The sequence below is a fragment of the Macrotis lagotis genome, chromosome 3 (genome assembly GCF_037893015.1).
Source record: "Macrotis lagotis isolate mMagLag1 chromosome 3, bilby.v1.9.chrom.fasta, whole genome shotgun sequence".
NCBI lineage: Eukaryota > Metazoa > Chordata > Mammalia > Peramelemorphia > Peramelidae > Macrotis > Macrotis lagotis.
In genome coordinates, this window is record NC_133660.1 from 287,639,326 (window position 1) to 287,710,423 (window position 71,098).

At 42.5% G+C, this 71,098-nt stretch overlaps 3 protein-coding genes across 4 annotated transcripts in view; all 3 read right to left on the bottom strand.

Annotated features, from left to right (window-relative positions):
• Positions 1-4,033: 4,033 nt before the first annotated feature.
• MS4A10 (membrane spanning 4-domains A10) lies at positions 4,034-20,665 on the bottom strand. 2 transcript variants are annotated; one of them, XM_074231381.1, is made up of 7 exons: positions 20,558-20,665; positions 16,155-16,358; positions 14,535-14,654; positions 13,624-13,680; positions 12,621-12,749; positions 11,246-11,353; positions 4,034-9,927 (listed from the first exon to the last, which is right to left on the bottom strand). In XM_074231381.1, exons 2-7 carry the CDS (start codon positions 16,332-16,334, stop codon positions 9,808-9,810), a joined length of 714 nt encoding a protein of 237 aa, XP_074087482.1. In that variant the 5' UTR covers positions 16,335-16,358; positions 20,558-20,665; the 3' UTR covers positions 4,034-9,807. The 2 variants fall into 2 exon arrangements, with proteins under 2 accessions (XP_074087482.1, XP_074087481.1); XM_074231380.1 differs by having other exon boundaries at positions 12,621-12,752.
• A 2,272-nt stretch (positions 20,666-22,937) lies between these two features.
• LOC141516646 (membrane-spanning 4-domains subfamily A member 15-like) lies at positions 22,938-30,169 on the bottom strand. Its single transcript, XM_074227649.1, has 6 exons — positions 29,945-30,169; positions 27,933-28,055; positions 27,125-27,181; positions 26,492-26,584; positions 25,186-25,299; positions 22,938-23,057 (listed from the first exon to the last, which is right to left on the bottom strand). The coding sequence occupies exons 1-6, from the start codon at positions 30,167-30,169 to the stop codon at positions 22,938-22,940; spliced, it is 732 nt and encodes a 243-aa protein (XP_074083750.1).
• Positions 30,170-65,619: 35,450 nt separating this feature from the next.
• Positions 65,620-71,098, bottom strand: part of LOC141518961 (membrane-spanning 4-domains subfamily A member 8-like) — a 20,032-nt gene continuing 14,553 nt past the window's right edge. The window contains exons 5-7 of the mRNA XM_074231382.1: positions 69,371-69,517; positions 66,835-66,948; positions 65,620-66,722 (exon numbers count right to left, since the gene is read on the bottom strand). Coding sequence (XP_074087483.1) covers positions 66,618-66,722; positions 66,835-66,948; positions 69,371-69,517 — 366 coding nt within the window. The 3' untranslated portion in view covers positions 65,620-66,617. The remainder of the gene's footprint in view (positions 66,723-66,834; positions 66,949-69,370; positions 69,518-71,098) is intronic.

Below are 71,098 nucleotides of genomic sequence, written 5' to 3' on the forward strand. Positions count from 1 at the left end.
GGGCAAATCAATGACAAGAGGCACAGAGGCAGAGTATATATAAAAAAAAGAAAAAGAGCATCAGTAGAATGTAAGCAGAATACAGAAGCCAAAAATTACAAAAAGGGACACAAATGCAGCAATTCTGTTACTCTCTTGTTCATTTAAATGTGCAGGTATCCGATTATTGTAGTCAAGGACTCTCACATTATTCGGATTTTCATTGTGTTGGTATCAGTATATATTACATAATTAAAACTTCAAGTAGCCCAATTTTGAATGAATGTGGCCATTTCATATTCACACTAATTAGGACCCAACTGTACATAAAAAACCTAAGAAGTTCACCTTTTCATATCAATTTTTTGGGGTTTTTTGTGTTTAAATATTAGTGGCCATTCATGAATTTTAAAATCTTTACACCAAAAGAGAATTTAAGAAAAATTAAAATATTGTTATTCAATTGTTTCCAGCTCTTCATGATCCCATTTGTGGTTTTCTTGGCAAAGATACTGGCATGATTTGCCATTTCTTTCTCTCTCATTTTACAGATGAGGAAACTGAGGCAAGCAAGATGAGGTGATTTGTCCAGGCTTCTATAGCTAGTCTGGGGGCAATTTTGGACTCAGGATGATGAGTTTTCCTGTCTCCAAGATGGGCATTTTAATGGTGGCACCACCCAGCAGCCCCCAAACTCCAATGATCCTATGTAAAATTAGGCAGTGATCAGTAAGCATTTATTAAATACCGACTGTTTGCCATTTTAAATGTGCCCAGTAACATTATGGGAATTTGCTCAGGTCCAAGCCCCTATTCATTTTTCTCCCACCCTCTACTCATGTTTCCCTCCTCTTGTAGAAATGATCATACACACATACACACACACACACAGACACACACACACACACACACAGACACAGACACAGACACACAGACACACACACACACACACACACACACACACACACACACACACACACACAGCTAGAAGAAAGGATGAGAGCCAGCAGGGATACATGAGTCAAGTGAGGGAGTTTGAGGTTGAGATAGACATGGGCAGACATGGGTTTGTAGGAAGGCAGCCTGTAGATAGGCAGTGATTGGAGGTGAGTGAAGGAGGGGATGAGAGAGGAGGCAATCTGACAGAAAAGACCCAGCAGAATGGGATCACTTAGGTGGGGTGGCAAAGAGGAGAGCCAACTCATCAACTGAGGCAGGGGTGAAGGAGGAGATCACTGAAGAAGGTATGTGAGTAATATGAGATGAGGAGAAGGGTTTCTCCTTCTCAGATGGAAGTCTCTGAAATTGGCCTCCATGAAATATGAAGCAAAGTTCTTAGCTAAGAGACATTTGAGGAGGGAAGAGAATATCTAGGAGGAATTTTGGAGAATGAGCAAGTCAAGAAAATGTATTTGTTTAGGAGGGAAAAATCAGAGTCCATGAGGCAGAGGCATTTCTGGGAAAGCCTAGGGTGGTCCTTTATCAAGGTTCAGGGATGGATCCTCCTCTGCCTTTCCTTGGTTGGGGTGTCCCCTTACCCTCACCACTCCTCAGTTTCTTTTCTGATTGCGGGAATTTCTACTCTGTATGGCTGTTTCTAGAGAAGTCTCAGAAGAGCTGCTCATATCACTCCTAGTTCATTCTACAGTCTCTTCCACTTCCCCGTTAGCACTCTTGCACCCCTTCCCCACCCCACCCTATGACTTTTGAGTTTCTTTATATGTTTTGTCTATCCATATTAAAAAATAATCTCTTTGAGAGCAGGATTCATCTTGCTTTCTTCTTTTTGTATCTCCAAAGCTTAGCAATGTGCCCAGGACTCACTCTCTCTCTCTCTCTCTCTCTCTCTCTCTCTCTCTCTCTCTCTCTCTCTTTCTCTCTCTCTCCTTCCTTCCTTCATTGCTTGTTTGCTTGCTTCCTTCCCTTTCCTTCTCAGAGCCCAAGAGACTTTCCCAAGGTTCCACAGGTAGTAGAATCATATGGTTATAGATCATCCACAGAGAGCTAGAAGAAATGCTACTTTAATGCTCACTTTAAAGAGGAAGAAATGGAGACCTATGGTAATAGCAATAGATCTTGGACTATGGACAATATGGCACCAAGGTGATAGTTGGGGCACCCCTTCTTAATCCCTGGCCTGGCTCCCAGATTGATTATCAACCATTAGTTCTACTCAGTGAACTACCTGGTATCTATTCCTTATGCTTTCTTGCCTTGCCCTCGGTGTCTCTCCATAAATCACTGGGAGGCAGGTCTCAGAGATTAATGAATATCTGATCCTTGGAACTTTGAACCCTGTGATGATTTCAGTTGATTATTATGCCCTTGTCAGCCTTTAACTGATTGTTCAACTAGGTCAATGATTTCTTCCCCTCTGTCCCATTCCACCTAGAGACAGGAACTGAGAACACCCAGGGGGACTGGAAGGTTAAGGCAGAGATCTGGCTTTCATGATTACAGTATGATCTCAGACAAGTCACCACCATCCCTGGGCCTCAGGCATTTCCAATCAACAAAATTGATTAGATATAAAGTGTGGGATAGATCATGTTGTCTAACTCTCTTCCTTTCAGATGAGGAAACTGAGACTTACTGAGGTCAAGTGATTTCCCCAAGGTCCATAATCTCTAAGGGTCTTTTCATCTTTCACAGTTTGTCCTGTGAAAAGGAAAGAGAGAGGAAGAAGGAAAAAAGGAGAGAGTATCTGCCTCACAGTGTCATTATGAGAAGAGGACCCTAGAAGAAAGAAAGATGGAAAGGATGACTTTTTTTAAAAAGTTTAATTGAGACCTTTAGTTTTTTACAACAGTTATTTCTTGATATTTTGCCCCTCAACTCTATTGAACTCTCCCTTAAAAACTAAAGAAACCAATGACATAAAACAAAATAACAAAATGACAATGTCTGAGAGTGGACAACACCCCATCCAGCAGCTGTTTGCCTCAATTTCCATAAAATGAACTGGAGAAGGAAATGGAAGTATCTTTGTCAAGAAAACCCCAGTGGAGTCACAGAGAGTCACACATGACTGAACTAACTCTACAACAGCACGTGTAGGCATTATGCTAAGTGCGATGCTGACAGGAGGACATTTTGACAAGATTTGGCAACCAGTTGGATATAGGAGGTGAGAAAGAGTGAAAAGTCAAGAATGATTCCAAAGTTATGAACTAAGTGGAAACCTGGTGAAACCCTCAGCAGAATTAGGAAACTTAAGAGGAGTCATGAACTTAACAGAAGAGGTGATGGGTCTCTTTTGGAGCAAGTTGAATTTTAAATGCTAATAGGGCTTCCAGGTAAAGCTTTCTCACTTGATGAAAGTGAGAAAGGAGTGAGGTCAGGAGAGAGCAGAAGACTGGTTATGTGGTTTTGAGATCCATTGACATAGAGATAATAATTAAACAAATGGAAATTTATGAAGTTCTCAAGAGAGAGAATGTTGAAGAAGAGGCACCAGGACAAAGCTCTAGGACACAGCCATTTCCATGAAGGAGTGGGATATGGGCAATGGTGCTACCAGGAAGATTAAGGAGAAGCCACACCATCAGATTTGGAAGGAATAATGGCAGTCATCAAGTTCAGTTCCCAGATTAAATCCCTACTATAAAATAACTAATAAGGATTTATTTTGCTTCTGCCCAAGGAAGGAGTGAGCCCAATAGCATTTACTTTTTCCTTACTTCCAACCTATTTCTACCTGTAAGATCTTTGTCACATGAACCGCAGAATGGCAGGACTGAAGGGGCTTTGGAAACAAACTAGTTTTCATAGGAGATAACCTAGACTTAGGAAAAGGAAATGATTTACCTAAGGCTTTAGGGTCAGGCAGTGACGGAGTTGGGACTGACTTTCCACTTCCTTGCGGTTGATAGCATTCTCTCCTTTCTCTCCTTCCTTTTCTCCCTTTTTAAAAAAATATATTTTACAAATATATTGTATTTGTTTTCCAATTCTATACAATAGTAGTTTCTACCTATCATTTTTTGTAATGTTTTGAGTTTTACAATTTTTCCAATCTCCCTTCCCTCCTCCCACCCCCCTACAGAAGGCAGTCTGATAATCTTTACATTGCTTCCATGCTATATACATTGATAAAAATTGAATGTGTTGAGAGAAAAATCATATCCTTGTCCTTCCTCCCTTTCATGGAGCTCCAGTTATCTAGTCCTCTACAGCATACGTAGGTTTGTAGTTTCATTAAGTTTTTCAGATTGTACCCGCAATAACCAGAACCACATTGAAGGAAGAAAAGCGGTTGAAGATTTCCAGAATGCCATTTTGACAAGAGAAAAGTGGTTGATGGAGATTTCCAAGATGAATTTTGGACAAGGAACTCATCTCCTCTCCTACCTCTGGGTTTCTCTAACAGTTTCAAGTGTTCAAATATTTGTCTATTGATAAACACCAAATCTCCAGTGAAGAGGGAATAGGGCAGTGGGGCTGTCTGTGTAAAATGTGAGTGGAGGCAATAGCACATCTGGCAGGAGATGAGTTATTTTTGTGACCCAGGACAATCTCTTTTGTCCTCATTTTTCATGTTAATGAAAGGAGGGGATTTGTCTAAGGGCCCTTCTTAGGGCCAATCATCCTTTCCATTTCCAAAGAACTTTCATTGTTAAGGAAAAGTTTTCTTTTCTTTTCTTTTCTTTTCTTTTCTTTTCTTTTCTTTTCTTTTCTTTTCTTTTCTTTTCTTTTCTTTTCTTTTCTTTTCTTTTTCTTTTCTTTTCTTTTCTTTTGAATCCTGATTCAAAGATTTATTAACTGTATGAATCTGGACAAGTCACTTAATTCCTTTAATCCTTTTTTTCTCATCTTTATTTTTTTAAAGATTTTATTTATTTTGTTTTACAATTTTTCCCCTAATCTTGCTTCCTTCCCCCTCCCCCCCACAGAAGGCAATTTGCCAGTCTTTATATTATTTCCATGGTGTACATTGATCCAAATTGAATGTGATGAGAGAGAAATTATATCCTTAAGGAAGAAACAAAATATAAGAGATAACAAGATCAGACAATAAGATATCAATTTTTTCCCCCTAAATTGAATGTAATTGTCCTTGGTCTTTGTTCAAACTCCACAGTTCTTTCTCTGGATACAAATGGTATTCTCCATCACAGACAGCCCCAAATTGTCCCTGGTTGTTGCACTGATGGAGTGAGCGAGTCCTTCAAGGTTGAACATCACCCCTATGTTACTGTTAGGGTGCACACTGTTTTTCTTGTTCTGCTCATCTCACTCAGCATCAGCTCATGCAAATCCCTCCAGGCTTCCCTGAATTCCCATCCCTCCTGGTTTCTAATAGAACAATAGTGTTCCATGACATACATGTACCACAGATTGCTAAGCCATTCCCCAATTGAAGGACATTTACTTAATTTCCAATTCTTTGCCACCACAAACAGGACTTCTATGATATTTTAGTACAAGTGATGTTTTTACCCTTTTTCAGGGTATAGACCCAGTAGTGGTATTACTGGATCAAAGCGTATGCTCATTTTTGTTACCCTTTGGGCATAGTTCTAAATTGCTCTCCAGAAAGGTTAGATGAGTTCACAGCTCCACCAACAATGTAATAGTATCCCAGAGTTCCCTCAACCCTTCCAACAATGGTGATTATCCTTTCTGGTCATATTGGCCAATCTGAGAGGTATGAGGTGGTACCTCAGAGAAGCTTTAATTTACATTTCTGTAATAAGTGATGATTTAGAGCAATTTTTCATGTGACTATGGATTGCTTTGATCTCCTCATCTGTAAATTGCCTTTGCATATCCTTGGACCATTTGTCAATTGGGGAATGACTTTTTTTTTAAAAATATGACTCAGTTCTCTGTATATTTTAGAAATGAGTCCTTTGTCAGAAGCATTAGTTGTAAAAATTGTTTCCCAGTTTACTGCATTTCTTTTGATCTTGGTTACAGTGGTTTTGTTTGTACAAAAGCTTTTTAATTTAATGTAACAAAAATCATTTAGTTTGTTTTTAGTGATGCTCATCATCTCTTCCTTAGTCATAAACTGTTTCCCTTTCCATAGATTTGACAGGTAAACCAGTCCTTGATCTTCTAGTTTGCTTATAGTATTGTTTTTTATGTCTAAGTCCTGTATCCATTTGGATCTTATCTTGGTAAAGGGTGTGAGGTGTTGGTTTAATCTAAGTTTCTGCCATACTAACTTCCAATTTTCCCAACAGTTTTTATTGAAGAGAGAGTTTTTATCCCAATAGCTAGACTCCTTGGGTAGATCAAACAGCAGATTACTATAATTGTTTCCTGCTATTGTACCTAGTCTATTCCACTGGTCCACCACTCTGTTTCTTAGCCAGTATCAGACAGTTTTGATGACTGATGCTTTATAATATAATTTTAGATCTGGTAAGGCTAAACCCCCTTCTTTTGTACTTTTTTTCATTGAATCCCTGGAAATTCTTTACTTTTTATTTCTCCATATGAATTTACTTACAAATTTTTCTAACTCAAAGTAACTTTTTGGAATTTTGATTGATACGGCGCTAAACAGGTAGTTTAGTTTTGGTAGAATTGTCATTTTTATTATATTAGCTCAGCCTATCCATGAACAGTTGACGTTTGCCCAGTTATTTAAATGGATTTTATTTGTGTGAGAAGTGTTTTGTTATTGCTTTCAAAAATTTTCTGAGTCTGCCTTGGCAAATAGACTCCCAAGTATTTTATATTGTCTGAGGTTACTTTGAATGGGATTTCTCTTTCCAGCTCTTCCTGCTGTATCTTGCTAGTCATATATAGAAAAGTTGAGGATTTATGAGGGTTTATTTTATGCCCTGCAACTTTGCTAAAATTGCTAATTGTTTCCAGTAGTTTTTTGGATGATTTCTTGGGATTCTCTGGGTATACCAACATGTCATCTGCAAAGAGAGAGAGTTTTGTTTCTTCCTTCCCAATTCTAATTCCTTCAATTTTTTTTCTTCTCTTATTGCTGAAGCTAACATTTCTAATACGATATTGAATAGTAGTGGTGATAATGGGCACCCTAGTTTCACCCCTGATCTTATTGGGAATGCTTCTAGCCTCTCCCCATTGCATATAATGCTTGTTGATGGTTTCAGATAGATACTGCTTATTATTCTAAGGAACAGTCCATTTATTCCTACACTCTCTAGTGTTTTTAGTAGGAATGGGTGCTGTATTTTATCAAAAGCTTTTTCAGAATCTATTGATATAATCATATAATTTCTGATAGGTTTGTTGTTGATATAATTAATTATACTAACAGTTTTCCTAATGTTGAATCACCCCTGCATTCCTGGGATAAATCCTACTTGGTCAAAATGTATGATCCTAGTGATAACTTGTAATCATTTTGGAAATGTTTTCTAAAAATCAAAGTATGGTTTGCATGTGTTCATATGTATAATTGATATACTATTGCTTGCCTTCTCAATGATTGGGGGAAGGGCTAGAGGGAGGGATAGAATTTGGAATTCAAAAGTTTTAAAAAACCTCAAGCCTAGATTGGCTTTCCTGTACTGCTCACTAGTGCAGTTCTCTAAAACCTATAATGGCTTCTTTTAGTGACTGGAATCATGGTTGACCATAACATTGACAGTGTTTTTAAGACTTTCCGAATTGTCTTAACAATATTATTGTTTTTGCTCACTGCACTATCAGTTTATCCATGTCTTTCTAGTTTCTCTGAAATTATCTCTTTCATAATTTCTTAGAATGCAATAGTTTCCAGGTCTTTTTTAAAACACAAAGAGCTGCTACAAATATTTTTATACATATGAATAATCCTTTTCCTCTTTCTTTGATCTCTTTGGCAAGTTCTTCATTTTCAGATAAAGAAATTGAGAGTTTCAAAGTGACTTGCTCAGTTACCCTGTCTCCTTTTCAGGAGAAACATCGTGTGTCTCTCTCTCTCTCTCTCTGTGTGTGTGTGTGTGTACTCTGTCTCCTCTCCAGCATTGAACTTAAGTGTTGGAGTTCTGCCACTTACTAGCCACAGGATCTTGGACAAGTCCCCCATCTGGTCTCAGTGGCCTTTTTTGTAAAATGGGAGGGATGGAGTGGAGGTTAGACTGGATGATCTAAGATCCCATTCAGTCATGGAGCATGTGATTTCTCCAAATCCTTCCTGTCCTTCAGGGAACAGCCCCAACTCTTCATCCACCACTGGTGCCTACTCCCTAATTCTCTGTTTGGGTCCTTTTTGTTTCACTTGATCCTTTCCCTAACAACATAGATCATGTTTATATCTTTTCTCCCTGTATGGACTTTGAATTTCATAAGGACAGGATTCATCTCATCTCCTATCTCTGGATTTCTTTCATAGTACTTAATAAATATTTGTCCATTGATGAACACTAAATCTTCAGTCAAGAGAGAATAGGGCAGTGGGGCTGTCTTTGTAAAATGTGAGTGGAAGCAGCAGCAGACCTGGCAGGAGACGAATTAGTCATGTGAACCAAGACAATCTCTCTTGTCCTCATTTTTCATGTCAATGAAAGGAGAGGGTTTGTCTAAGGGCCCTTCTCAGAGCCAATCATCTTTCCCATTTCCAAAGAACTTTCATTGTTATGGAAAAGTTTTCTAAAAATCAAAGTATGGTTTGTTTGACTTCATTTGTATAACTGATATACTGTTGCTTGCCTTCTCAATGATTGGGCTGGAAGCAGGGAGAGAATTTGGAACTCAAAAGTTTTAAAAATGAATGTTAAAAAAAATCAAGCCTAGATCAGCTTTAAAATTCCACTCATTGCTTCGGGTTCTGTGTTCAGGGGCCACACAAAACAAGCCTGTTTCTTCTTCCCTGTGGTAACTCTTTAAATCTTTGAAGACAGTTACCTGTAAGTGTTCTCTAGGCTAAGATCATCTTATTCTTTTAGCCTTCCTCTTCTGCCATGAAACCAAGAGGCTTCATCAACATAGCTTCCCTCTTCTTGAATACTAAGTCTTCTCTAGACCTGAGCGCAGAGGAGACACTGGAATCATTTTTGGAGGAAGCCAGATGAAGAAGTTCATTTTTTGAGGTACTAGACTCTGAATACTTGTCTTTTTTTATACCCCACTTCTCCATTCCAGGACCAATGGAATGGCAGATTAGTGGACAGAGTGGATTCTGTTAATGGAACCAATCATAACATTTCATCTTGAATTTTCTGTCATTCATGCCAAATAGACTTTACCTCCCTTCATGCCTCTTATGGGGTAGTTATATGGTAGGACCATGAGAGTTTCCAAGGATCAGCAGTTAGGGTTATAAGCTTGACTCAGGAGCAAGTGTCTTGTGCTAGAAATATGCCCAGACCCCTCCTGCTCCACAGTGACAGCTGAATGTAGGGGCTCTGGCAGTACTGTGTTGCTTTCCTTTCTAGAGTCATCAAAGTTATGGTGGTACCTGCTTGTCATCCCTTACTACTGGGGAATCTGAAGTTGGAGAATCTCTTGAATTTGGGAGTCCTGAGCTGGTGGAGCTAAACCTGATTGGTTATCTTTACCAAGTCCTACATAAGTGTGGTGGAGGATGAGGTAGACATCTCTTCAGATGACACCAGCTTGCCTAGGGAGGAGTGAACTGGCCCAGGGCAGAAATGGAGCAGGCCAAAGCTTCTGAACTGATCAGTGGTGGGGTTGGCAAGAACAAAGACCAAGGGGGAGAGCTAGGAAGGATACAGGAAGACAGCTAGACTTCTAGGGCCAGGGAAAAGTATTTGGAACTTATACTTACATACAGAAATTCCTAGTTACTCCACTGTTCATACTCTTTCCCACCCTTCCTGCTTCCTCCTTTATTCAGACAAACACAGAGGGGGACGGAGTGCTGTTAGTGGGGGAAAGTTTCTTGTCCGTGGTTTGTCAGGGGTCTGCCTTCTTGCTCTGGTCATCAAAAACCACCTCTTCATAAGTTGGAGGAGGAGCAGTTGGGTAAAATGTGTGTTCCTGAGGCAGCATGCCCATTGAGCTGTTATCCATTACCTGAGAAAGAGAGAAGACAAGGTCAGCATAGTAATGACATTCCCTGCCTCCTTCTAGGGTGGGGATACGATGGAAGGGAAGGAAGCAGATAAGGACTCAGGATCATTGATCTAGATCTGAGGGCACTGTAGACCAGGGTTCCAATCCTTTCCTTTTACGGAACAGGAAACTAAGGCCTAGGGAGATTGGTTGAATCGATCAAGGTTACTCATAGTAAGAATCAGAGGGAAGTATTTGAACTTAGGTCCTCTGACCTTTAATCTGTTCCTTTTTCTATTGTACCATACCTCCCACTTTCCCATTTCACAAAAGAGGAAACTGGAGACCTGAGAGATGGATGGCTTGCCCAAGATCACACAGAGTAAGTGGCAGGGCTAGAATTTGAACTCAAGTCCTCTATCCAGAGATGCAGGTCTCTTTCCACTACTGTGATGCTTCCCTCAAGAGGACTGGGTTCTCATTCAGATTCTGCTACACATTAGTAGCATAACCTTAGGCACGTGACTTCTCTTCCCTGAGCCTTTGTTTTCTTCTTTGGACTGGGTGGCTACTGGTTCAGTGGAGAAAGCCCTTGCATTGATGTCAGAATTTGTTGACATAAGGTTGTCTCTAAGGTTTCTTTAAGCTGTGAAGGAATCTATGAGTCTACTGTTCTCCATCAATGTCTCTGTCCCCATGACATCCTTTCCTAGCCTCTCTGGTCTTCCATCTTCCTCCTAAACATCTCCTTACAAGTCTGCCATCACTAGGGTAAAAATGACACTAATGCATTTTAACCCAGGGCAACTGCCTAGAAAGCTATGGGAGTAATCTACAATTTGGGGTTCATAGACAAAAATCCAAGAAATAGCCTAGTACCATGGGAAAGAGTTCCAGTCTTCTCTGGAAAAGTTATGAGATCATAAATCTAGAACTGGAAGGGACCCTTTTTCTTTTGCAGATGGAGAAACTGAAGCAAACTAAGCAAGTGACTTGCCCAGGGTCACATAGCTAGTAATCATATGGGATACCATATCTAAAACTGCTTTGCAAACCTTAAAGCACTATATTAATAATAATTATTAATTATTATCAATACTAATCAATTATTATTGATATATTACTATTGATGCATTACTATCAATTATTATCAGTTGTCTAAGTTGAGATTTGATCCCAAGTCTTCCTGACCCTCATTCCTGTTTCTGATCCTCTGTGCCCCTGTGATATTATAGACAGAGCCTTAGGCCATGCTAGATTTTTGGCTGCAGTTTCCTGAAATTTCAGAACCCCACTCATGATTGTCCCCTGTCACCCACCTTGCTGCAGGGACTCTCACCTCTGATGATAGCTGAGTCCTGCATAATAATATCATGGCATAGATGAAGGTGAAGAGCTCAAAGCTAGAGAGGATCAGCAATCCCAGCTCAAACCTCTGGAGGTTCACCTGCAACAAGAAACAACACCATTGCTGACTCACCCTAGGTAGGACCTGCCAAGTGTTGTCCTCACCATAACTCTGGAACTAACACCATGCCACACGTATCAGCATCATTCCCTTTCATGGATGAGAAAACTGAGCCATGGAGAAGAAAAGGACCCAGGGTCACAGAGCTAGCTAGTTTTAGAACTGGGACTAGACTGTTGTCTTCTCATGCCAGTGAGGCAAAGGGGTAGATCTGTGGAATGTGTGTGGCACAGTTGCCTTCCTACCAATACAAGGCTGCTTCAGTCAGAAAAAAGGGAGCTTTGGCTCAGTGTTTGTTTTTCAAACCCAGAGAGGGCAAGGTTGGCGAGAAGCAGGAACTCTTCCTTCCTATTTTGGTTAACTTTCATGTTTCTTAAGAAAATTAAGCAAATTTTAGAGAGTCTTAGTAAAGGGGACTTAGAAAGCAAAAAGTCTCTTATTGCTAGTTCATCCTTTGTCAAGAGGTCATGGTTTCATCTAATACTTAGTCTTCTATGTCTGTTTGTTCATGGCGAAAAAGTTAATAACTAAAAAAATGGAATGAGTTGAATGCATTCTATGTGCAAGCCAGCAAGGGTTCCCTAGAAGTCCTAAAGTAATACAGATCTCAGAAATCCAAAAAATCCTATTGCTGGATCCCAAAGGGTAATGCACCATGTTGGGGACTTATCTGAGCTTTTGAGGGTGATGAGGAACAATAGCCTGGAACCTGGGGAACCTCCTGCTCAGATGTTATTCTGGTTAACCTAACAGAATTGGGAAATAGGATAAGGAAAGAAAAAACTCCAGTAAAAGGAAGTTTCTAGTGTTTTAGTCAAGACTTGGGATGACTAAAATCACAGAGTTGGAAATGACCTTAGACATCATCTAGTTCCCTCATTTTACAGATGGGGAAACTGAGGTTCATAGAAAGGTTCAGAGGCTATCTAGTCCAAGATTAAGTAACCTGGTCAAGGTTGCACACTCTGTAAATTGTAGTGGTGCAGTGAGATGATTTAGAGGACCTGGGTTCAGTTTTCACCTTTGATAGTTGTTGGAGGAATAGAAATAGATGATGTCTAAGGTCATTTTGTTGCTCTGGCATTCTGTGCTACCAGCTTTGATAATGATGACTTCAGGTCTTCTGGTCCTTCTTCCCAAGAGAAAACTCAGAGCAGCACAGATCAAGGGCCCCAGATCTGGGCCCAGGGTCTTTCTCATCCTCTGAGCTGAGTTTGCCTCCTCTTTCTGTAGGCATTGCACTCACCGTGTGGGTGGGATAAGGTCTCCAAATTGGGTAATCAAAGGGACTCTCCCAGAATAAATCCTTAATGAGAAAAATGATTCCACACAGTGCACAGAGGCAGTCAGTGATGCTCACTGCTATGGTCCATGTCTTCTGCAAGGAAAAAAACATAAAACCAAGATAACTGATGTTATGAAGTCAGAGAGCCAGAGGCTTGGCTTCTATTCCTGATCCTGATTCCATATTCATTTGCTTATTTGTAGATTAATAGTCTTAAACTACTAAAATCTCCTCCCTTTCTAGGGCCATGCATCTGGTAGATGAAGGGAAGAGAGAAGCGTTGGCAAGTCTAAGCACTCCTAAATCTCTGTACCAACCAATTCCCAGTTTCATACTCCTAGTCAACCTCATCAATGGTCCAGTTGAGTTTGGGCCCATTGGAATGTGTTTAGGCAACATACCCAGGGCTGGCTTTACCAAGAGACATCATGGATGAATGGAAATGACCTGCCCTATCCCAAAAAGATTTCACTTCCTAGCCTTCTATACCACCTCTATTGGAGAAACCTTCCTTTGGGTTAAGCTATTCCCTGCTGCAAGGGCCATTCATTTAAAGATGCAAAGCCCCAACCTTCATTTGAACATTGTCACTTTAGTGGGACTGAGTCCTTCATTTTTCTGGGATAAAAACACTGGAAGGGGAGGCTAGGTACGGAGATGTAAATGGCTCATATTCTTCATGGTTTTTCCCAGGGCAGTTCCCTCTTGCAGGGTAGTTTGTATATTGTACTGGTCTGGTGAAATGGTACATGAGACCTCCTTCCACCATCCTATGTCCATTTTAGGTAACTAGACACAGAAGATCTCTTGGGAGAGGAGGAATTGAAACCAATGCAAACCAGATATTCCCTGGGCTAGACTAAGTATGGAAAGACCTCCTTCACTCTCTGGTCACTGGGCTCATCTTCTTTTGGACATTCAATTCTGATTATAAATGCCACTCAAAATTTGGAAAGGAACTCACCAGCTTCATCTTGCTCTCTCTCTCCATGGTTATCAGCAAGGCTCCTGAACAGATGAACTGTGGACAACATTGGAAACAATGATAGAAGTCATCAGAAAGGTGATCGCATTCCACCCCTTCTCTCTCAAAGGTGGGCACAGAGCCCAGGGCTGTGTCAGTTCTTGGGGTGTGCAGGGACATGCATCCCAAATTCTATGTACCCTCAGAACTGGGAGAAGCAGCATGCCCCATTTGAAAGCGCATTGGATTTGGACCAGATCTTGTCTGTCATGTATTACCTGTATGACCCTGGGGTGGGGTCTTGACATCTCTGAGCCTCATTTTCCTTCTCTTTAAAGTAAGCAGGTTAGACTATAATCGAGTTGCTAGTGATCACTGGAATCCCCTTTAATAGACTTGGAAAGAAATCAGCATTGAACCAAATCCCTCCCCAGATAAGACACTACAGTTCACCATATCCTTTCTTCCATTGATGTTAATGTTCTTCTTTGATTTCTAATTTGGTTAAATTTCTTTCTTGTCTGGCTGGCAAGGCTGGAGTACAGATTTAATGATAACTAGTTCCATTAATAGTTTAATGAAACCTTTAACAATGTGAAGTTCTATGAAATGACTACTCCTAACTGTGTGTCCCTGGGCAAGTCACTTTCTCAATGTCCTGCCCTCTCTAAGATTATAAATTACAGGTAAGTTGCTGATGTCCCTCAGTGAAAGGAACTTTCACACCAGGAGCTGATTGCAAATTGATGAAATTGAAGGTCTGCCTACTCCTCTTCATATAGGTCCCCCCAGACCCAGAAGAAGGGAGATACACAACCCAATAGCATGCAATTACAACCTGCCCCCTGCCCAATTTTCACTTTACTTATGAGGAAACAGACTCAGATGACCCTTCCCTCCACAATACTCACAAAAATTGCTCCCCAAAATGGATACCAAGACTTCATGGCAATGAGGTGAAGATTATTCACAGTAATTGCCAGATAGAGTCCTAAGAAGATATGGAGAAAGGCATTCACAATCTGAAAGACCTGGGGGGCAAAGAGTAGAATGGTCAGCTTAGGGAAAAAAAGTCCATTTGCAAGGGGTGGGGGATACATCGCAACTCACATCTGAGCTCCTGAGAACAAACTGCAGTGGCATCTGATAGTAAGTGGTGGGGACACTGAGGTCCCAGGGACAAATTCTAGAGCCTCTCTCCCCATCCTCTCCCTACTGGTCCATTGAACCAAGGTGCATTGGCTAGCAGTACCTAGGGCAGGTTGGATCTCTTGCTCATCCTCCAGGCCATATACCCCCTTCAATTCGTAGGATAGGAGCAGCTCCATGGAACCAAGAGCAAAGGACTCTGGGGCTGGAGACAGATAACTTGCTTTACAACTTAAGAGTCTTGGTGAGAAGTCTGGAGCATGGAGACGGTGATAAGTTACCTAGGTGTCTGAGGTAGGACTTGAATTCAAGACTTTCTGACTTTGAGGTTACTTCTTTAACCACCACCCAGGACTGCCTCTCAGTGCATTACTGATGAGTAATGGCAATAATTATCATTTGATGGTATGATGGCCCAGAGGTTGTATAGTCAGTTTATTAATAACTCCAGGGGGAGAGGTAGGCTTTCAACTGAAGCTTCTCTGTTCCAACCTTGAACAGATTTCCCATTTTACCTTAGTGATAACATTCTGGTTTTGTTGGAAGACTTGGAAGATGCTGCCCACCATTCCTGAAGGTGCCCAACCTATTACTGTTCAACTCTTGTCAGGGAGCTTTCTTCCTTTCATGCCCCTCTCTGCCTCCTAGTATGGTTCTACTCTATGGGGCCAAGCAGATGAGGATACTTTCATATGACCTCTTAGAAGTTTGGGGAGATAACTCTCCTTTTCCCCTAAGCCAAGGGTTTTTAGTATTTTTTTTATTAATAGGGATCTTTTTGTTAGGATCTCTATTTCACTAGGGTGAAACCTACTGACCTCCTTTTCTAAAAAATATTTTTTTATTTTATTTTTCCAATTACATGTAAAGATAGTTTTCAACTTAGATTTTTTTGTAAGATTTTGAGTCCCACATTTTTCTGCCTCTCTCCCTTCCTGCTCCTTTCCCTATGACAGCAAGGAATCTGATATAAATTATTTATGTACAATCATGTTTAACATATTTTCATATTAGTAATGTTGTGAAAGAAGAATCAGAACAAAAGAAAAAAAACATGAGAAAGAAAAAACATAAACCAGTTTTTAAAAGGGGAAATAATATGCTTTGGTCTATATTCAGAATCCATAGTGACCTCTTCTAAGAATAATGTTAAATGCATAAAATCAAAGACATGGGATGATTAAGAAAATCAACCATAGCAAAATACAGTGATTATTTTTTTAAAGCTAAGTTCATAGAGTCCAGGTTAAGAACTCTTAAACTTTCAGATTTCTAGGCTAAATACATGCTGCCTGTCCGTCCCTCAGTGGCTTTCCTATCTATGCCCCCCAGGAATGGCACAGTTCCTTCAGGAAACAATACCAGGAGAAACCAGAGCTTACTCCTAGCTGTGTGAGAGGTCCTGATTTCCTCTGATTTCTTTCTTGATGGAAGAATTCAGAGCTCGAAGTCTCCACCATCCATCTCTGGCTTCTCTCTGTTGAATATATTATGGCAGCAGGTATTATCAGGCCCCCGACGTCACCAGTAGCGATGTAAAAGTTCTCTGCAGCAGCTGCCATTGTCCTGGTGCCAAGGATGTTGCCCTACCCCAAGGGAAGAAGTCTAGTTGGTACTGATTACTTTTTTAAGGTCCAGGTCTACATTTGGGATGTGGGGGAAACACTCTAGAGAATTGCTATTGCAGTCGTGTCTTTTTAGATCAAGGAACCCCCAATTCTTGAAGCAGTTTGTGCCATGGCCTGCTCTGTGTGTGTGTTTATGTTTTGTCTGTGTGTGTGTGTGTGTATGATCACCTCCCAACTCAACATATTCTAATCTTGATCCTGGGGAACATCTGGCAGAACAGATCATTGGATGGCACTTTCAGCAGAAATAATACTTTATACAAATCACAGCCTCAAGGGGGCTTCTAGAAAACCTGCCCCTTATTCTAGGGGGAAGTGCATCAAGTGGGGCCTCTATACTGAGCAAGGGAACAGCACACTGCCAAAACCAGTCTCATTCAGGTTTGTTGAGCTACACCAGCAGGACCACCTCCACACCCCCAATGACTTGGGCAATCTGTAACACTTCGTAAATAATCTTTTACCCATCCCGTGGGCTAGAACTGCTGATGGTTTTCATTAGTTGGCTCTTCTGTGGGAGGGGGACTACAGCTGACAAAGCCTTATACTTTCCAGATGGGCTGATTTGGGATACTGCATTTTGAAGCTGCTGGCCATCCTACAACAAACTTGTTGACTGATGGTTTAGAGGTGGGAGAGAAAGTCCTCCTCCCCCAAGTCCCAGCTCTGTGCCGTGCCTGGTTTTTCAGTCATGTCTGACCCCATTAGGGGTTTTCTTAGCCAAGATCCTGGAAGAGTTTGCCATTTCCTTCTGTATAATGTATTTGACAGATGAGGAAACAGAAGCAAACAAGGTGAAGTGACTTGCTCAGATTCACACAGATAGGAAGTTTCTGAGGTCAGATTTGAACTCAAGAAGCGGAGGCTTTCCAATTTCAGACCCAGGGCTCTGCCTACTGTGACACCACCTAGCTCCTGTGAAGAGAGTCTAAAACAAATAGGCTGCTTCCTTGCACCCCTTGGAGAATGCCTTTTGAGAAGCATCATGGAGCAGGCAGGTCTTGCAGTGAAGTCTTGGCTTCAAAATCCAGTTCTGATATATTATTCTATAGATATGGACAAAAGAACTACCTTGCTGACTTGCAGTTTCCTTATCTGAAAAGGAAGATAATACTACCAGTGAGATACTATTTATTTCACAGGAACACAGAATGAGGTTCAAGGATTAATCTTATAAACTATTTTGAAATCTTTAAGATACTTTAGAAACCTTTTTTGTTACTGCAGGTTTGAGAATAAGAATCCTAAAATTTCAACTGTTAGAGACTATAGAGATCAAGTCCAGCTCCTTCATTGAACAGATAAAGAAACGGAGGCCAGTAAGATGAGATGCTTGAGCCAAGGTCACGGCTAAGTGAATGTCTGAGCAAGGATTCGAATTCAGATCTCTTGAGACTCACATCTCTTCATTGTATCATACAGCAGATTGGTTTATCTGTGGCACAGGCCTTTTAGGAAAGACTGCTACAGACAGTGGGAGGGATGAAGAGGGATGGACAAAAGGATTTTCCTTTTTAAATTTTTTTTCTCCAATCACAAAAATTGTAGCATTAATTTTTACAGGATTTTGAGTTCCAAATTTTTCTCCTTCCCTCCCTCACCTCCGTTCTTCTTAAATGGTAGGTGGTTTGGTCTTACTTATAAATGTGTCATCATGTAAAACATGTTTCCTTATTAGTCTCAGTTGTGGAAGAAGAAACATAAAAAAAATAACCAGGACAAAGAATGAAGTATTAGTGAAAGGTACCCTTCAATTCTTTATCTGGATGTGGGTGGCATTTTCCTTCCTGAGTCTTTGTACTTGTCTTGAATCATTGTGTTTCTGAGAAGAGCTGGGTCCCTGACTGGTGATCATCACACAACGTTGCTGATCCTGTATCATTTGTTTTCCTTGTTCTGCTCATTTCCCTTTGCATCACTCCCTACAAGTCTTTCTAGGTTTTTCTGAACTCTGCCTGCTTATCATTTTTTATAGAACAATAGTATTCCATTACATTCATATACCTGTTTATTCAGCCATTCCCCTACTGATGGGCATTCTTTTAATTTCCAATTCTTTGCCTTCACACAAAGAGTTGCTTTAACTATTTTTGTACATGTGGATCCTTTTCCCTCTTGTATGAACTCTTTGGGCACAGACTAACAATGGTATTGCTGGATCCAAGTATATAAACTTGGCTTGCTCTTTGGGCATAGCTCCAAATCGGTCTCCAGAATGGTTGGATCAGTTCACAACTCCACCAACAATGCAATAAATAATGTTCCTGTTTTCCTAGGACTTTTATCTTAAAGACATCTGCCATCAAGAGGAAGGAAGGAGAATGTCAGTAATGAGAGAAACCATCAAGGCCTAGGGAGGGATCCAGGGCAAGTGCATCCTCTGGGGGTTACCCCAGGTCTCAGCTTTGGGCAAGAGTGACATGCTCCATTGGGGAATCATGGAAAGAGCATCAGTCTGGGATCTGAGGCTAGGTTGATGGCCACTCTGGTTGGCTGTATGACCTGGGTCAAGTCACTTCTTCTCTGGAGTCTTGGCTCCTTTATCTGTAAAAGGTTCTGACAACCCAGGGCTTTGGTGAGGATCAAAGCCCTTTGCAAATCCAATGGGCCATACACCACAGCAACCATCCAGACAAACAGCTTCAAAGGGGCTCTTAGGCAAAGCCCCCTGCCCTCCCTCCCTCAGCCCCTCCATTCCTCAGATGGTCTTCTGGAAGCAGCAGGTACCTGGGACCTGGGAGCTCCCTCCCCACTGGTCCCTTTGGTTTTGGGTGGGAAAGAGTGAGTCTCAGAGCATGAACAGCCAAGTGGGGATAGGAGCTGTGAAATCTGTTACATGGTCTCCCTCCCCTTCTTCCAACTTCCCTATTTCTATCCAGGGTTCACCCACTTATCCTCCCTGTCCCCCAGGTTTACCACTAGAATCTTCTTCAGTTCTTCTCTCTGACTTATCCTTTCCTTCATCCCTTTGGTCAAATCTTGTTTCTACCTCTATCTGCTGTCTTCCTGAGTTCACTTTTGGCTTCAGACACTAACTCCATGGCCCTGAGCCAGTCACTTCACCCTATTTGTCTCAGTTTCATCATTTGTAAAATGAGCTGGGGAAGGAAATGGCAAAACCACTCCAGCATCTTTGCCGGGAACATCTCAAATGGGGTTGTGGAGAGTTAGGGATGACCGAAGGACAAAAATATCTCTCACATCTGTCCTCTTCTCTCTATGAACACACCAACCAGTGAGGATAGACCTCATTGCCTCTCATATGAACTACTGCAGTAATCTTTTATAAAATGCATTCATTGTCCATCTCACCCAGGTTGGAGGTGGAGAAGCTACTCACAGGCCTGGTCCCACTTTGATCTGAAGATGAGATTAACTGACTGTCTCCAGCCTGGGTCAGTCCACCCCTCCTTAGACAACCTGGCTTCACCCCCACCCCACCTTCCCACCCCCACATTAATGGCTTATGTAATAGGCACCAATTGACTTAGTCTACTCTGGTTCAGAACTACAATTTTGGAGTCAAGAGATCCAGGTTCAGTCTCCCCAGTAGAGGAAGTATAGGCAAGGACTCTTACACCTGGCGCTATTGCCTTCTGATTGGCATCCATGTCTCAAATCCTTTCCCTCTAATCCATCCTTGACACAGATGCCAAGGTGATTTTTTTAAAGTACAGGCCTCTACCTATATTCAATAAAATCCAGCAGGCCCATTTTGTTGCTAGGAATAAATGGCATTTCATCTTTATCTCATTCTTTTAAAATGAGGGTTTTTGCATAAATTTTATAATATACATATTTATTTGTAGTTGAATATCCATAAAATTTAAAATAAGTGTATGTACACTTATTGGAAAGGATTCAAACTTTAAATTTTTTTTGCTGACAGAAATGCATGTTCAAAAAAGTTTGGAGACCCCTACTATGGAAAACTTACTTGATGAATGAATGACCTTGGACCAATCACCCTCTCTCTTCTGAAGGTTTGTATTTCTCTCTCTGTAAAATGAAAAGCTTTACCTAAATGACCCAAGACCTAGTTCTGACCTTCTGTGTTTAAAGGTCTCTGTGGGCTCTACCACTCTCTGTTCAAGGACCCTCTCTACCCTTGATGGATTATGAAACTATCCCTAGGAGATTTTGAAAGGGTTACTCACTCTGTCCGGCAGACAGCTCTGCTCTCAACTGGTTTTCTGCTCCCTTCTCCTGCCTCCTGGAATCAAAACAAGTTCATGGCAGACTTTGGATCCTCATCCACTTTGATTGTTGTTCCTGCTGCTCACCTGCTCTGTAATTGCAGGGCTTGTTTCAAAGTCCGCCACAGCATAAATTATGCCAATGGGATGCTCCAATATCACTTCTCCCTGCCTCCTTACTTCTTACTTGGGCAATGTTTTTGCCCCAGAGTAGTACGGAAGGGTCGGGTCCCTTGGATTTTACATTCTTTGAGTAGGAATGAGGGTAGAAACTAAGCATGACAAGGACTGGTGATATTTTATTTCTTTTTATTTTCTTTTTCATTTTTAATTCCTTTGATTTCTTTTTCTTCTCCTGGGACAGATTGTGACGTTGGTTTTATATCCATGGAGAGGAGACCCTTAAATGAAGGAAGAGATAGATCTGAGACCTCCCAGTCCACTTCCCTCATTTTTCAGATGGGGAAATTGATGTTCTGAGAAAAGATGTCACAGTAGTATGAGGGAATCTGTTTTAAGTGTAATCAGTAAGGTAATATCTTGAAATAGTGTTCATCTTCAAATTGGAGTGATTTTCAAGACCTTTTGATGCTTTTTTCCCCCTTTGTTTGCTTCTTTAGATGGTATGATTTTAAAAAGTTTTTTTCCTCCCTTCTGATTGGACATGTGAAAAGCACTCTTTTTTTCCACATATATTTTGTTGGTTTTAATGGCAGAAGTAAATTAATAATACTAGCTAATAGATAGTATTTGCTATGGGTTAAGCATTTTATAAAGACTGTCTTATATGATCCTTGAAACATCCCTGGGAAGGAGGTGCTGTTTTTATTCCTGTTTTACAGAGGAGGAAACTGAGGCAGGCAGTGATTAAGTGACTTGCCCAGGGTCACACCTAACCAGAGAGTCTGAGTCTGGATTTAAGTGGCTGTAATTGGGTGATCTATTCATTGGACCACCTTGATAGAACCCTTTCTAGAATCTAGCAAAACTAAAGACCACGACCAAAGACCAATCCACTGTTGTAGCAGCTGGCCAGTGAAGGAGGGCAATTGTCTTTTTATTGAGGTGGTCAGATGGCCCGGTGGATGGAGCCCCAGACTGGAGCGGGAAGGGGAGTTCAGATCTAACCTCTTGTCTCATCTGTAAAATGGGCCTATTAACAAGTTACCTTCCGGGAGTTGTGAGGACCAAAGGAGATAATTGAAGCAATAAATGAATGCTATTTTTCTCCTTGCTAATACCATTATCGCTATTAACTCATCAGCAGCTTTTCCAAAGAGACCCTTTCTCAATTCCGGTCTCCCAGGAATCTTTGTCCAAGCCATCAGTGCCACTCTGGATGATGGGAGGAGAGCGCCTAGAGCGCCCAGGTGGAGGAGGAGGCCTGGAGTGGCCGGCCTTATGGGCACAGAAGGCCACGGCCAATGGGGGCCGCCAGAGGGTTCTTCAGTGCCTTTATCCCTAAAATCAGGTATGGAACAAGATGGCTCTGAATCCCTCTGGCTCCCAGTCGGGCATCTTGTGGTCATCTGGAGGCTGCATGCCCTAGAGCTTCCGAAAGTGAGTTGGACCAGGTGGAGGGAAATCTCCGCCGTGTCCGCCCGGACACTAGACTGTTCTGGGTCCATCTTGGGAATCCGGATCTCTGCTCCCCCAGGATGCCCACTTTCTGCGATGGGGGAGGAAGGAGGGTCTGGGCTGGAACACAGATGCAGTCCGCGGGCAGAAGGTGGGTTCAAGGAGAAGGTTGGAAGGAGGAAGGGGGAAGGAAGGGCGAGAAGCTTCGGCTTAAGCCCCTTCGTTGGGACGCTTGCTCTGGGCCTGGGGGTCCCTCTCCCCGCACCCCATCATGTTTAGCTAAAGAATTCTAATCAGAAGCGGGAGTTGCAGCCCCACGTTTATTTCCAGTCATTGATACAATCGCAGGCAGACACAGCCAGCCCCCCCCCCCGTTATCTGATCGTCTCTGCCCTTCCAGGAGCCAGAGCCCCCCACAAGAGGCGCGGCCCCCAGCCCCCCTTTTCTCCATGGCCCCTCCCCACCCCGGGGTCTTGCTAGGAAGCCGAGGCGGGAGCTTCGTGGTCTGGGACCATGAAACTAAGCTGGGGGTGGCCCCTGGGGCGGCGGATCTCTCAGACCGGAGCTGTTGGGAGGGTCGGGTGGGGGGCACCCGTGCGGCGCCCGCTCTGGGGCCTGGCACCCAGAACACAAACGCGGGGCTCGTGCTCAGTTGGGGGGTCTGCGAGAAAGGAGGGGCTCGGTCAGCCCCCCTCCACGTGGCGGCATCTGTCCCAGGGGCGCCGCGGGGCGCCGGAAGCCCCCTGCCCCGCTGCCAGCCGCGCTACTCCGAGCTCTCCTTGGCACCGTAGGCCACGTTGTCGTAGGCGGGGGGCGGCGTGGCGGCCGGGCTGGGGATGTTGAAGTCGGCGCTGAAGGCGCTGGGCAGGAAGACCATGGAGCGCTGCGGGGAGAGGAGACGAGCCGGAGCGGGAGGCGCAGGCGGCGGCCCCGCGCCCCCGACCCCCGCTCCCCGCCCTGGGGCCCGGGGCTCTGGAGGGGCACGAGAGGGGGAGGCCCGCGGGCCGGCATCCGGGGCCCGACCAGCCCCAACAGCCCGCGGTGCCACCCCGGGCCTCGGCCTCCCCCGGAGAGCAGCCGCGGCTGGAGGCTAAGCCTGAGCGCGGGGTGCCCGGGGCCGGGGCCGGGGCCGGGGCCGGGGCCGGGGCCGGGGCCGGGGCCGGGGCCGGGGCCGGGGCCGGGGCCGGGGCCGGGCGCGTGCTGCCCGGAGGCCACCGTGGAGCCACAGAGACAGACAGACAGACAGTGAGAGACAGACAGAGAGACAGAGACAGAGACAGAGAGGGAGAGAGAGACATAGAGAGAGAGAGAGACAGAGAGAGAGACAGAGACAGAGACAGAGTCAGAGAGACAGAGAGAGAGACAGAGAGAGAGAGAGTCAGAGAGACACAGAGAGAGACAGAGAGAAAGAGAGACAGAAAGAGACAGAGGGAGAGAGAGAGACAGAGAGAGAGAGACAGACTGAGAGACAGACAGAGAGAGAAAGACAGAGAGGGAGAGACAGAGAGATGGAGAAAGACAGAGAGGGAGAGAGACAGAGACAGAGAGATAGAGACAGAGACACAGAGAGACAGAAAGAGACAGAGAGAAAGAGAGAGAGACAGAGAGAGAAGCAGACAGATAGACAGACAGAGGGAGACTGACAGAAACAGACACAGAGACAGACAGAGAGGGGGGAGAGACAGAGTGAGAGAGACAGAGAGAGTCCCTGTGGGCCGTGTCAGACTTGGAAAACCACAATGCACATCATCCGTGATGATTCAACCTTTCCCTGCGCCACTTGCATACAGCTCAGGCTAAGCTGGGGGTGTTGTTGCCCCTGGTACCCCGGGGGAGAGAGGACAAGAGAGCCCAGGCCAGAGCCCGGCACCCATCACTAGTGGAGGTGACTCGGGACATCCCCCCCCCCCCCAAGAGATGAGCCCGATCAGAAAGAAGGAGAAGCCAGAGGGGCCGAGCACGGAGCAGGCACCCACTGGTGAGTGTGAAGCCTGCCCAGAGCTCAGGAAGGGCCTGGCTTGAGAAGAGGCCAGCAGACTTTCCAGTCTGGGTCCCTTGTTTGTCCTTTGTCCTGGAAGAGGACGTGACATCGGGAAGTGATGTCCGAACTTGGGAGCCACCTGGATTGAAGTGGACGGGGTGAGCACAGTCACCAGCCTCACTTTCTCCTCTGAAGCCGAGTGGCTCCAGAGGCCGGATATGGTCCAAGACCCCCGGAGAGGGCCCTGGATGCAGTGGGAAACCTCCAGCTTTTGTTTTTTGCCCTAAGTGAGAGTCAGAGAGTTTGGAGAAAAGGTTTTGGTCAAATAATGAAGCTGGAGGCCAGAGGTCTATCATGGAAGCAGAGGAGAGTATGAGAAGGTAGAGGCCGGCCTAGATGGTCACCCAAGGGCTTTCCTAGTGACAGCCCTGTTCATAGATGAGCAAATAGACAAGAAGGAAGAAGGAGACTCCTCGGTGTAATAGGAAGAAAACTGGGTTTTGAGAAAGTGGGTTCGACTCCTGATTGGTTCTTTTTTTAAAAAATCACTTCTTTTCACAAGGCAGCGGGGTTAAGTGGCTTGCCTAAGGCCACACAGTTAGGTCATTATGAAGTGTCTTAGGAGCAGATTTGAACTCAGCTCCTCCTGACTCCAGGGCTGGTGCTCTATCCACTGCGCCACCTAGCTGCCCCCATTTTTGCCTGCCTGACCTCGGACATAGATCTTTGTTGAACCTCTGGGATTGTTCGTTGATTCCATATGATGAATGTGTGCATTATTGGACCATAGGGTCTCCAAGATCTCTGGTAGTTCTAGTCCCTAAAGAGCCAAGGGGAGCAGAGACAGCACGTGTAATTTTGAGGCCTCTTCTCTTGGTTCTCCTTTCTTTCTTGGAACTGACTGAACCCTACTAATGACTGATAACTCTGTGGGGGTCTCATATACCAGGAGTAAGAAGCCTTCCTAGGATGCCTTCCACCCTCACCCCAAAAGTCCAACGGAAACCCTGGAAGACTTGGAAGCACTCACTGTATTTGTGTTGGAGCGAGTTGCCTGGCACCCAAAATAGGTGGCAATAACAGCGATGAAGAACTCCAGGATGGTGAAGATGGTGAGCACGGCCAGATAGCCCCGGCCCACATCCTGCAAACACAGAACCATACAGACCCTGAAATCATTTAACCCCAGATGATTCAGAGTTGTGGGAAATGCCAGAACACAGAATGTCAGACCTGGCAGGGACCTCAGCACATGGACCATAATGTGGCAGGACTAGTATCTCAGGATTGGTGGGGACCTCAAAAAAGATCCCCCCCTACAACCCCCAATAAGTGGCTTCTAATGTCTCTCTGAAGATCTCCAGTCATGGTGCCACCTCACTGTCTCAAAAGATATAGACAATTACTTCCACAGTCCCTCCTACAGACAGTCACCTGAAGCCAGGAGGCAGTCCCCTAGTCTTAAGGCAGGAATAAGCTCAGGTGGAGATTCTGACCCCTTTCTCCCCAGCCTAAGCCTTTTTATATTTCAAGGGGCAAAATCCCCAAACAAAGCAACCAAAAATCCATGCCTTCTTAAGGAGCCTTCCTATTTGAACAGAACACTGAATTTAGAGTCAGAAAGTCCTGAATTCAAATCCTGCCTCAGATACTACCTATATAACCCTAAGCAAGTCAGTTAACCTCTCTCTCTGCTTCAGTTTCTTCATCTGTAAAATGGAGATAGCAATTTACCTCCCTCCCTGGGTGGTTATGAGGTCACATGTGAAAAGTGTTTTATTATTATTAATAATGATAAAAATAATAATAATGTTATCTTATCTGTCGCTGCAGCCACTGCCTAGTAGGAATGTTGAGGAGAGACACAGCAGAGGAAAAGGAAGAGAAAGAAAGGGCAGGGAAAATTATTTGACAGTCATTCTTTGATGGTTTACTCACTGTCCCCATAAAACCCTCAAATAGAATAATATGAGAATGTCAAAGAGGAAGGCAAGAACTTCTCTGGGTGAAATGGGGTTGAAGGCTTCACGGAAGAGGGAGTGGCGCAGGCTGGACCTTGGCCACCAACAAGGAGAAGGGGGAGCAGTCTTGACCTCCATGAATGGAGGCGTGTGAGTGTGTGTGTAAGTGTATGAATGTGTATGTGAGTGTGTTTGTGAGAGTGTGTGTGTGTGAGTGTGAGAATGTGAACATGTGTGTGTGTGTGTGTGTATAAGAGTGTGAGTGTATGTGAGAGTATGTGTATGAGAATGTGAATGTATGGGAGCCATCTGGCTTCACATTGCCCCCAGGTTTCAGAATTTCCATCTCTTGGTTGTGCTTGACCCCACACTCACCCAGTTAGTCACCCCAAAGTCCATCAACAGGATTGCCGTAGCAGCGAAGGAAGCGATAATGTTGATGATGTTCATGCCCAGGCTGCTCTTGACCTGCAGAGGAGAGAAGTGATGAGGGACCTCGTTCTCCCTGGGACCAGGATCGGGCTCTTGTGACCCTCACCGAACTCTCAAACCACCGGCCAGTGCAGAGGACCCAGAAAAGCACCCCCACTGCCTGGAATAACTTTGCTTTTTGGCTATCTTCCTCTTCCTAAGCTTTGGTGCTGCTGCCTCCTAGCCCAGTGCTGTGTCCACCCAGTAGTTGGGGTTGACCTGCCATCGTGGCTTTGGCTACCACTGCCAGGGCCATGAAGGTGAGGTGGGAGTTGGGGACTCCCTTCCTCTATATAATTGCTCTTAAATCGAGGCCTTCTCTACAGTTAAGAAAAATGAAACTGAATCGTATTTTCCATCCCTCCACGAGAGTAGGCAGCCACAGGTTTCACTGTCTGTCCCTGGATCATTTGCTGTCTATACTCCCCCTATCGCCCATCTCCTTTTGCTGTTCTTTCTGGGCAGGAGGAAAGAGTTTGGATTTGGTTGACCGCCTGCATTGGTTTGACTATGATGATTCAATGAGTTTGGACTCACCAGACAATTGGTGTGATGCTTTTCTGCAGCCACCGAGAGGGATCCAGAGATGATGAACTGTGTGAGGAGGAGGGTGACACCAGTGACATGTCAGTAGACCGAGCCATCAGGCAGCCAAGATGGGCAAGTGAGAATATGGGCTCTTCTAGGTGTCGGAATGAGGGAGGCAGTTCCTTGATTCCCCCTCCCCCCAAGACCCCGAGGTCTGTGTGCTGTCTGACTCCAGGATGGTGGACTTTGGGGAGTCAGGGGCACCTCTGCCACCAGGCTCCTTTATCTCATCATCTTCTCTTACTTTTCCCTCCAGTCACTCCTCCCCTGGGTGGTGGAGCTGAGGCCTGAAGCAATGACCTAAGGCTGGATGCTCCCCGCTCCCTTCTTGTCTTCTCAGAGGCTTGGCCCTCTCTGGGTCTGACTTCTGCTCTTCTATGAGAAAAATAATGCCTAAGGAGGGCCTTAGATTTGCCCAAGGTCCCACAGCAAGTCAGAGTCAGAGCTGAGACCTGAACCCAGGTCTCCAGCTTACTATAGGATTTTTCAGTATTTTTGTGGATCTGGGCAACACTGAAAGGGGGTGTGAGTCCAGATGGACTGGAGGGCCCAAGAAGGGGAGGGCCAGTGACTGTGGCCTAACTTTGTTCTCTTATCTCACTCAGGGTAGGTGAGGCTGGACAGCAACACCTGGGCTCTTGGAATGGTTTATGGGTAATTTGGTGATGGTGACTGGGAAGGGACAGGGACCTGAGGGGAACATGACCTTCTCCCTAGACTGGCTTCTTCTAAGCTCCCACCCCTCTCTAGTACTCACACACACTCCTCCCCAGAAGGGGATCCCTCCATCGATGAACAACATGCCGATGTAGCCCCTCCGAAACATCAGCAGGACGCTGCCAAAGCTGATGTAGATGAGGCCGATCAAAATCTGGACCGTCTGCCGGGAGAAGCAAGAGGGAACACCAGAAATCGGGGTGCCCATCCTCCCTTCCCCTTGGTTTTATAGAACATTATGGCTGCAGCATGATCCTTAATGCTCAAGGGTCTGTCCTGACAGGCATCCCTAGCTCCTTAATCCTTCTGGGGACATGATTCAATTCAACAGGTATATACTAGGCACTGGCCCTGGGCCAGGTGCTAGGGATGCAAAAACAAAAATGAAACCATTCCTACCTTCAGGGAGCTTACATTCTAATAGGGGCTCTCAGTGTAGACACAGACAAGTTAACTCAGTTTATATAAAGTAATTCAGAGAGAGAGAAAGAGGGAAAAAGCGGGAGGGAGGGGGGGGAGAGAGAGAGAGAGAGAGAGAGAGAGAGAGAGGTACCAGTTGGTAGAAGATCCTAACTCTAAATGCCCACTGGCCTTGCAAGACAATAATACAAGGAATTCTAAGAGGCAAAGGGTCCTAGGTGTGTGACCATGGACAAGTCACTTAACCCCATGGCCTTGCAAAAAAAAAAGAGGCAAAGGGAAAGTTGCTTTTTAGCAAGACAACAAACACCCCAAGTTTCTTATTTATAAACAAAGCTACTCTGGGGAAATGGGCATGTAGAAAACTATTTTTACCAGTGATCCTTTATGAATATGGGTTGAACCTCACTTTCTGTGACTAGAGATATTGTCTAGCCCCAGACTTACTGTAGAGGTCAGGCTGACCTCAGAGACCTCCTGGGGAAGGGGATGCTTGGATCCCACCAGGGCCAGGGTCTATCCAAGGCTTCTGTTTTGGGTTCCCCCAATTTGAATGTTTTGGCTTGCTGATATGCCTCAATGCCGCTGCTCTGGGCCCTGCCCTCTCCACCATTTTGCTTAACTACATGTGTGAACATGTGGTTCATGCAGGTACCTTTGTCTCAGCTTTATTTAATACAAAACTCCAGAGAATGGACAAGGAACCATATCTTTTTTTCTGGCTCTCTTCTTTACCAAATGACCAAGTACATTTCTTTCTAAAATGGTTTTAGATTTCGGGGTTTGTTCTCATGACTAACAGACACCAGAAGGAAAAGACAGAAGATCTCCCTTCTGGTTCTGACCACTTGCTGAATAACTTTGGACAAGATCCTTGTCTCTTTGGGCCTCTACCCTTTCAGACAAAAAATGGAGGAAGGAAGGGGAATGGGACGAAGTACATTTTAAGGTCCATTCCAACTCCACATGTCTAAGATTGTAGGTACAGCTTCTATTTTTTTGTCTCAAACCTATCTCAACAAGGTTCATGATGTGTATGTGTGTGGGGGTGGGGGTAGATTGGGGTGCTGGAAGTGAGAGAGGTGGTCTGGTGTGGGATGGTTCCACTCATTATGTGCTTTCTGAATGGATAGAAAGAACACTATCAGCCTTGATTCCTTCGGGCTAAGGTCAGAGTGTGGAAGGGGAAGTTTGAGAAAAGGACACAGGGAATAGGTTATTGGGGTTGTTGGGAAGGGGGAGGCATGAGAGTTGACTTATATAGAAGGGTATTTTGAGGTTCAATGTTATTTGGCCCTAGGAGGAGGAACTAGCCCCAAAGAAAGGATGTTATAAGTGAGGCACAATAAGGCTTGATATGAGAAAAAAGGTCTCCTTCACCCATTATCTGCAATGGTAGTGAGCTTCCCATCATTGAAGGGCTTCAAGCAGAGCATGGGTTCCTACAGTGTCAAAGGTATTTGGGTGACGATTCTTGTTCAGATATAGGCTGGAATAACCAGACACTGGGGTTCTGGCCAGTTCTATGATCCTCTTTCTATTCATAACCCCCTCAAACCCTGTCCTTGTCCTCAGGAAGCATCTCTCTTTGCCCCCAGCCCAGCCCAAAGCAGACTCCAAGGATGGGCTTACCCCTAAGGCCTTGGGCTCCCCGCTGAGGAATGTTTCTCCTGAAGGAAGTCTCTGATGGGGCACATTTCCAGAAGGTTGTGACCCTAGTGGTGGGTCCTCAAACTGCAATGTCCCAGGAGATTGGCTCAGGGTCCTGGGCAGCATCGTGGGGCCTGGCCGGATACCGCTGGCATTATTTGGGGGGATGACCACAAACACCCCATTAGTGGCAGGTGTTGAGGTCATTGTGGCCAAAGAGACTGTAAAACAAAGGGTCATGGAACAGAGGAGTCTTTACCCTGGTGATGAGGCATAGCTGGCTTCCAGGGTGTTCTGGGCCCCTCAGTTTAGGACCAGAAGCCTGAAATTTGAATTCTTCTTCTGCTATTCCCCTCTCCCACCTTGACACTGATTGTTGGAAGGGTCCTAGGGCTCCATTAGGCTAACCCCTTCATTTTACAGAAAAGGAAACTGAGACTAAGTTATTAACTTGCTAAGAACACACTTAAGAATAGAATGCACAGAGACCACAGAGTGCAGGGTGCATTGAGGGAGCATTTGGTTGTCTAGTTTTGAGAGAATATAATGTGTGAAGGGAAGTAATGTTAAAAAACCAAAAGTAGACAAAAAACATAGGCTGGATCACATTGTAAAGGACAGTAGGTGTCCATCTGAGGAATTTTTCTCTTTCCCCCCAGAGGCAGTAGGGAGCTATTGAAGGATTGGGGGCACCTGGTCAGACCTGAAGCCTCCCAGGCTATTCTAATAAATACCAGCGGTAATAATGACTAACATCTCTTGCAAAGTGCTCCATCTGTAAAGCCTCATTTGTATGCATTCCCTTGATATGTGTGACCTTTCAGCAGCTCTGGATGTTGCTAATAACCAAGAGGACCTGAGAGATTCAGGGAAAAGCAGACTAGGTTTGGGGTTGGTTTTATTTGTTCCCCTGCTTGTTTGTTTGTGGCCTGACCTTGGGCAAATCCCCTTCCCTTTCTGGTCTCAAGTTCTCTCTTATACACAAAGAGGGGTGGTGACTTCCAAGTTTGCTCTCAGCTCTAAAACTATCATTCATTTACTGTAACAAACATATTGATGATAATGTTGGCCTCATTTCCCCTACCATCTTACTTGGAGATCTACTGGGAAATGGCCCTTTCCTTACTCTTTTTTATTGAAAGATTTTTAACCCTTTCCTTACTTTTGAGGAAGACCCCTGAGCAGCTGAATAAGGGTGGGCCATCCCAAAACCTAGGCCTGGCTCAACACTCTGCTTCCTGCCCCCGTTCAAGCTGATGAGTTTGACTAAACCCCCTGTTATTTCTGACCCTCGCCCAGCAACAATGCACATTGTAGCCAGTGAACTTTGTTTTTTATCTACTGCTCACTTTTCTACTCTGACTAACAATTTCCCACCTATTTTCTCTTGGTTTCCACCTGTTTTTCTCCCTATCCATGTGTTAATGAATCACTAGCGGGAAATTCATCCCCAGCTACCACATTCCATTCTCTCCTCCCTATCTTCTTTAATTCTCCTCCTCCCAAGTCCCTCTCCAACTCTGACTTTTCACTTATCCATTGCGATTCCTATTCCATAATGAATAAGCTTTCCTTCATCCTGAACCTCCTCTCATATTTCTTCCACTACTAGCCCTCAGTGACCCTTGATGATGATACCACATCCCTGACCATCTCCATTACCACTGGCTGTTCCTTCACTCCTGTCTCCCCTTCCCCACTGGTCCACAAGGATTTCCACATGTATGCACCAATTCCCTAACCTCCCAATTTCTTAGCTTCCTTAAAACCCTTGATCTACTCCATCCCACCCACAGGGATATTCACCCACTAGTTCTCACCAGTATCCACAAGAGTTGCATTTCTTAGATGTAAACTCTGACATTCCTTTATTTGACAATCACTGCCAATTATTCTATCTATTCCTTTGATTTACCTTTGATCCCTTCATCCCTTAGTATTTTCTCAGGCCATTACCCTCCTGCTCTAACTTCCCTTCCCTTCTTGCATAAGTTTTTTTTTTTTTTATTTTTGCAAGGCAAATGGGGTTAAGTGGCTTGCCTAAGGCCACACAGCTAGGTAATTATTAAGTGTCTGGGTTCAGATTTGAACTCAGGTATTCCTGTCTCCAGGGTCACTGTGCCACCTAGCTGCCCCCCTTCTTGTATAATCTTCTTCTTCTTCTTCTTCTTCTTCTTCTTCTTCTTCTTCTTCTTCTTCTTCTTCTTCTTCTTCTTCTTCTTCTTCTTCTGTTTTAGGATTTTGCAAGGCAAATGGGGTTAAGTGGCTTGCCCAAAGCCACACAGCTAGGTAATTAGTAAGTATCTGAGACCGGATTTGAACCCAGGTACTCCTGACTCCAGGGCCGGTGCTCTATCCACTGCACCACCTAGCCACCCCCCTTCTTGTATCATCTTAAACCCATGATTACCCAGGTCAACTCTACATTCTTCTTTTCCTACTAATCACTGATTATGCCATGTCAAACCTTAGTCCTGGTTTACAATTATTGTAGTTTTTATTTCTATTTATATACTACTGAATGGAACTGGAGGAAACCTCACCATTGTGCTGACTGAATGCATTATAAATTCACAGCATGCATCTTCAGTTGGGCTCTGGCCCTGGCAAGGCAATCCTTTTATTTTTCCCTAATTAATTCCTTAAGGGTGGCTAGATAGTGCATGAATAGAGTGTGGGGCATGATGTCCTGAGTTCTAATCTGATCTCAGACACTTACATGATTTGTGATCCTGAGCAAGTCACTTAACCCTGCTTACCATCTGTAAATGAACTGGAGAAGAGAATGACAAACCACTCAGTTTCTTTGCCAAGAAAATCCCAAATAGGGTTGTGGAGAGTTAGACATGACTGAAAAAACTGAACAGTAACAAAAATTAATTCCTTATCTCACACCCCACAAAAACTTTTCCAAACCTCGCTTCAAAAGGTGCACACCCCCACCTCCCTTCTTCTTAGTTGATTTTTGCCTAGTGGAAGGGGGAGGGGAAGATGGGAAGGAGAGAAAATAAATGCTTGTGAATGTTTAAAAGCAAGATAAATTAAAATTACATTAAAAAATGAAGTCATACAACATGAGCTCCCTCTTCTCCCTTTTTCATTATCCTTGGAATCTGTTATCATCATCTCCAATTCTTCAATGAATTAGCCCTTCTTGCCAAATCCATTTTCTTTTCATTTGCCCTTAATACCATCATGCCATCTCCTTTAATTTCTGGCAATCTTACAGTCTTAATCTCCTCTCTCTCTCTCTCTCTCTCTCTCTCTCTCTCTCTCATGTTCCCCAGGGTCAGAAGAGTAGGATACAACTGATTGGCCAAACAACAACAGTCACTCATACCCAGAACTATCAATCCATCTCTTCCTTGAGCTTCAGCCCTTTATTACCCCTTGAATCTTCCAGTTTCCATCTTCTGGAGATTCTTCAAACTAAATATGTTCAAAATAATACTTGTCATCTTTCCCCCACTACCCCCAACTCTCCCCCACTACTAACTACCCCTCTTTAAAACTTCCCTATTTCTGTCAAAGACACAATCACCCTTCCAATAGCTCAGGTTCATAATCTCATGATCCCTTTCTCCTCATTCTCCTTCATCCTACATACCAAAACAAATATTGTGTCAAATATTGCTACTTTTTGCCTTGAGACAGGTGTAGCATTTAGCCCCTTCTCTCTACCATCTTCATTTCTTCTTGTTTAGATTATTTTACCAATCTCTTCATTGTTCTCTGTGATTTAAGTCTCTCACCATTTCATACATCCTACACATAGCTATTTAAAATGATTTTCCTTAAATGTAGATCAAACTGCGCCACTCTCTTACTCAATAAACTCCAGTGGTTTTCTATTGCCCCAAGATAAGATATAAATTCCTCTGTTCACTTTTTTTTTTTTAGATTTTTCCAAGGCAATGGGGTTAAGTGGCTTGCCCAAGGCCACATGGCTAGGTACTTATTAAGTGTCTGAGGCCGGATTTGAACTCAGGTACTCCTGACTCCAAGGCCAGTGCTCTTATCCACTACACCACCTAGCCACCCCACTCTGTTTACTTTTAAACCCAGTCTCACTTCTCAAACTCATTGGCCATTACTCCCATCCCATATTTTGTGATCTAACCAAAGTGCCCATCTCTGTTTCTCACTGACCAGACTTCATCTCCTTTTTCTTCTCCTTTGTTCTGCTTGTCCCAGATTTCTGGAATGCACTCCCTCCTCATCTCTACCTCAAAAATCCCTCTCTCCCTTTCAAGACACTACTCAAAAACCACGTTCCACAGGAGGCCTTTCTTGATTCCCCCACTTGTGAGTGTTATCTCTTCTGAACTATCTTGTACTAAATTATTTTGTCTTTAGTCTCTTTATATTTAGAGCCCTGTCATCTACCCTGGTAGGATGTAAGATCCTTGTGAGTTTGTTGTTGTCTCATTCTCCCCTGGCACACAGTAGGTGATTAGCGCTTGCTGATTGCTTGTGTGCAGTGTAAAAGTGTAAGAACTTTGGCTGAGTCCTTTGCTGGAAGCTGGGAAGGAGTTAGGAGTTCAATGGAGGTATTTGACCAAAGACAACTATGCAAATGTGAAGGGGTTGAAGCAGAGTGGTGGGAGAGGTAGCCTCTTCTCATTGGGAAAAGGAGGGGAGATGATCCCTGAATCCATCCATGAAGTCATAATGCAAGTGAAGGGAAGGCACCAGCTGTGGCACTGCGGGAATGGACATTGACTTGAGAGTCAGATGAATGGAATTAGAATTCAAGGCTGCCATTTTCTATTTCCATGAGTCACTTTGTTTCTTCGAGACTCAATTTCTTCATCTATGAAATGGGGACAATAATGCCTTCATCCCTACCATTGAAGGGTGTGAGGACCAAGGACATCAATGTCTTTGCCCCTCTCCTTTCCCTCCTGGCCTTCCACAACCCCCAGATGGCTCTCAGCAATAGGCAGTTGCTAAGTCCCGAGCTCAACCCTCTGCAGTCATTCTGCTGTGGAGACCAGAGGACTCCTGGGTTTGAATCTTCCCTCATTGCAGGTGATTTAACATTTTCATATCTCAGTTCCTCTGTGAAGTGGCAATAATCATTATACCTACTCAATGGGATTATTGTGATGATCAAATGAAATACGAAGCTCTTAGCAGCCCTTAAAATGCTCTAGCTACATTGACTATTATTTTTCATTTCTGATTGGACCTGGTATTTCATTGCTATAGGCTCCTCAAGGGAGGAACTTTCCCTAGTAGCTAAGACTGGTATCAACTCTGTCATTATATAGTCTTTTTTTTTTTGAAGTGATCAATTTAGAGTGACCTGCTCAGGGTCACACAGCTAACAAGTGTCTGAGACTGGAGTTGAACTCAAGTCCTCCTGCTTCCAGGGTTAGTACTCTCTCCACTGTGGCACGTAACTGCCTGGTCATCATATAGTCTTAAATTATTGCCTGGGTCACTTAAAAGTTAAGAGACTTGCCGAGGGTAACACAGTCAGGAAGACAAGACGAGTAGACACTGGGTCTTTCTGACTCTAAAAAGATGATATGCTATGCTGTAGCTCCTATTTATTAATATTATTGTTATTATTATTATCATTGTTTCTGGGTCAAATTACTTAAAAAATATAGGGAACCTGGTTTCAAATCCCAACTCTTCTTCCCTGTGCAGCCTTGGAAAAAACCTCTACTTTATATAATGTCAAAACATCAAAGCACCCTCCCCTCCCCTCCCCTCCCCATAAATAACAATGAAACAATAAGAAAACAAGCTACTTGCCCTCTCTGGGCTTCTTTTCTCTCATTTTGTAAAATGAAAATGTGGGACTCAAGGGTCTGTAAAGCCCCTGCAGCTTTAAATTCCAATGTTCTGAGCAGATCACGAACCCACCAGATGAGAGCAGGAGCTCAGTGGGATTCATCTCACATCAACCACCCAACAAAGTGGAGGCATCAATAACAGGGTCTCAACTGGTTTTTACAGCATTTAAAATTTATCAAAGCTTTTCCATATGGGTCGTCTCCTTTGATTCCTCACTGGCCACCCTGTAAGGAGCCTGGACTGGACTACAATTCTTTTCTCCCTTGTTTTGTAAAATGGGAAGTGACTTACCTAAGGTCATCCAGTAAATTGTGTTAGAATCTGACTCCTTTCACAGAGTGTTTTAGGCTTTTGACAAACATTACCTTGATTTTCCAGTAGGAAATAGAGGAAGGAAGAACAAAGGAAAAAGTACTGACCTGGGAGCCAGAATGCTGAGCACTAAGTCAGAAGGACCTGAGTTCAAATGTGGCCTCAGACACTTAGGGTGACCCTGGTCATATGGTTTTACTTCCCTGGGTCTCATCTCGAAAATGAGATTGCTGATCCAGATAACTGCTAATGTCCCTCCTAGCCCTAAATCTTTGATCTAAATCCTAAGGTCTCTCCCTGTTCTAAGACCCCTTCCAACTTTGATGTTCCTCATTCTAAGATCCTGCTCAGCTTGAAGTTCCCTGTTCTAAGGTCTCTTCTAGCTGACGTACCATGTTGTAAGGTCCCTCCAAGCCCTGATGTTACGCAGTCTAAGGCCCTCTCAGCTTTGACCCTTTTCTGAGCTCGCTTCCAACTCCCACATGCTATGTTCTAAGCCCCCATCCTCAGGGCACCACCCCGATCCAACATTCCAAGTTCTAAGATTCCCTCCTACCTCTGGCTTTCTATATTCTGAGGTTCCTCCTATCTTCCATCTCTGTTATAAAATTGCTTCCAAGATCTGGATCAAATGAAATAAAATATCCAGGCACTTTGCAAATTTTGAAGCGCTACAAAAGTTATTGCTTCCTGATATTCTGTATTCTAAGGCCCTCTCCACAAGAACAGAAGAACAATCTGTGTCCTTATGTCCTTACTGGCCCCAACATTCTTTCTTCCCCCATTCCTCCCTAAGTTCTCCTCCAACTCTAGAATTTTGCTCTTGTGGGCAAAACAACCAGGCAACTCAAGGCGATGGTTGAAGGGCTATCATGGGCAGCCTGTGGCAAGCACCCAGGAAGTGGCTTTGTGGGAAGTCTGGGCTAAATAGGTCTTATGGAGGCATAACCTTGCCCAGACTGGCTGTCTTAGAGAACATTCTTATTCACAAAGGAGGAGAGATCGCAATGCCCTAGTTCACAGGTTGTTACTAACTTGGGAGGTGTGAGCGGAGTAGGGAGAGAGGCCGTGAATCACAGCTTGCTTTGCTAATACATCTGCATGAGGAATCTTCAGAACCCAGGGAGCCTGGGGTGCATGAGGGTCCCACTTGAAGCTAGGGCCCTCCAATTCCCCCATCTGTTAAGGGGCAAAAGAACATGGAGCCCAGAAGAGCTGTGCTATATTCCCTGAACTTGGATTCAAAAAAAATCAGAGTTGGAACCCTTCCTTCACTTCCTAGCTTCTCTGAGGTATACTTTCCTTCTCTGTAAAATGGACAATAGCTTTGACTAACCCAATTTACTGGATGACCTTAGGTAAGTCATTTCCCATTTTGCAAATGAGTAAACAGGACTGTGGAGATGTCCCAATGAAAGGATATATGTAGATATTGCCAAATCTCAAAGTCCAACATAAATATTAGGAGATTAAACAGGAAATTAAAAGTCTTTTGAAGAATTCAAATCAATTCACCAAACCCTTATGAAGTGTCTACTATGTGAAGTATCTGTACTAGTGGCCTTAATTAAAGAGACCTTTGGACAAGATGTGAGATGTGAACACCATGAGGTATCTACCAGACCAGTGGTGCTGAGATCTCAGGTTCTAGATTTCAGTCCTTCCATAATGTAGGTTCCTTGGTTAATTCAGTCCAGAGCTGTGGTTTTTTCCTCAGTAAGGGGGGGCAGCCTTACTCATGTCTTAGGGTGGTCTGAGTGAGGAAGGTGAAGTCCATCTCTTCTATATGCTTTATGGAGTTGGATTCCTTCCCCATCCCCCCCCCCCCCCACTATCTGATGGTCCTGGAGGAGGAGATCTCTTGTACATTTATTCCCATTCATTTACTGTACCGTATAGGATAAAGTAGTGGCCTTCCTTTGACCTCAGTTTTCCTATCCATAAAATGGGAAACATGGGCTAGGGCAGGGGTCTTGGAGTCATTGGACAGTCTGGAGAAATTTCTTGGTATCATCTTTTTAAATGTATAAAATAAAATATATGGGATTTTAATACCAATTGTATTGGAGTAAATATGTCATTTTTTTTGCCTCCATTTAAGTTCCTGGACTGGATGGTTCTTATGGGCTATATTATGTTCTAAGAAATCTTCCACTTCTGGAGTTCTGAGATTCTAGGGAGTGAGGGGATCTTTCATTTTAATAGAGGAGTCTCAGGGTAGAGCTTTCCTTTCTTTGGTCTGTGAAGTGAGAGCCCCATCTTTGGGGCCTGTCCCCAAGAAGACTTTGCAGGCATCAAACAAACATAGGGAAGCATAGCTGGGGCAACTTTGGATCCTGGATTGTCATCAGCCCTTCAAGGGTCCTTAGAACATAAACTAGCTGAGGAGGAAGGGCCTTGGGCGACAGAGTCTAATGGCAAGGGTTGGGTCTCAGGACATGGAATTTCAGAGTTGGAGGCACCTTCTTCACTGAAGTGAGGAGAAGGGCAGCAACCACCTTGGGCAAGGTTGCACATGAGTTAATGGCAGCTGCCCCAAAGTCTCCTGACTCCTTGAGCATTGCTCTTTTCTCTGTGGTTTGCTGCTGCTTGACTGGTACTGTCAGCTGGCTTTTTCTGACACTATTTTCTATCCCCCACTCCCAGTGTGACCAGTCTCCATCCATTCACCCCTAAGATGGTCCCTCAGAAAGAAGGCAGAACCCCCCCCCCCCAAGATCACTCATTGAGGCTATTATTAGCAGGGCTTCTTTGAGGTTTGGGATCCTTTCTAGGAGCCAGGCAAGTGTCCCCCAATCTCATTCTCTCCATGCCTTCCTCCCTAGCTTCCATAAACCTCTTTGTTCCCCACCAATATACAGAAGCACCTCTCTTCTAGCTAGATCCTCAGCCAACACTAACCTTCAGGATATTACATAACTCTGAGGAGGGTGGGGGCTTAACCTATTAACTGGACAAGGGTTCCCTATTTCTTATCATCCCTATTCCCCAATTAGCCCATCTCCCTAAAGAAATATTCAAGAAATTGGGTACTCACAGGGCTCTTGGATGCTCCCACCTGGCCTGGCCGCTTCTTCTGCCTTCTTTCTACACTTCTACTCAGTCTCAGCTTAGAGTTCACACATATTCATGTGAAATGCTTTTTATTAGTGTGGAGCTTGAAAATTGGTTCAGGTTGTGAATCTTCCCACTTTTCTCCTTTCCCCCTGCTTCTGGGAAATTAAACAAACAAACAACTTTCTCGGTTCACTGGGGAGACAGTGAGGTACAGTGGATAGAGTTATGGATGAACCTGGTTCTGGACTCTGCCATTGACCCTACCTGTGAGACCCTAAAGAAGTATCTTCATCAGTTTGAGCCTTCATTTTCTCATTTGTAAAATGGCAATGTTGTCCATGGAACTTCTTAATGTTATCATGAAGCTCTAGTTAGGTGGGCAACAACCATTCACTAAGCTTACTGTGTGCTCTAGTCTAAGCTTCAGAGTTACAAATACAAAAGAAAAGAAGGAAGTCCCTGCCTTCAAGGAGCTTGAGGGGTGGGAAGGGTTTGGGGGGAGAATAGGACATATCACAGGAGAGCTTAAAGTCCAGAGAGACAGAAACAGAGCTAGCACAACCAGGTTAGGCCATCCCCAAAATGGAAGGTTAAGAAAGAACTCATTAATGGAAAAAGGGATGTTCCAGGGTAAGAAGGACACTGAATCATGGTAGAGTCCAATGTAATAATATCTGTAAAGCATTTGTGACCCAGAAGGTGCTAAAGATTAGTTATTACTATATTCTTATTATAATATATTATATGATATTATAATACTATATTATTATTATTACAATGCTGAACATGAGTCAGAGCAGAGAATCATAGAACCTCAAGTCTGGAAGGATCTTTAAAGATAATTTTCCATTTGGAAATACCAGGCCCAACATCACATGAGAGTTAGGACTGTGGAGGGATTTCAGCTGCATCATTCCCTTTCGACAAGGAAAATACTTGGTATAGACTGAATTCCTCTCTTGCTAGAAAACACCTTGACAAGGAGATTTGAGGAATGATTCCAGGTAGGATGATTATAGAGAGGAACTTTCATGAGTATGGGGATATAAATGGAGAGTTCCTCTTTTTTTCTTATAACTAAATCTGCATGCAAAATACCTTTGAAATCTTTATGCCTAGAGAAGGGCATCGACTTTGGCACATTGGATGGAGATGACAGGTGACATGCTTTGGAGGGATAGGTCCATGGCCAGTCCTTCACAAAGTTGTGAAGGGTACCAGTTCACAACTCCACCAACACTGTTTTAGTGTTCCAGGACTCCCAATTTTCTTCCAGCATTTATCATTTTCCTTTTCTGTCATATTAGCCATCTGATAGGTATAAAGTAGTACCTTAAGAGTTGTTTTTATTTGAATTTCTCTAACAGTGAGTTAGAGCATTTTTTTATGACTTATAGATAGCATTAATTTGTCTGAAAACTGCCTGTTCACATCCTTAACCATTTATCAATTGGGGAATGATTTGTAGTCTCATAAATTTCACTCAGTTCACCATATATTTGAGAAATAAGGCCTTTATCACGGCCCTTATTGGCTGTAATAAATTTTCCCTCAATTTTTGGTTTTCCTTCTAATTTTGGTTGCATTGATTTTGATGGAGCAAACCTTTTATAATAATTTAATATAATCAAAATGATCATTTCATATTTTGTAATGCTCTCCCTGTCTTGTTGGGTCCTCAATTCTTCCTTTATTCATCGATCTAACAGGTAAGCTAATCTATGCTCTTCTAATTTGCTTATGGTAACACTCTTTATGTCAAAATCATGTACCTATTTTGATCTTACCTTGGTATACTGTGTGAGACATTGGTCTATACCTAGTTTCTGCAATGTTATTGTTTTCAGTTTTTGTCAAATAATGAGTTTTTGTCTCAAAAGCTTGAATACTTGGATTCATCAAACTCTAAATTACTATGATGATTTACTACTGTGTATTGTATGCCTTCTCCATTCCATTGATTCACCATTCTACTTTTTAGCCAGTAATAGATCATTTTGATAATTAGAGTGTTGTAATACAGTTTGAGATCTGGTAAGGCTAGGCTTCTGTTCTTCACATTTTTTTCATTGATTCCTTTGATAATATTGGCTTAGTCTTTTCATAAGCAATTAATATTTTCAGTTGTTTAGGTATGACTTCACTTGTGAGGAAGGAGTTTTGTAATTGTGTTCATATAGTTTCTGGATTTGTCTTGGGAGGTAGACTCCCAAATATTTTATGTTATCTACAGTTATTTCAAATGGAATTTTTCTTTCTATTTCTTGTTGCTGGACTTCATTGATAATATATATAGCAATGTTGATGATCTTTGTGGATTTATTTAATATCCTGCAACTTCACTAAAGTTGTTAATTATTTTAGCCAGTTTTAAGAGCTTATATTCTAATGGAAGAAAGACACATAAAAGGGAACTGGAAAAGATGGGGGGAAGGTATAAAGAGGTCCTGAAGAAGCTGCATGGAGGCTAAGTCTGGTTTGGAGATGAAGATGTTGGGAAGAACTTACCAGATGGAGTGACAAAGATAGGAAATGGTTAAGATATGGTGGTGTTGACTTGATTCCGAGACCAACTCTTTATTCGCTATATCTCATGACATATAATGTACTGACTGCAAGACCCTGGGAAAATCATTTAGCCTCTCCCTGTTCTAGTTATAAGTTTTAGACAAAGTGTTTCATAGACAAGGGCTGTCTGGAAGCTTAGGCCCTAGAGTGGAATGAATGAGACCTCACTAGGTCTTTTAAAAGGTATTCAGAAGAGTTTGAGTTAGCCCTTGGTATGATAGAGGAAGGATGTCCAGAGTAGGGAAAGGACAATGTTCATTGCTCCTCGATTCACCTGAGCACAGCTCTCCTGTGCTTGTGATGACTGGTCTTAGTCAGAATCTTGAAGGGGAACATCTCTTGGCCTGGCTATTTTAGGTGACCAGAAGGATCCATCACTAGTCAGACTCATAGTCCCCGAGTTGATTAAAACTCAAGGGCAGTTTCAATAATTCAGTAAAGGACTGGCCTAACCAGCTTGGGTGGGACACTGCTCCTACCACAAGGTTCCAGTCTGTCTTGGTCTTGAAAATGTCCTCGATACCAGAAAATCCCAGGCCAAGTACCCCATCCTGGCCTTCTGTGTAGATTCATTTGAAATATGGGGTCTCCAAAGACAAGGATAATTTCATTTTTGATTTTTGTTTACCTGGTATTTAGTAAGTGGTTGGTGCATTGATTGAACTATATCTGACAAGGAATCCCTGGGTTCTGAAGCCTCCCCTTACCACTGTCATATCAGGGAGTCTACAAGTGAAGCCTCATCTGACCCCCTTCATTAGTGCCTCCCCAATCTTCCTTCTATCCTTGCTTGATCTTGGCTATTGGTATGCTGTCTGCCCCTTTGAGGGCAAGAGACTTTTATCGTTAATTTTTGGCCTTTCTTTGGGCCAGGGCTTACCATATAGTAGACCATTAATGAATGCTTGTCAGCTTGTCTACCTCCACATCCACTCAATAAACATTTATTAGGCACCAATTTTGTACAGTGCCATATACTGATTGCTAAGAAGGATACACAGACATAGTCCCTGTCCTTACAGAGAAAATACTAACACACATAGTTATAATAGACAACATTACATGATGCTTCCATCAGAGAGATGCAGAACAAAGTATGATGAGAGGGCAAGAGCGATGGACGTTGTCATCTGGAAGTAACCAGGCGAGGCTTTTGATTTGGACTTTAAAGGATAAGTGGAAATTTAGCAGGCAAAGAGGGGGAGGAATCACTGTGAAATGGCAGGAGAAAAAGCATGAAGACAGGAAGGTAGTACTTTTTTTAAAAAATTTTATTTTTTGAAGGCAATGGGGTTAAGTGACTTGCAGAAGGTTACACTGCCAGGCAATTATTAAGTGTCTGGGGACGAATTTAATCTTAGGTTCTCCTGACTCCAGGGCCGGTGCTTTATCTACTGCGCCACCTAGCTGTCCCCGAAGGTAGGACTTGGTATGTTTAGCTTTCCAAGTCTCAACTGTGAAGACTTGGCAGGCTCCTTTGGAAAGTTGCTACTGTTGGCATGTAACTTAAGACCAGAGGAGGGAGCCAGTGTAAGTACCCCCTGAAGGACTTTCCTTCTTTGCAACTTATATTCCTAGAGTTGATTGATGAGCTGAAAGGGTAAGTAGGACCAAGGTGCCATCCCCTATATATATATATATATATCACAGGTGGGACTTAGAATCCAGGTCTTTCTGACTCTGAAGCCATCACTCTTTCCACAGTGTCATGCTTCTACTGACAGCAATTCATTCCCCCTATATTTTCTCCATGCACAGCACTTCCTGGTTTATTCACACACATAGACAATTGTGGGTAGATTTTCAAAGGGGAATTGCATATTGGGTACAAACAGAATGGAACAAGTGACAAATGGGGACTCACAGAGAAATGATATGAGTGTCACCATCTGAGAGGTTTATGGCTGTTAAAAAAAATGGAACTGATTCAGTAGTAGGAGTAAGAGTTAACCAGTGGGTAGCCTGGACAGCAATAGTACTATCCCTGCCAGATCAATGACAAGAAATCTAGGCCGAAACTCCTTACCATAGGGGTGGGTCTCTTGGCGAACTTAGAAGAAGACATGGATGACGATCTCATAGGATGGGGGGGCATGAATGACTGTAGTTAGTAAAAGTCAAGGGAATATACACATGTATGAAATTATGCATCTGTTGAGGAAAATGGAGCTAGCTGGAGACGGAGACTATCAGTTTACTGAAGAACAATCTTTATTATTATAATTATATAATATATATCATTTATTATGATTTGATATATTAGATAGAACAATAACAGTTAGTAGCAGCAACAATCTTAGCTAACATTTCTTAATTTTTCTGATGAGGTTCCCATAGGAATAGTTTTAGGATGAGTTGAGATGATGCGGATATTAATGAACTGACCCTAAGGTGGCATAGACAAGAGTTAGTTCATCCCCCCCAATCCTATAAAAATGGAGGCATTAGTCCCCCTTTTCCCTGCCTACTCCTCCATCTGTTACAGCTCCATGTTGCCCAAGGACACCTAACCCTAATCCATGATTATATAAGTAACTTTCTGTGCCTCTCCTACTCCCCATTCTCTTCCCCACACTGCCTACCACTGCCCACCACCCCATCTCCCATCCCCATGCCATAACTCTCTGTGCCCCTTCATGTCATCTGTGTCTGACCTTTTTGTGCCTGGTAAAAGTCATTGAAGCATTAATCCCTGCTTGTTTCCATTGTGGTCTGTCTATTCCCTAATTGAATCAGAGGGATCCCCTTGTGGCCATTCCCTTAGTCACAATTAATCATTCCATAAATTAATTAGTAATTTAGCCATCACTTTATAGGATTCATTATTCATACTAATTAACACTTCACTGTAAGATTGTTTTTGGACATAAGTTCTTATAGAGCAGGGGTGGGGAGCCTCTGACCCCAATGGCCATATTAGTTTGGTATTGCCAAGGCAACCACAGGTGAGACTCGAAATTCAATAAATCTAGATTTGACCAATACTCATAACACTCCTGAGTGTGGACTGAGCCAGATTAACATGTAATTGAGAAATATTTAATAGAATAAATAAAACCACAGAAAACACTTTTCTAAATCAATATCTTTATGTATGATTTCCTCATCCCTGGATCCATTTGAATTTGACCTTAATGACTGAAAATATCTTTAGGGCAATAATAGTGGGCTAACATTTAAATAGTTCTTTAAGATCTATGAAACACAATACATTTGCCTCATTTGATTTAATTTGTTAGTTCCAGTAGTAGGTAGTATAATGAGAATGATAAATATACATCAATAACAATGTCTGTCTGACTGACTGACTGATTTACTGTCTGTCTTAAAAGAAAGATCCATCATCTACATCTATCTGTCTATCATCTATCCATATGATTTTTCTCTATTCCTACATAATTTTGATCAGTTCTAGGAGATGTACACACACACACTTTTTTTTAACAAGGCAGTTGGGTTAAGTGACTTGCCCAAGGTCACACAGATAGGTAATCATTAAGTGTCTGAGGTCAGATTTGAACTCAGGGACTCCTGACTCCACAGCTGGTGCTCTATCCATTGCACCACCTAGTGGCCCAAGGTTTTTACATTTTTGAAAGCTTTTCAGTGATGTGATGTGGAGACAAGAAGTATTTGATTTGGTAACATCTATTAAAAAGATTCTTCTCTTGTTTTTATGGATCAGTGGTATGAGTGACCATGGACAAAAAATTCAATCTAAAATGATTCTTCAGGTCAAAGATAATTTATTTGCTGAATTGCCAAAAATAATTCAGAGAAACCCGGGAGGTTCTCATTGATTAATCTGGTTGTAATTTTGGGGAGAAAGGACAAAAACAATTTGCTAATTTTTCTGAGAGGCAGGAGAGAGTTAAGAGGCTGTGAGATGTTAATGAAAATACACTGACTTGGGTATCAGAAAGTTGTTCTCAGGTACTGTGGATGGGTGTGTTGTGTACTGTGGCAGAATTGGGACTAGAACCTACTTCGCTATCTCTAAGCTGTTAGTGGTTCACTTCTAAGAGACAAAATCATTATCAGTCTAACGATGGTGGTAGTGTTGGTGGTGGTGGTGGAGGTAGTAGTGGTAGTCAGAGTCAGAATTGGAGATAATAACAGAGCAAGAGCTTGGAGGAGAGAAAAAGGGAAGGAGAGACAAAGGGGAACAGAGAAAGTAGAGACGTGGTAGGAGGGAGAACAGAGAGACAGGGACAGACAGAGGGGGCAGAGAGAGAGAGACAGACAGACAGATTGAGAGGGGGGAGGTGTTGTTTCTGGCATGACCATGTGAACTTATTCGCCTCTGCAATGTGGATGGCTCAAGAAGAAATGACCCTTGGAGTCCCTGGGGAAAAGAGCATATGGGGCCATGGCCCTTCTCGGGAGGAAAGTGGGGCCTGCTGAGTCAGCAGCAGCATCCTTATGCTCCCGGCTCCTCATGGCCAGGTATCTGGGGAGCCTTCTCTCCCTCTGAACAGAAAGACTCGGAGTGTTCCCCAGCAGGTGTGAAGCCTGCCTGCAGGTCTCTGGCCATGGCGCTGACCATGGTGCTGCTAGTGGTAACCGTGTTTGGAAGGACTCTTGGACTCTGAAAAGCAAAGAACCGGAGGTCGCAGACACCCTTTTCCTCAGGTGCCATCCTGGTTGTGCCCAGTGGGTTGGGGTAGGGCCAAACGAGCTGAGGGGGAGAGAACGCTAAGCAGCATCCTAAAGCCGGAAGGCACCGGCTTTCAAGCTCACCTTGTAGTAAGGCAGATGGCATTTATCTCCACACTTGACAAATCTCTCTTCTGAACCTCACAACCCCTTCCCACCAGGGCAGCCTGCAGATATGCTTATTCTCCCCACTTTACAGATGAGACAACTGAGGTTCTGAAATGTTAAATGACTTGCTATTGTCAGAGGTGGGATTTGAACTTAGGGGAGACCCTTTCCGTGCTGGAACTGATATGCCAGGCTGCTATTCTCCTTTTCTCTCTCCTCTGTGGTCCTATGACCAGAGAGCCTGCTCCTCCTCCCACCCCCATCTGCCTCTCTTCAGAAAGCCTCCCAACACTCACCCTATTGATCCACCTGGTGGCCTCACACCCAAAATGAGAAGCTGTACAAGTAATCAGACACTCCAGGAAACTGAAGATTAAGAGAACACTGGAGACAAACTTAATGAACTAAATTCAGAGAGGAAAAGAAGTATTATCAGCCTCATTGTTTTGTAATACTTATAAAACTCATTTTACAGGAATCTAACCTTTTTGAGCCTCAGTTTCCCTAACTGTAAAATAAAGGAGCTGAATCAGATGACTTCTGTAGATCCTCCATAACTCTAAATAATATAATCCCAAGTAGTCCAACATTATAGATTCACATTTTACTATATGGCTAGTTCCTTGAGGTCAGATTGTGGCATTCAAATTTCACACTTTTCCCAAGTCTGTACATAATATTGTGCATATATCAAGTGCTTAATAGTTTTTTTCCCAAATTAAAAAAACTCCTGAAATGTCTATTAACCCTGTTCCTTTTTGTAGCACTTTCCTCATAATAAATGCTGTAAGGTGTATGAGGGACACACATAATTGTTTTCATGTTATAGATGAAGACATTGAAATCCAGAGAAGGGAAATGACAACTCCAAGACCACACAGTGAGTAAATGGCAATGAAAAAGATCTATCTAGGGTCTTCTTGCTCTTTCTACTCTACTGTTCTCCTTCCTCCGGGGGATACTCCAGCTAGAATTTATTAGGCAGGTGTCTTGATAACAACTTTTTGCCTCCTCCTTGCTTTCCTTTCACTGTCCTCAAGATTTGAAAGCTTCTAATGTGCTAGACCAGTACAGTTATGTCAAGTGCTTCACATAAATTCTCTTATTTTTCATAATATCCCTGTGAAGAGGGTGCTGGCTTTTATCTCCATTTTACAGATGAGACTAAGAGAAGTTAGATGACTTGTTCAAAGTCACCCAGCTGAGCTATGTTTGAGCAAAATTTGAACTCAGGTCTTCTGGATTCCAAGTCTAAGACTTCTTTCACTGTGTCAACTAGTTGAACATAAATTTGTACTAATGATTATGTATATAATAACAAAAAATTAAAATTCAAAAAGAATGAGATAAAGATGAAATAATTTAAGACTTGAGTCAATGGGGAGTCACTGGAACTTATTGGGTGACATGGTTAGACTTGCATTTTAGAAAAATTCCTTTGGAATTTGGGAGATGTATTCAAGCAAAGAGATATTTGAAGCAGGTAGACCAATTAGGAGGCATTGTAAGAGTATAGGTTAAAAAGGATGATGACCTCAACTGAAGGTAGCTTAGTGTGAGTCAGACAGAAGGGGAGAGATTCAACAAATTTTTTGTGACTAGATTTGATAACTATCTGGTTATGTGGGAACAAGGAGAGTGGGGAGCTATGGATAATGCCAATATTGCAAACTTTCAGTTATGGAAAAGATTGTGATACTATCACCAGAGACTGGGAAAAGAGTTGGTTTTTGGTTGAAAGGCAATGGATTTTGTTTTAGATATGTTAATTTAGGGGAAGCTATGTGGCTCTGTAGATAGAGAGCACTAGGCCTAGAGTCCAGAAAACCTGAATTGAAGTCTGGCTTTAAATATGTACTAACTGGGTGGTCCTGGGCAAGTCCCTTAACCTCTGTTCACTCAATTTCCTTATCTGTAAAATGGGGATAATAATAGATTTATCTATTCAATTTGTTGTGAGGTCTAAATGAGATAATAATTATAAAGTGCTTAAGACAATCTGTGGCATATAGTAAATATTCTACAAATGTTATTTGCTGTTGTTGTGTGACTAAAGGACCACAAGTTCAAAAAGTTCAATCACCAGTTGGTAATATTTTGGGTTAGGGCTGGACCAAAGAGTCATCTATATAGAGATAATAATTAAATATAGAGAAGTTGATAGGGTCACCAAATGAGGAAATGTTCAGAAAAATGAGAAGAGAGAGAACAGAACTGGGGGGAGGACATCTATAGGAATTGCAGGGAGGAGGTGGAATGTGACCCATATTTCCATCCTTTGATTAGTTGGTCACAAATTTCTGGGATCAATCCATAACACAAGGGGGTCTTCTTTGGAGATCATTGGAATAGACACTCACCAAATTATCTAATATCAGACTACTGATAAGAATTAATATTCCAAGAACAGAAAAGATGGCACTGACAATATTCATTCCAAGACTGCCTCTCATCTGGAAGAGAAACAAAACCATTACCTTTTTGGGTGAGTAATACTCAACATTTATAAGGCATTATTGCAAGACATTTTTGATTGAAGCTTCATGAGAATTCTCATTTTTTAACTTGGAAGACCAAGACTTCAGGCAGTGAAATTACCTGCCCCAAATTCCATAACTAGTAAATAGTAGGATTTGAATATAGCTCTGTCTGACTTCAGGTCTCACTCTATAGTTGTCAAGATAGTGTAGAGCTTGAGAGCACCTTAGAAAGAGTCAAGTTCAATTTCCTTATTCTCCTGGTTAGAAGAGGGATTTTTTAAAAACTAAGTGTCCAATAGCTATGAACACTTGATTTTCAGACAGGCCTGCATGCTGCACAGTAAGGAGATGAGACTCCTAATTGATGGAGTGTTGAGCCCAAATGAGCATTGCGAGCCCATGGGAGGAGTGGAGTTGGTGTTGGGAACAACTCTTGTTGAATAATTGGTTTCTCCTGAGTGAATATTGTTAATATGGAAATTTCTGGCTATGGCTATGGAAATTTCAATAACTCAGAGGACACTGATTTCAAGATGTAACAGAGCAGAAAATTCCTGCTTTCTCAACTTCAAGCTTCCACTCAAACAACATCAATGATGGAAAGCACATCTGAAGGCCCTTGTTCCAGTTCCTTGTAAGGTCACTCATTATACCATGACTTGCTATGTCCTGAAGTTTGTCATAATTCACATATATGTGTGTGGAGTAGATTTGCTTCCCCTTTCCCCCACAGCTAATTAAAAACAGAAGATAAAAGATAAATAACAGTCAATGGTGAGGTATTAATATGCTAATGAATTGCAAAAACTATGTACATTCTTTTAACCCTTTATATCCCTTTTCTCAGATTAAATTTTAAGGGAAGGTTGGCCATTGACTAAGGAAAAAAATTCCCCTCAATTATCAAGTCTTTGGGTCAGGCAGCAACTTTGGGGAATAGGCACAGTGATAATGGGGGAAGGGAAACCGGTCTTATCCCCATTCCAGTGTCATTGCATTGTGCAGTAGGAAACACACATTACTGAAGAACAGTTGGACAAGGAACAGAGACACAGAGCCTCCAGTTAGACACAGACAGAGAAGTATTCAAGTCAGGAAATGGCTTCAAGGAATAAAACCTTTGTTGAAAGAGGGGCAAACTCAATATGGATTTAAAAGAGAATAAACTGTCCGTCAACTTTGAAGCTGTGGGGAGAAGCAGGCCCAGGGAGCCCAACAAAGTAGCCCACTTGTCAAAGACACTTCACCAAGGAGGGAAACAGTATAAAAATGTTATGAGAAGAGAAAGGACATCAGGACTGCAGCATGAATTTGCTATATGTGTGCCTCACTACTAGTTTCCCTTAAGTTTCTGCCTACTCTCCTTCCTGTTGCTGCATGTATTTTGAGGGAGAGCATCCCCATTTTTTAGTGGGGAATTTTTTGTTACTACTGCTCTTAATAAATTAGTAAATGGCTTTGCTTTGAGCTAATTATGTCTTCTGGCTGACTGTTGAGAGGTAGCTTATTGGTAGAGACTAGTGAGTTTTAGGATGGTGGGCTCACAGATTACCTCTCTAAAACAGAAATCATAGTATTCCTATGGGGACACAATCTTCAAACCCATGGTTATAAATTATGTTGTGGGAGTTTCCTAACCTGTGTTCCTTGTGATCTCAGTGAAACTCTTAACCACAATCATGTCTGTAAAACTGGGAATCAAAGAGTGAGGAGCCAGAAGAAGGGGGAAAAGCAATTTTCTTGTGCACAGTGGAAGACTGCTCCTTGATCAAAGCTGCAGCTCTTTGGGTTACAAATGGGGCTTTTATAGCATTTTAGGCCCACCACAATCCATGGAAAAAAATAGAAATAGGGAAATAGGTGAGCCTTGGAGTCACAAGAGTTGCTAAAAGTCTTCATGTTCCTGTAGGAAATGCATTTCTCTGTGGTTAAGTCCCCAGCTCTGACTCCTTTAAAATGGAATTATTCTTGTTCAACCTCTTGTTTACAATAAAGAGAGAGAAGTCAAGTACAAACCTCCAAATTCTGTTTTCTTAGTCTCAGAGGTTACTTTATCTGGGATGAAGATGTCTTCTCCAGATTTACAAAACACAGGTTCATCCACCTTCTCCACAGTAGCTCCCAGAGGGCAATTCAATGCAAATCCATTTTGGACACCATCAAAAGTTATCAAAAATACTTGAAAGAATGGATGATCTCATCGAAAACACCACATGAATCCTAAGGAGGTTCTAACTTTCAATTTGAATTGTTTGGATGCAAAATTGATAACTTTCCATGCATAGATCTGGTTCTTTTGCAGCTAATATTGAGAGAGATCCAGAAACAATGAACTGTAGGTAAAAATGGATCATTTACTCCATGAAGAACTCCAAGTAATCTTAATTAGATACCCTTGTCAGGTTATACTTCTTTCCCAATACCTTAAGACAAGCTTCTTCATCTTCTTTTTTTTTAAGGTTTTTTGCAAGGCAAACGGGGTTAAGTGACTTGCCCAAGGCCACAAGCTAGGTAGTTATTAAGTGTCTGAGGCCGGATTTGAACCCAGGTACTCCTGACTCCAGGGCCGGTGCTTTATCCACTATGCCACCTAGCCGCCCCTAAGACAAGCTTCTTAAGAGGCATTCAAGACATTCCCCAGGGGCAACAGGGTGGCACAGTGGATAAAGCACCGGCCCTGGAGTCAGGAGTACCTGGGTTCAAATCCGGCCTCAGACACTTAATCATTACTTAGCTGTGTGGCCTTGAGCAAGCCACTTAACCCCATTTGCCTTGCAAAAAAACCTAAAAAAAAAAAAAAGACACCCCCCAACGTGGTTCTTCTCTACCTTGCCAAGTTTACCTAGGGTTTCTAAATGGTACAGTGGATAGAGTGCTGGCCTTGGACTCAGAAAGACTCATTTCCTGAGTTCCAATCTGACCTCAGGGGTATGACCTCAAGTGTATGATCCTGGGCAAGTCCCTTAACCCTTGTTTGTCTCAGTTTCCTCATGTCAAATGAGTTGAAGAAGGAAATGGCAGTATCTTTACCAGGATACTCCAGTATCTTTGCCAAGAAAACCCCAAAATGGAATTACAAAGAATTAGACGTGGCTAGAAATGATTGAACAAGTTAATATTTTTGATGTTGATTTGTGATATCATTGGAATAGAGATCTCTTAGTGAGGAATCTCCTACTAATGCTAATTAGCAAATTATTCTGTAGTTTATAGTCTTGGAGAATTGCTAGGGTATAGAGAAAGAGAGACTTCCTAAGGATTCTACAACCAGTCTGTCAGAGGTGGACTTAAAATCAGATCTTGCTGACCCCAAAACTCGCCTTCTCTATCTATTAAAGCATATTTCCTGCATCATGATGATTAATATTATTAGGGTTATTTGATGACTAATGATCATGAGAGCTAGTTCTTAGGATTTCCATCTTCAAGGAGGAGAAGAAACAGAGGAACATGTAGAAATGAAATGATGGCCTTCTGTAGACATGTAATTTGATGCTATTCTCTCCTCTTTCTTTCCTTTATCTTCTTCCTCCTCCTCCTTGCCTTCCTCTTTGTCTTCCTCCTATTGATCCTTATCTTCCTTCTCCCAGACCATACTCCCCAAACCACAAGGTTTTGCTCTACCTACAGACAATCCTCCCCAGAATGGATACCCTGAAAAGTTGAGCACGATTCCCGAAAAATCCAAGGACAGAACCGAGGAAGATATGCATCAGGCCAGTCATGATTTGTACAACCTGTTGGGACAGAAGAGGACATTAGATAAGATCAAAGTTACCTCTGGTCCAGTGAGTGACTAGAGAAATCTCTATTCTTTATAATGAAATCATGAGGAGTGGAGAGAGAAGCTCCCTTCTCCTAACAGTCATAGCCTTCACAGGACTGCTCAAACAGTGGGAATTCCTTGTCATTAGAAGCTTGGTGGAGGGAGTGAATAAAAATTTTGGAGAGGACATAGGATCAGAGGACTTTTAGAGCTGGAAGGAATCTCAGATTTCATCCTGTCCTATCTTTTTATTTTGTAGAGAAGGAAACTGAGACAGCTCAGAAGTTAAATGACCTTGCAAAGTATTACATTTTTGTTGGATTAAGATTTGTTTTTGAGTTCTGGCTGAACCACTTACTACAGATATGTGACCTTGGGCAAGATTCTTATTCTCTGAACCTCAGTTTTCTTATGTGGAAAGTGGGGACAAATAATATTTACATTACCAATCACTTAGAGTTCCATAATGAACAACATTCTTTTTTAAAAAATTAAAATGAACAAACATTCATTTTCTCTTTTTCCTACCTCACCCCTCACTGAGAAAGAAAAAGAAAACTCTTAACACACATGCATAATATATTAGCATAATATACAAAAGCAAATTCCCACATTGCCCATGTTCAAAAATATGTCTCATTCTACATCTTTAATTCATCATCTCTGGCGGGAGCAGGGTCACATTCTTTATCATCAGTTCTCTGGAATCTTTGTTAGTAATTTTTCTTTGTATTGTTTTTGTATAAATTATTCTCTTTATTCTACTTCACACCATATCAGATTTCTCTGAAACTGTCCTTTTACCACTTCTTAGGGTTGCAATAGTGTTCTATTAAATTATTCAGTGATTCTCCAAATGATGGGCATCTCCTTAGGTTCCAGTTATCTGCCACCACACTAGTGCTGTTGCATTTTTTGATGTATTGATTCTTTTCCTCTTTCTTTGGGCAAAGGGGACTTTTTATTGCAGATTAGAGTAGTTGCAGTTTATTGACTTTTGTCCAAATTGCTTTCCTGGATGGGTAGACCAATTCACATCTCCATTAATAGTGCATCAATGGACCTTTTTTCCCCATAGCCCCTTTAACTTTTGTTAACATTGCCAATCTGATGGGTGAGAAGTGGAAACTCAGAGTTACTTTAATTTGCATTTTTAAAATTATTAGTGATCTGGGATATTATTCCCTTGGAATCTGTTATTCATATCAATTAGAGAATGGCTATTATTCTCACAAATTTAAGTTAGTGCCTTGTATATCTTATAAATGATACCTTTCTCAGAGAAACATGTCACAAAAATATTTTCCTCATTAGCTGGGGGGAAAGTGCTTTGTAAAATTAAAAGTATTAGAGTGATGGCTGTTACTATTGTTGTTGTCATTTCAAGGTACCTTCCAGGTGGCAAAGTGTAGCGGATAAAGGGTTCAAGTCCTGTTTCTGATGTCTATTGACTCTTTGACCCTATGCACGTCATTTGACTACTCCACTCCCCCATGTAACTCTCCAAAGATTTTTACCCATAAATTGTTGATTGCATTGGTGAGAAAAATTTCCATGCTATGAGTTCTCCACATGGATGACGTCCTAAGCCTGGCCTCATCTTCCATCACACCCTCTAGTTAAATGAAGGCTTTATGCTACTTTTACCCCAGTGGTTCTGGTTTGACTCCATTTGTTGAGGGAGAAAGAACCCTAGCCCCATGGTTATAGCATCTGAATGTCAATACTAGCTTTGCCACTTCTTATCGAAGCACTACCTCTCTCTGGGACTTGATTTCCTCCTCTTTCAAATGGGACAGTTAGCCTAACTGAGCCCTCAAATTCAATCCAGCTTTCAGTCTTCAACCTTCTGTTAATTCCTTTTACACAATCAATTCTTTTAGCTCGCTCTCTCTGGTTTTTTTTTCTCTGACTTCCTTTCTCCTGATCTCAATCCCATCTCTTCCCCCAGACCTCTGACTTCTTCTAAAACATCATTTTCCTAGTTCCAAGGAGCCATGAAATAAAAGTTTAGAAACTGTCTCATCAAAACATGAGATCTTTAAGAATAAATTTCATTGACATCGGTTAAATTTCTACCTCTGTCCCTTCTCTTCTCTCCCAGAGAGCTAGCTATCTCATATGACCAGGATATGCTGATTTATCATTTATCACTTGCTAATTTATTATGTTTAGTAACTGGGATTCTCCAAAAAATAAATATACTGAAGGCATATTCTTAAATTCAATCTATCTGTAAATCTAACCAATCAACAAAACAACAGATCAAGCCCTTATTTGTAGCATTTACCAATTTCTAGTGTCAATGTTCACCTGAAAATTTAACAGTCAGCTCCTTGACTCCAGCACACACTTGCATATTATAACTAAAGCTTTTTAAAATATAAAATAAAAAGAGATAAAATTGGCAAATGTATCAATAAGGCTAACATAATCTGAAAATCTATGCAATATTCCATAGTCACAGATCTCTCATTTCTGCAAAGGAGTCAAAGACTGTGTCTTCCCATAGATTTTCTTTGGGGCCATGCTTAAAAAAAAGCTATCTTAAGAATATTCTCAGAGTAAAAACAACCACCACCTCCACCATCCAAACTGAACACTGTGAAATTATAGCAACCAAATTTGGCACTGGAAAAGAGATAAGAAAATGTAACTACTCCCTATCCTCTCTTTGCTGAGGTGAGAGAATATGAATGTTGAATTTTGTATATGTATTGTCAGACTTGAGTTATATGTTCGTTAATTGTATAGAATTAATTCCTCCCCAACCCTTTCTATTTAAAGCTTTGGGTGATCCGTATCTTAAAGCTTGTTGTAATAGGATTTTCTCTTTATTATTTGAGATGAATGCTCTGCCCTGCTTAATGGTGGGCAGAGTTGACAAGAGTCCAAAGAACTCCAACCTTCTCCAGTTCCCTTTGGGGACTTGTTGAGCTTCAAGTTTTCTTCAAGGGTCTCTTGGTTTTAAGGGCTTCTGGCTTCCAGTTTTGGGATAAAAGGTAGAAGAGGCCAACCCCACTAGAATCTGGAAAGACATGAGAGAAGTTGGCCATCTTCATCATGTCCCCATTTTCCAGTGATTACACTAAAGACATGGCAGCTTCCCTCTGTGTGAGAGTCAGGACTTTCTCTTGTGGCTGTACTGAATTCTTTTACTCTGAGCAGGAGAGTTCCTCTATGCTAAAGTGTTTGGCATATATTCGCCTATGCATACCTTTTCTGATATCTGTTGCTATGATTTTGATAAATAAGTTTCTTTGTTTTTCTTTCTGTGTGTTCACTGTGGAACTGGTATTTGGTTGTAAAGAGGTTAAGCCTTGGATATGGACCTTGTAGTCTCCCTTTCCCTTCAAAATATTAAACCAATCAAAAGTTAAATGGAACCTGATCATAACCCCTGGACAAACAATATTTAAGATAGATATGTTTCTACCCTGGTGCACCCCTTTCTCTGGCCCCAACCTCCTGTTTCCCTTTCTGGAAGAAATGGAAATCTCCTTTGGAAATGGGTAGGGGGAGAATAGGCTAGAGATGTCTCTTCTTTCTCCATCCTCCATCCTCCATCCTCCACACAATGGCAGTCCCCTCATCATTTGTGACCCCTTTGCCACACATGGGATTCACATTCCTTTTTCATTTGTTATAAGAGATAGCTTGTTATGGAAAGAATATAGTTTTAATCTTTTTCTTTAAAGAGTATATATCCTCCTTTTTAAAAAAAATTTTGCCTTGAGAATGAATAATCATGCTTTAAACCAGTCAAGAAAAGTGTTCCAAGAGCCACCGTCTGGTTCTTGAGTTTAGGAATGTATCCCATTGATTTCCAAAGCTCCCCAGCTCACACTTGAATGCTTTATCACCATTTACCTAGGGGAATCTGGATCATGGAATTTTGGGTTAGAAGGGCCCTTAGGGGCCATCTGAACCCAAACCCTCATTTTACAATTGAGGAGATATGAATTTACTTGAGATTGGATTGAAATTGTGAGAGATTGAATCACTAGCTCAGGGCCACACAGCTAGTCAGTGGCAGAACTGGGAGGAGCTGGGACTCTGCCCCCCATTTCAGATACTGTCTTTTCTGGCAGGGTAGGGTATGAAATGTAGAAAAGGCAAGCAGGGATTTAATCAAGTTTCATAAAATCACAGACTTTGAACCTTAACATCACCAGACACCATTTAATCTGATCTTATTTTACAGAGGGGGAAACTGAAACCCAGAGAAGTAGGTGACTTGTCCAAGTCACACAGCTAGTCAGTGGTGGAACTGGGAGATGACTTAGACTCCAGAGACTGGGCTTTTTCCACGAACTTTCCAAAGCTTCTAGGGTGCCAGGGATGGGAGTTGTCCAGGCTTGGTTGCATTTCCTTATGGAAGGATCTCCTTATGCTTGTTGGGCATGTCCATGGACAATCTTGTGAGTGGACCAAGTGCATTTCATGGGCTTTTGGAAGACTCTCATTTGGCTATCAGTGGCCAGGATTCACTCCTTTTGTGCCATTCTATCAAATGGAGTCTTCAATTTTTGGGGTCCTCCTCAGCATCCACAATGATTGACAGTGTCTGATACATGGCGGGGGGTGGTGCTTAATGAAAGCTCATTGACTGATTGATTGCCAATCACCCTTGCCTCCTTTCCCCTTTTTGAGGCACCATCAGAGATCAGACACCCGAGAAGTGGCCCTGCTGCCTGGGAGTACCAGTGCATAGGCACAGGGCCTCAGGACCAATTGACCATACTCCCTCTCCCAAGCCAAAGAGATGGCAGGGGAGGGGGGGAGCTTTCTGAGTTCCTGGATGAAGTCCCTGGACTCAATGAAATCCTGTTGGGACAGGTGTAAAGCCACATGTGATCTCATCAATATGAAGCAGGCTTGGGGAAGGGAACTCCATTGTTCAAGTGGGGAGTCTTCCTCAACCACCAGACTGACTCCTGGACTGGGAGTTGACATTGCTAGACAATATCAGCTTGGGACTGATCCTTTCTTTTAGAAATACCAAATTCAAGAGGCCCAGGCCCTGTCTCTCACAGAAAGAGAGGAGGATGTGGCTTTTGGAGAGACTGAGATTCTCCTGGGAATGGAAGAGCAGGGGGAAAGCACTTGAACATTTTCAGCCTAATAAATGATATCTATTCTTTATAAGGAGCATTGGGTTTCTCCTCCCTCAATCCTGTCTTACTACCAGGAAGCACAGTCCCTTTATATTTTATATTCTGTGAGTGAGATGAAAATCCCCTGTTTGCTGACTCAATGAAGTCATCCTAGAGGTGTCTACACTTCAGTCAGGCCAACCCCAGCCTCTGCCAAGTCCTGCCTTTTCTGAGGTCCTCTCAAATTCTTCTAGGAGGACAGCAGCTCCACTCCTATATTTCTGTTGCTCTCTTTGGTGGTCATTTTCTTCCTATGGAGGAAATCTAGACAGCTGGGAAATTTCTGATCTATTCCACCATCTTCCCAGACTGCTTCCTTGCCTTCTTCCCCTAGTATTATGGTTTCTTGATATTAGGCCTTAAGGATTCATTTGGTAGCTCTTCAAAGGTCAGGTTCTCTTAGTATCAAATCTTTCCTTTAAGGGTTTGGTGTCCAAAATATAGATAAATAGCAAAATTGTAAGACTAATAGCTATTCCCTAATAAATAAATGGACAAAAGATATTGATTTTCAGTCATGCCCCACTCTTTGTGATCCCATTTAGAATTTTCTTGGCAAAGATACTGGAATGGTTTGTCATTTTCTTCTCCAGTTCATTTTACAGATGAAAAAACTAAGCCAAACATGGTGAAGTAACTTGTCCAGTGTCACACAGCTGGGAAGTGTCTGAGGATGGATTTGAACTCAGGAAGATGAGTCTTTTTCTGACTCCAGGGTCTGTGCCCTGTCCATTGAATCATATTGTTGCCCAAAGGATATTAGCAATTCTTTAAAAAAAGAATTGCAAAGTATTCACAACCATATGGAAGAATGCTCCAAAAGACAGTAATAAGAGATAGGCAAATGCAAAACTTTGAGGTTTTACTTCATACCCTATAAAATGACCAATATGATAAAAGAAATCATAAAAGTGTTGGAGGGATTATGGAATGATAGGCACACTAATACATTGTTGGTGGATCTGTGAAATGGTACAACCATTTTGGAAAGTAATTTGAAATTATGCAAATAAAATGACTAGACTATCTATTCTCTTTGAACCAAGTTACTACTGACATGATTGTTTTAATTTGCATTTCACATGGATTATGCCTCCTACATGGGAGGGTAGGACAGGATAAGTTTGAATGTTTGTAATTTTACCTTCTAAAATAAATATTCCTTTGTAAAAAATAATGCTGGAGTATTATACTTAGAAAGGACTTCTCTGGAGTATTGGAATTCACATCACTAATGTCTAAGTGCTTCCTTTGAGTGGATATCCCCTCTTCTAATTCCCCCTTCGCCTTTATCCAAATTTGACTCTCAGCCCCTTCTAGGAGAATATATCAAGTGAAGAGAAAGAAAACTTCAGAACCATACTTACCCCTAAAAACCTTGACCTCCTTATCCACGAATTTCTTCACATGAGATGTAGTGAAGTTGCTAAATGAAAAGGACCAATAGGATTGGTTCGCAGTGTGTGTAGTCCCTGGGTAAAGCACTGTGGGATTCTGGTTTGCCATGGGTGTGTTCTGAGGAGTATTTGTTCCAGTCACATTCAGAACCACCATGGATGGATTCTGGGAATTCACCATTCCAGTAGGATCCAGGATCACCATAGAAGGATTCTGAATCACTGGGGTTGCATTGGACAAGTCTGCCATTCCAAGTGGATTCTGGGGTACGATGGGTGCATTGAGGGGATTTGGAGCTCCTCTAACAATCTTGCAGGAACCTGTAAGACTTTCATCCCTGGGAAGGGTCCAAAGCTTTCAAAAACCACCGATGGATTGGTCTGAAAAGTGGCCACATTGTCTGGGATGACCATCACAGGTGTTCCATTGGTTGTCAACTCTGAGGCTGCCATGTTTTACCAATTGCTGAAAGATATAAATTAAGGAAACCTATTTTTCTCTGGGAGAAAATCATCTTTATCTTCCTTTTGATTTCTAGCATCTTCATTAAAAGTCTCAGATGCTCCTGACCAAAAGACCCCTGCAATTCAATTCAATTTGATTCAATTCTGTTCTACAAACGTTTATCAAATATCTAGGGAACCAATGCTGGACCTGGAGTCAGAAAGCCATGAATTCAAGTCTGGCCTTAGATACTTATTAGCTTCATGACCAAGAGAAAGTCATTTTAAGCTCTCCCAGCCTCAGTTTCTCCATCTGTAAATGGGAATAATTATAGCATCTGTCATCCATATTTGTTGTAAGGATAGAATAAGTGTGTGTGTGTGTGTGTGTGTGTGTGTGTGTGTGTGTGTGTGTATAAAATGCTTTGCGAACTTCAAAGTGCCAAATAAATGAGTTACTATTGCTGTGATTATTTCTATGTTCTAATTGGTCCTAATCTTGTGAGGTTTCTATCAAATCAAATCAATTTAAACAAATGTTTAATAAACATTTACATTTTGTGAGGGGTAGCTAGATGGCACAATGGATATATTTGGGGGCCTGGAGTCCAGAACACTCATCTTTATGAATTCAAATCCAGCATTACTAGCTGTGTAACTCTGGGCAATTCACTTTACCCTTTTTGACTCAAGTTTCTTAAGGGTAAAATGAGCCAGAGAAGGAAATGGTGAGCTGAAAACCCCAATGGGGTCCCAAAGTCAGACATGAATGAATAACAATAATGATGATATAAATGCCTGAATAAGACCTTTCTAAAGTGTTCCATTTCCTACTCTCAATTCTACTTTTTCATAAACCATGGAGATAGAATAAAAAAAAAGAAGGAAGTTGATATAATGTGGTCTCTGGTTTTCAGGAAATGCTGAGATGACAATCAGAAAGAAGTCAATCTTATTTTATAGATATGAATGCCGGGCTCCTGAGGGGAAGGTGGCTTGCCCACAGAGAAGAAGATAAGAGCTAGGAATGAAGGGCAGGACTTCTGTTTTCCATTCTAGTACCTTTTCCCCACCCTTGCCGTGTACACTGGATCCATGCCAGAAACCTTCATTTCTCCTTTTAAAAAGGTGATGGAGGTGATCAGGGAAGCCACCGCCTCACTGTTGGGGCTATTACAAACAATACATTACATTGCCAGTCCACTCACACCCTGTATATTCCGCGAATTGTTTGCACACCTGCTTTATCAGGGCCAATTAGGCTCTCATGGTCAAGGTCTAGAAGCAGTGGGCTACATTTTATTAAGCTTTTGTGGTAATTCCAAAGATACCACTTCCTAGAGCTTAGAAAAAGGTGTGTGTGTGTGTGTGTGTGTGTGTGTTTGCAGAAGTAGATATGTACGCTTTTATAGATGTCTATATGCAACCATTGGAGAGATCCTACGCTCTAGTTCAAAATCCATGCAGTATTCTGCGACTATTTCCTGTCCAACTAGTGAATAGTGAAGAAGAACCTTTGATTTGCTACCGAGTGGGGACTGAGTATACCCTGAGGTGAACCTGGCGACCTCTGGGTAAGATCACTTGCTCTATCAGTGAGGAAATTCTCCCCTACATCAAGCCAAAATCTGCTTCTCAGGAACTTCAATGCCTTGCCCCTAGTTCTACTTTTCCTTTGAGTACGGGGCTTGGAAAAGCAGCGCTCTCCCAATAGTTAATAAATAGGAATTCAGTGGGAAGTATTTCATCTCTATGATTGTTGTTCAGTTGTTGAGCCATAGCTGACTCTTTGTGACCCTGTTTAGGGGTCTCACACGGCTAATAAGTTTCTGATGCTACACTTGAATTCAGGTTCTCCTGACTCTAGTGATCCATTTACGGTGCTGCTGAGCTGCCCATATCATCTCTACGGAAATAATTCTCAATCTATTTGTTCAGCCTTCATCTCTCTCCCACCTCCAGTTGCCTATTAGGGATCTCAAAAATCCCATAGACACCTTAAATTCAACATGTCCAAAACTAAACTCATCTTCCTTCCAAACTTTTCTATTACTGTCAAGGGTACCGCCATCTTCCCAGTCACTTAAGCTCACAACCGAGATGTCATCCTTGACTCTTCCTTTTCTCTTTGGTCCAATTCAAATTATCTTTTTTGCTTTTGGGACCAGCCACTGGTGCAAAGTTGACCCAATTGCAGACGTGCATCAGTTAGCATTGGTTTACTTTATGGTGGGGCTGCTTGCTGCCTTGGGATGCCAATAAACTCCTTTTGTCTAATCTTGAATTAACCTTAATTGGACAAAGCCCAACCCAAGATTTCTTTTAACATTCTTTCCCAGATGGCCTTTTCTCTGCTCTGACATAGCTACCATGTTGGTGCAGCCTTCATTAACTCATATTTGGAAAAGTGCAATAAGCTACTGGTGGGTCTCCCTCTTTCACATTTCTTCCTGTTCCAGTACCTCTTCCACCCATGTGTCAAAGCACTCTTCCTAAAGAAATCTGACCTTGTCACCTCACCAACTTAATGGGAACATTATCAAGCAATTACAGGCTTTGAGATAAGGATAGGGGACTCAAAGCAACGATGCTATGCCTAGAAGAGCTTCTGTAATTTCTGAACTGGAAATGCATCCTTGGACATGGGTGAGAAGCCAGAACTGTTCAATGATTCAGGTCCCCCCCAACTTAAAATCCCAGAATCCTATGTGTTCCTCATTTGTCTTCATGTCATTCAAGAGACTCATAGTTTGAGAAGCAGCACGAATGGAATTGGTCATTAAAGAGACCTAGTTTCAGATCTCACCAATGAATATTGGTGCTGCTGTGGTTAAGTTTTCAAACCTTGGGGTGTCTAGGTGGCACAGTGGATAGAGCACCGGCCCTGGAGTCAGGAGTACCTGAGTTCAAATCCAGTCTCAGACACTTAATAATGACCTAGCTGTGTGGCCTTGGGCAAGTCACTTAACCCAATTTGCCTTGCAAAAAAAAACCCTAAAAAAAGTTTTCAAACCTCTGACCCTTAGATTTCCTCATCTATTAAATGATGGGAGGGGGGTTGGCTCTTCGGACTCTAAATCTGTGATGTGTGTCCTATCTCTTATCTTTACAAAAGGAGAAATCGAGGCCTAGAATTGGGAGGGGACTTGCCCAGGAAATCCGGGCTAGTAATTTAAACCCTGGAATTATATCCAGGTCATCTGACTCCGTAGTCAGAAATTTGTCCACTAAATAATTTTTGAAAAATCAAAAATCAAAAATCAATTTTAACAGAAATAAACATGTTTAAATAAATAATATGATGATCGTTACTGCTACTTGTTATTTTTTATTTTTCCACCACGGAAGGTGAGGATCTCTCAAACAAAGCCTTTCCTTCTCAGAGCCTTCTAGGGATCATTTGGAGGACCTGCGTCATTGATTCCTACCTCCTCTCCCTGAGACTTAGAGCAGCCCCCCGTCCCCAATTTTCGAGCTATCATATGGTAGAATGATGTGATATAGACTTACCCCTCTGCCTGAGCTGTGGCTGCTCAGATCTGGCACCCTTAGGGCTCTGGGGGCCTCTGAAGCCCTATCCCAGAAACTTCTAGTAATAGGGCAACAAAAATAAAATCTCCCCTGAAATTCCAAAGTTCTCTTTGTCAATAAACTCCTTATCAGAGTGCACACTTGACCTTCTTTCTCTTCCCAAGGTTTTGATAGACATAATTTGGGTGGGTTTGGGCCAATGGTCAGATGATTAGAAGTGAAAAGTTCTCTCTGCAATAGAAATGGGGAGCTTTGAAGTTAGACCAAGGGTTATTGTTAGATTTTTTCTGACCATTATTTGTTATAATAATTATTATTGCTAACCTCTATATAATATTTTAAAGTTTGCAAAACATTTTGCACATGTCATTTGATCTCCACAATATCCCTGGGAAGTAGATGCCATTATTATTGCCCATCTTACAGAGGCAAACAGAGGTAAAGTGTAAAAGGAAAAAGGAAAAGAGGTAAAGGGAAGTACCCAGCGTCCCACAGCTAGTGAGTGTCTGAGGCTGGATTTGAACCCAGTCTTCCCGACTCTAGTTCTAGCATGCTGTACATTGTACCACCTATCTCTTGTTTCCCTAGAGTCTTCCCTTATTCTCTAGAGGAAAGAACATATTTAGAGCTGAATGGAATCTCAAAAGTTATTGAATCCAACCCCGTTCATTTTGCATATGAAGAAACTGAGGCTCCCAGAAGGTAAAAACTTACCCATGATCACACTAGTGGTAAGTAGAAGAGTCACAATTTGAACCCAGATGTGATTCTAAATTCAGCTTCATTCCCACTGTCCTATGCTATTTTTGAGTGTGGATTTGAAACCCAGCTCTTCAGTTGCTTCCCGGGGTGATGTTGGGAGTCACTCAATCTCTTATAGACTTGGTTTCCTCCTTTATAATATGAGGTTGAGAAGAGTATCTGAATTACTTGGCTAATGGCTAAAGGCCTTGGAATAATGTGTCGTGAAATGCTTTATGAACTGAAGATCATTACATAAACTTGAGCAATTATTATTAACCTTCATTTCCTAGGACCTTAAAGTTTACAAAATGCTTCCCTGGTCTCTGGGAGCTGGTAGCCAGTATTATCTCCATTCCTTGAGTCTCAGGGACAATTAGGTGGGGCAGCATCATGTAAGACTGAACAGGATAAATTAGATAGAATCAACCAACCAAAATGCTTGAGAAATGTCGGAACCAGAGTTCTATGTGCCTCACACAGGAACTAGAATGAGCTAAGGTACAGAGGGGCATGGTTGAGGGCTGGGTTCATAGGATGATGGACTTGAGTTTGAAGGACCCCAGAGGCATTCCTGTTCAACATCTTACCCACCCCCCACTTCAGATGATGGACTGAGATCCCAAGAGGCTACATGACTTCTCAAGGTCCCGCAGATAACAATTGATAGAGCTGAGACCTGAATCAGGGTCATCTGACTCAGAATCTAGAACTTTTCCCACTGTATATACAAAGAACAGTGATTAGTCTGGTTTGGCAGAAGCATTGAATGTAAGAAGGTGAGAAAGGAGTGTGAGACAATGCTGGGAGGCCTGGTTGAAGCCAGATTATGTTCTCTCTTGAATATGGACAGATTCATAGCTCACATTTCTTTGATTTTAGAATCTAGAACATTATCCTACCCATAACAGATGTTCAGTAAATGAAGATAATGACACAAAGAACATCAACTATTATTGCTGTTCAATCATTCCTTACTCTTTGTGGCCCCATTTGGACTTTTCTTGGCAAAGATACTGGAGGGGTTTGCCATTTCCTTCTCCAGCTCATTTTTACCGTTGAGGAAACCGAGGCAAACAGAATGAAATGACTTGACCATCATCCCACAGCTAGGAAGTGTCCAAGACCAGATTTGAACACAGGAAGATGAGTCTTTCCTACTCCAGGCCCATTATACCACCTAGTTGATGCAATTCCATTACAGTGAATACACATTAGGATCTTTGGTTATCCAATGGTTTGCCATTTGGTTATTCCATGGAATGTGACTTAAAACTCATCGATAATTGTTACTGACCTAAAGTTGTCATTTGACAAAGACCAGTCTCACCCAGCCTCTGTCAAGTAGGATCTCAATGAGGAGTGAGTCCTTAGGGTGTTAACCCTAAGAAGATGGAAGCACTTGTCACCTGGCAGTGTCTAAAGAAAGTAAGATATTTCTGGGGTTTATAGGTTATTGTTAGAGATTTATGAAGAATGATGCTATCATTGCAAAGCTTGTCAAAACCTGTGGACATATGTATTCAAGAGACCAGGTGGGGGGCTATTGGCATGGACCACTATGTATTATGTCAGACTTTTTTGATACATTGGTTTTGTCAAACTATTTTTTAAAATCAATTTTATTGCTACATTGTGTTTAGAATTACCCTCACTTCTCCCAGTATTTCTTCCCTTAATGTCATTCCATTAACCAAGAATTTTTTTAAAAGAAAAAAGCACAAAAGAAAAGGAGAGGAAAACCCCAGCAAAAATTATCAATATATTGAAAAAAATCTTGTGATGTTACACACCCATGATCCACCCCTTTTCCCTCATTTCTGCAAAGGGAAATTGTTTTTTCTTCCTTTTTCTTCTTTGTTACAAGGGATTGTTCTTGTTGCTTGTTCTCGAAAAAGACCATGACATCAGGGAAGCGAGGCAATGACATGTAAGTCAGTTGGATTTAAGTGGGGGGGGGGGCTGTGAAAAGTCCCCAGCTTCACTTTCGTCTCCATTGGAGTTGTCTGGGTTCAGTGACCAGATATGGATCAAGACGACTGGGAATGATCCTGGATGCAGTGGGAGACCTTGACTTTTTAAGAGGATAGGTTTCTGGGAGACAGATGAAGAAGGGAAAGGGGGGGAGGAACACATTGGGAAGTGTTATAATAATAAAATATATCCATAATATTTATTTTTAAACCCAAATGAATATAATGAATGAGCTATTTTGAGCCAATCATAACATAAAACAAAACAAAACAAAAGAAGAAGAAATTTCCCAGAGACCATGTCTTAGGTCAGCATCCCCTACCCTTGGAATATGTCCACATGCAGATTGTAGAGACCTGGATAAGCATGCCCAGGACAGGTCAAGTTTGCTCAAAGTCGTTTTGAGTTTTTTCTCATTTTTACAGAGGAAGTAAGACATGGAGGATTTGTGTCAGTACTTAGTGGAAGAGGGGAGTGAAGGTGGGCTGCCCATGACTTGGCTCATATTGGTCTTCGGCCTCAGGGACAAAATGAGGTTAGGACACTTTGGGGAGAGGACAGCTTGCATCATATCCCCAAGAAAGATGAAAAGTGATGAATGCAATTCAGGAGAGCTGGAGAGGGATCATTTCCCTCAAGGTTCCACCTTGTGCTGGATTATTGTTGCTGATTAACGGCATTTGAATAGAGTGGGGGATTTTCAGTTTGTTGAGGGATGACCATTGGATTTGCTATGTGAGTTGGGAGAACAGCTACAGGCACCTGAAATAGAGAGAAAGGAAGGGATTCCAGATGGTCTCCTCCACTGGTGGCTCTTTCTCTTGGATGCTTTATAAACCAAGAGAAGGAGAAGTCATTGATTCCCAGGACTCACCTGGTTGGTTTGTGAGCAGAACATTAGGCATCCAAAATGACTGTATGTGCAGGCAATGAAAAACTCCAAGAGGGAAAAGATGAGCAACACAGATGAGATCCCCAATCCTGGGGCCTGAAAGGAGAAAAGATTAGGGAGTATCCTCTTTGAAAGGACCTGATATGTGCAGCTTTCATCCTTAGAGAGACAAGCATTCCCCCCTTTAGCCTCTGTTATTTCTCCCCAAACTTAAGGACAATATGGCACCCCTGAAGAGTAGTGCAGAGAAGTAACACTGAATGTTTGGTTCAAAGTTTGGAAACACCTGTGGTTGAATAGCACCCCTTCCTCCTAGGGCTGTTCTGAGGCGCAGATAAGGTAATTATTCAAAGTTCTTAGCAAAGAATTGGGCCCAGAGTAATCACTCCATAAATCTTAGCTACTGCTAGCTCTGGGAGGAAACTGAGTTTAAGAAAGGTTAAGTGATTTACTCAAAGTCATAGCCCTGGTAGATGGCTGAATAGGACCTGGAACCCAGATCATTTGGCTCCAACACCTTGTTCTATGATGATACAAAGACAGAAATAGTCATTTGGCCCATTCAGTGGGTTCATACCCCACCTCATACACAAACTATGTGACCCATAGCTTCCTCATCTATAAAGCAAAAGGGTTGGATTTGATGATACTAGTCAGTCACATTTCAACAGTTCTTTGGGGCTTGTATAAATTTAAGCTTACCTGTGAGGCAGGTAAGTCTAGGATTCTATCATCTGCAAAGAGATCTCACCAGCTGTTTGGGTGCAGGTAGATGCTCTTCCCTTTATCTCCACTTGTAAGAAATCTACACTTCTTGCAAGGCCAGGTCAAGATCACTTCCTCCAGAAAGTCTTCCTTCAACCCTCCCCATTATTAACAAGTAATCTCTTCTTTGAATGTTGAATGGAACTTTGTCCCTCCCTTAGGTTCTTACTGAATTCTCTCTATCCTAGAATTACCGGATTCAGTGGCTTCGGGCCTCGGTTTCATAGGATCGTAAATTTAAAGCTAGATGAAAAGATGGAGACCCAGAGAAAGGAAGGGACTAGCTCAGAGTCACACAAGTGGGCAACACAGCTAGTATTCACATCCAGGTCCTCTGCCACTGAAGTCAGGGCCCTTGTCAGGGGACCTCAGTTTCCTTATCTGTAATGGACCCCTTCTCAAGGTCAATATTCTAAATTCCCCAAATATCCAGGATTACAAAGGAAACCAATATGTTGATATTAAACTATTAATTAATAAATATTTTAATGATGAATGAAATATTTTTAAAAACAAATTTATGGGTCCTAGGTTGAGAACTCCTGGTAAGAGTGAAGGGGAAGAGGATAAGTCTGGAGTCACATGGCTTGTGGGATTGAATCTGAGCTCTGTCATTTAGCACCTTGTGGTCATCTCTCCTTGGTCTGGGTCTCAAGTTTCTGGAGGATGAGGCATCTGGGTGGTCCAGGGTACTGGGTTTGGAGCTAGGGAGATCTGAGTTCAAATCCTATCTCAAGTCCTGACTGTGTGATCTTGGACAAGTCATTAAACTTCTCTGCATCTCAATTTCCTCAGCCGTAGAATGGTGTAAAAGCACTTATTTTGCAGGAGTGTTGTTGGGATCAAATGAGATCATATTGGTGAAGCACTTTGAAAATCTCTTGGTGCTAAGTAAAAGCTAAGGATTATGTTCATTAAAAGGGGGTTAGGCTGGCTCTCTTCTAAGTCCCCTCCAAAAATGAATCTGTATTCCTTAAATTATAAGAGAGAGAACCCTAGCAACCAGGGCTTTGGGGGCCCTTGGTCTTCCTCCCCCCCAAGGTCTTCTGTCTTTGAGAGCTTTCCTGGGAATCAACACTTGAATGCTGCCCCTTTTCGGGGTGGGGGTGGGGGGATGGCCCGGCTGGCCTTTGAGGAAGTCCCATTGTCCCAAGCTCCTCTCTCTCTTGAAAACAAGTCTCTCTCCTGCTCCCCAACAGAATCAAAAGAAAAACTTCTATCTCTGGAAAAATGAGAGGCAGTCCAAGAGTAGGCATCCTGTCTTACAGGTGGAAGTTAGACAGCAAGCTGTGGCTGTCCCTGGGCTCAGCCACATCAGCTTGGATAAGTCACTGCTCCTGGGAGGCAGTGTTGCCATCTACAAAATCAGGGGACTGCATTAGATGACTTCTCTCCCAGCCCTGACATTCCCTGTTCTAAGATACCTCCCCCAGCTTTAACACTCTGGGCTAAGGTGCCTCACACGCAGCCCCTTAGACTTTCTATTATTCTAAATCCAACTAGAAGAGAGGCCCAGGAAGTCACCATAGGAGGATATGGAAGGGGGAATCCACAAGTACCCCGAATAATACAATTTGGAAATTGTTCAGCGACTTAGTTGAGATTTTTGGAAAGAACACAGTTCAGCATTGGTTCCTGTTAGGTACTAGTTCACTTTGGGGGCCACAATGCAAGAAACTCATTCATCCTGTTGAATTGAAGACCCATCAGTTCCATCTGTGGCTCTAGGAGCTAAGGAATATCTTGTACTCACCACCCCACTGTTGCTGCACTGGTAGTTGGGATAATAGTCATAACATATATAACTGCCTGAAAAGATGCTCAGCTCTGTGATGAAGAGGATGATGCCCACCAGTGAGAAGATGGCGCTGACAATGTTCATTCCCACGCTTCCACTCCTCTGAGAAAGATACATGTAGGTCATGGGAAAGGGGAGTTAGGACACATGGAGGAAGAGGTGCAGTGACTGCCTTGGTGTTTGAGGGAATGTGTATATGTGAGTGTAATAAATGTGTGTGTGTGTGTGTGTGTGTGTGTGTGTGTGTGTGTGGGAGTGTATTTGAATGAGTATGTGTTTGTGTGTGAGTGTGTAGGTGTGTGTATGAGTGTGTATGTGTGTTTGTGTGGGAATGTGAGTGAGAATGTTATTTGTTTGAATGTGTGTTTATGTGTGTGAATGAGTATATGTGTTTGTGAATATATATTAATGGGTAGATGTGAGTGTGTGTCTGTGACAATGGACTGGAGGAACTGAGCCTGGAGAAAAGAAGGCTTAGGTGGAACAGGGATGGATAGGACAGAAGAGATCACATGTGCCAGATTAATCTGTTCTGCCTGGCTCTTGAGGTCAGAGCTAGGAGGAACAGAGGCATCTGCATGGAATTCTGCCTTAGCTCAATTCAAAGAAAAATTTCCTAACAAGTGGAAATCTATCCCAGAAGAATGGATGACCTGAAAAGTAGAGGCTTGCTCCTCTCTCAGGACCTCCCAATGGAGGTTGCATATAATCCTTGTTGGGGAAGCTGGAGAGGAGAGAGTCTGGGTTGGACCAACTGACCCCTCAAAGTGCACTCAGTCCTGAGGTCCTGCCATTCTCCAGGGAAGAACACCATAGGATACTGCTCTGGCATCAGAGTAGGTATCTGCAATTGATGTAGCATTCCTGAGTGTGTGGATGTGACTTTGAGTGGGAAAGTTGGGTGTGCAGGTGTGCATGCATTTCCAAGTTAGGTCATCTCTAGACAGGTGAGGACATGCTACCAGATAGCATATGCCAGTATGTATAAATGAATGTTTTATGAGAAAACATATAAGACGTGTGTGTATGTATATGTGTATGAGAGAGAATGTTTTCCTGGTCCTAGGACCTTACTTAGATGTTTGTTTGTTTGTTTGTTTTAGGTTCTTGCAAGGCAATGGGGTTAAGTGGCTTGCCCAAGGCCACACAGCTAGGTCATTATTAAGTGTCTAAGGCCGGATTTGAACTTAGGTACTCTTGACTCCAGGGCCAGTGCTCTATCCACTGTGCAACCTAGCCACCCCACTGAGTAGATGTTTTAACAAAATATTTATTGAATTGAACTGAATGGAAGGTCCCTTTCAAAAGAGAGAGTCTGGAGTTCTAGGCCTAGTGTGAGACATTTCTGAGTAGAATGGAAACTTCTTGAGGAAGGAACAATTATGTATTTGTCTTTATAGCCTTTAGTGCCTAGCACATGTGGTTTCTGGCACATTGTAGACACTTAAAAATCAAATAGGTTAATCCCTGTGTTTATATGTCTCATCATTTGTAAATATGTATTCACACGTACAAGTGTGTATGACCTTTAACACTCACTGATTCACATATACACATGTGCACCACCACCCCATCCCCACCTCCCATACATCCTACACAGGGAATTGGTGGAATGAATAAAAAGTATTCATTAGACTCCATGGCCAGTGGATGGAAACAGGGCCTCTCTCCTCCCCAGAGCCC

Excerpts from the sequence above, each read along its gene's own strand:
- MS4A10 (XM_074231380.1), bottom strand. The coding sequence starts at position 16,334 with ATGGCAGCTGCTGCAGAGAACTTTTACATCGCTACTGGTGACGTCGGG. Across the intron at positions 13,681-14,534 it reads CATTTTGGGGAGCAATTTTT|TTCATCTGTTCAGGAGCCTT; the intron begins GTGAGTATTGTG and ends TGTTGTCCACAG. Across the intron at positions 11,354-12,620 it reads GACCTTATCCCACCCACACG|GTGAACCTCCAGAGGTTTGA; the intron begins GTGAGTGCAATG and ends TTCTTGTTGCAG.
- LOC141516646 (XM_074227649.1), bottom strand. The coding sequence starts at position 30,169 with ATGACCTCAACACCTGCCACTAATGGGGTGTTTGTGGTCATCCCCCCA. Across the intron at positions 26,585-27,124 it reads AGCATCACACCAATTGTCTG|GTCAAGAGCAGCCTGGGCAT; the intron begins GTGAGTCCAAAC and ends TCTCCTCTGCAG. Across the intron at positions 25,300-26,491 it reads ACTTTGGGGTGACTAACTGG|GATGTGGGCCGGGGCTATCT; the intron begins GTGAGTGTGGGG and ends CTGTGTTTGCAG.